Source organism: Cherax quadricarinatus, chromosome 57, assembly GCF_038502225.1.
Source record: "Cherax quadricarinatus isolate ZL_2023a chromosome 57, ASM3850222v1, whole genome shotgun sequence".
In the NCBI taxonomy this organism is placed as follows: domain Eukaryota; kingdom Metazoa; phylum Arthropoda; class Malacostraca; order Decapoda; family Parastacidae; genus Cherax; species Cherax quadricarinatus.
Window position 1 is genome coordinate 14,712,557 of NC_091348.1, and position 72,089 is coordinate 14,784,645.

At 41.7% G+C, this 72,089-nt stretch overlaps 1 protein-coding gene across 2 annotated transcripts; it reads right to left on the reverse strand.

Annotated features, from left to right (window-relative positions):
* Positions 1 to 30,880: 30,880 nt before the first annotated feature.
* On the reverse strand, positions 30,881 to 55,985 carry LOC128693492 (magnesium-dependent phosphatase 1). 2 transcript variants are annotated; one of them, XM_053783196.2, is made up of 5 exons: positions 55,826 to 55,985; positions 50,930 to 51,085; positions 49,579 to 49,639; positions 48,419 to 48,637; positions 30,881 to 33,853 (listed from the first exon to the last, which is right to left on the reverse strand). In XM_053783196.2, the coding sequence occupies exons 1-5, from the start codon at positions 55,836 to 55,838 to the stop codon at positions 33,664 to 33,666; spliced, it is 639 nt and encodes a 212-aa protein (XP_053639171.1). In that variant the 5' UTR covers positions 55,839 to 55,985; the 3' UTR covers positions 30,881 to 33,663. The 2 variants fall into 2 exon arrangements, with proteins under 2 accessions (XP_053639171.1, XP_053639172.1); XM_053783197.2 differs by lacking the exon at positions 30,881 to 33,853 and adding an exon at positions 47,284 to 47,986.
* Positions 55,986 to 72,089: the final 16,104 nt, after the last annotated feature.

Below are 72,089 nucleotides of genomic sequence, written 5' to 3' on the forward strand. Positions count from 1 at the left end.
CGAACCATATTCTCGTTCACAAAACTGACTCAATTTTTTTCCTTCCCCAAACCCCCATCTACACCCTCACCCTCCACTACATCAAGGTCGACATATGGACAAGGGTGATACATGGACAAGGTTGATACATGGACAAGGTTGTTATATGGACAAAGTTGATACGTGGACAAGGCTGGTACATGGACAAGGTTGATACGTGGACAAGTTGGATACATAAACAAGTTGGAAACATGGACAAGTTGGATACATGGATACATTTGCAACGTTAGACTTTATTTGGGCGACGTTTGGCTCGCAGAGAGCTTAAATCTCACCTGAGGTCTGCTGAAGTTTCCAGTGACGATAAAACCACATTCCTAGGAACCACTAGACTCCTAAGAACCATTAGACTCCTAGGAACCACTAAACTCCTAGGAACCACTAGCCTCCTACAAACCACTAGAGTCCCAGGAACCACTAGAATTCCAGGAACAATTAGATTTCCAGGAACCACTAGACTTCCAGGAACCACTAGACTCATAGGAATCACTAGACCCCCAGGAACCACTACACACAGGGTTAGTCATCGTACGACATGTATGCGATGGTACAATCTTGGTGAAGGGGCACAGGTGTGGGAATGCATGCATGATACAGGGCAGGAATGCTACCCGGCTGACAGAGTTAAAAGCACACTTGACCTCTTGTTTACACATTTTGTTATGTTCAAGAAAGTGTGAAATCTTAATCTGCAACTATGTGAGTACAACAAAGACAACGAAAGTAATATACATTCTCTCTCTCTCTCTCTCTCTCTCTCTCTCTCTCTCTCTCTCTCTCTCTCTCTCTCTCTCTCTCTCTCTCTCTCTCTTTCTCAAGGTCATTGTAATCCTTTATGTTTGTGACTGACCTTCAGTTTACTTTCCACTTTCAAGCACAATCCGTCTTCATATATATGTGTATATATATATATATATATATATATATATATATATATATATATATATATATATATATATATATATATATATATATATATATATATATATATATATATATATAATCTTAAATCGTCAACATAAAAATTACTACAACACATTTTCATCCGGGAACAAACTGAAGAATGGCCGCCCTTTGCTTCCTGCTATACATACAAATGTATCCAAAACATCAGCATGATGTGCATTGTACTCGCGCGTATGTGTGTGAGAGAGAGGGAGGGATTGCGTGCAGCCCCACACTGGGTGTAACTACACAGAACAGGAAGCCTGTGGCTTACCGAGATCCTCCGAGCCAAGGGCAAGGCTGTGTCCACCAGCTCACCCACACCAGACCCAAATAACGCTTTAACCTAATTGACCGACGTACAAAAAAGCACTAGGTTTAGCAGTAGGGTTCTAGAGAAGTGATGGGTTGGTTGGTTAATGGGGGTTTCAAGTCTAACGGCACCACTAGGGTCATAGGTGAATACTATAAGATACTGTACTACAAGGACCCTAGTGGAAATAAGTCACTTTGGCTTTTTTGGGTCATCCTGGGTAATTTATATATGCTACTATGTATGATAATTTATGTAACTATTTATGTGTACCTGTACATGAATAAATTTATTTACTAATAGCTTTTAATAGGCGAGTACCGGCTTTTTTTTTTACACAGGGTTTGACAAGGTTAAGGATCCCTAGCTTTATTGACAAGCTATTTACAGGTTAAGGATTCCTAACTTTATTGACAAGCTAAGAGCTGTTACCTACATCAACTGATTTGAAAGTATTTTTATTGTTATGAGACATACAAGTAGGGAACAGGATGAAGTTGGAGCCATCTGTGGGCCAGCATTTTCATTTGATCAACTGACTTTATCTCGTTGACGTCATTATGCTGTACGAATGTGTTCCATACTCGACTCATCGCTCAGCGCTTTTAATAGGTGAGTACTATCTTTTGATAGGTAAGCAGTAGCTTTTGATAGGTAAGTACTAGCTTTTAATAGGTGAATACTAGCTTTTGATAGGTAAGTACTAGCTTTTGATAGGTAAGTACTAGCTTTTGATAGGTAAGTACTAGCTTTTGATAGGTAAGTACTAGCTTTTAATAGGTGAGTACTAGCTTTTGATAGGTAAGTACTAGCTTTTGATAGGTAAGTACTAGCTTTTGATAGGTAAGTACTAGCTTTTGATAGGTAAGTATTAGCTTCTCATTGTAAGCAAGGGCTTAATTACTGCTCAATAAAGTTTTCCTCATCGTAAATATATACATTGTAAATATATACATTGCAAATATATACATTGTAAATATATACTAACAGGTTCGTTTAATTAAGTCAGGATGGTTATCTATTTCGCTAAAGGTAACAAACGTGATCTATGGAAGTTTGACAAATTTGTCCCAGTTATAGGCCGCTAGAGGTCTATAATCAAGCCTTTAATCCAGTTTTGATATTAAAAGAACAACTGAATCTCAGGACCCAACAAAGTGTAAATTCGTAATACAGGAAGGCGTTGACACGAGACTGTTTTATTTAGTTATTCTATATAAATAATGATAATTTTGAAGTGATAACTAACCAATTCTTGTTTTTAGAACAGAAACGTTGCTGCTGGAGGAAGTAAGGAAATTCCTACAATTTTCTCGTGTTTACTCACTGTGGCTGCAGGATTTGTGTGTGTACTCACCTAGTTGTGGTTTCAGGGGTCGATTCATAGCTCCTGGCCCCGCTTCTTCACTGGTCGCTACTGGGTCACTCTCCCTGAACCATGAGCTTTATCATACCTCTGCTTAAAGCTATGTATGGATCCTGCCTCCACTACATCGCTTCCCAAACTATTCCACTTCCTGACTACTCTGTGGCTGAAGAAATACTTCCTAACATCCCTGTGATTCATCTGTGTCTTCAACTTCCAACTGTGTCCCCTTGTTGCTGTGTCCCATCTCTGGAACATCCTGTCTTTGTCCACCTTGTCAATTCCTCTCAGAATTTTGTATGTCGTTATCATGTGTCCCCTATCTCTTCTGTCCTCCAGTGTCGTCAGGTTGATTTCCCTTAACCTCTCCTCGTAGGACATACCTCTTAGCTCTGGGACTAGTCTTGTTGCAAACCTTTGCACTTTCTCTAGTTTCTTTACGTGCTTGGCTAGGTGTGGGTTCCAAACTGGTGCCGCATACTCCAATATGGGCCTAACGTACACGGTGTACAGGGTCCTGAACGATTCCTTATTAGGATGTCGGAATGCTGTACTCACCTATTTGTACTCACCTATTTGTGGTTGCAGGGGTCGATTCATAGCTCCTGGCCCCGCCTCTTCACTGATTGCTGCAAGGTCCTCTCTCTCCCTGCTCCATGAGCTTTATCATACCTCGCCTTAAAACTATGTAGGGTTCCCGCCTCCATTACTTCACTTTCTAGGCTATTCCACGGCTTGACTACTCTATGACTGAAGAAATACTTCCTAACATCCCTTTGATTCATCTGAGTCTTCAACTTCCAATTGTGACCTCATGTGTCTGTGTCCCATCTCTGGAACTTGCACTTTCTCTAATTTCTTGACGTGCTTGAGTAGGTGTGGATTCCAAACTGGTGCTGCATACTCCAGTATGGGCCTGACGTAAATGGTATACAGAGTCTTGAACGACTCCTTACTGAGGTATCGAAACGCTATCCGTAGGTTTGCCAGGCGCCCGTATGCTGCAGCAGTTATCTGATTGATGTGCACCTCAGGAGATGTGCTCGGTGTTATACTCACCCCCAGATCTTTTTCCTTGAGTGAGGTTTGTAGACTTTGGCCATCTAAACTATATTGTGTCTGCGGTCTTCTTTGCCCTTCCCCAATCTTCATGACTTTGCATTTGGCGGGGTTAAACTCAAGGAGCCAGTTGCTGGACCAGGCTTGTAGCCTGTCCAGGTCTCTTTGTAGTCCTGCCTGATCCTCATCCGATTTGATTCTTCTCATTAACTTCACACTGTCCGCAAACAAGGACACTTCTGAGTCTATCCCTTCCGTTATGTCATTCACATATACCAAGAACAGCACAGGTCCTAGGACTGACCCCTGTGGAAATCCGCTTGTCACAGGCACCCACTTTGACACCTCATCACGTACCATGACTCGTTGTTGCCTCCCTGTAAGGTATTCTCTTATCCATTGCAGTGCCTTTCCTGTTATGTGTGCCAGATCCTCTAGCTTTTGCAGTAACCTCTTGTGAGGAACTGTGTCGAAGGCCTTCTTGCAGTCCAAAAAAATGCAGTCGATCCACCCCTCTCTCTCTTGTCTTACTTCTGTCACCTTGTCATAAAACTCTAATAGGTTTGTGACACAGGATTTTCCCTCCCTGAAACCATGCTGGTTGTCAATTATACACTTGTTTCTTTCCAGGTGCTCCACCACTCTCCTCCTGATGATCTTCTCCATGACCTTGCATACTATACACGTTAGTGATACAGGTCTGTAGTTTAGTGCCTCATGTCTGTCTCCCTTTTTAAAAATTGGGACTACATTTGCCATCTTCCATACCTCAGGGAGTTGCCCAGTTTCAAATGATGTGTTGAATATCTTCGTTAATGGTACACACAATGTCTCTGCTCCCTCTTTAAGGACCCACAGAGAGATGTTGTCTGGTCCCACCGCCTTTGAGGTGTCAAGTTCGCATAGCAGCTTCTTCACCTCCTCCTTGGTTATATGTACCTCATCCAGCACTTGCTGGTGCACCCCCCTGCTCTGATTTCCTGGAGTCCTACTGGTTTCCACTGTAAATACTTCTTTAAATCTTGTGTTGAGCTCCTGACATACCTCCCGGTCGTTTCTTGTGAATTCCCCATCACCCTTCCTCAGTCTGATTACCTGGTCCTTGACTGTTGTTTTCCTCCTGATGTGGCTGTACAACAGCTTCGGGTCAGTCTTGACTTTCGATGCTATGTCATTTTCGTATTGCCGCTGAGCCTCCCTTCTTATCTGTGCATATTCGTTTCTGGCTCTTCGGCTAATCTCTTTATTTTCCTGAGTTCTCTGTCTTCTGTACCTTTTCCATTCTCTAGTACACCTAGTTTTTGCCTCCCTACACCTTTGGGTGAACCAAGGACTCATTCTGTTCTTCCCATTATTTCTGTTTCCCTTGGGAACAAATCTCTCCTCTGCCTCCTTGCATTTTGTTGCCACATAGTCCATCATTTCTTGTACTGGTTTTCCTGTCAGTTCCCTCCCCCACTGAATGTCTTGAAAGAAGTTCCTCAAGCCTGAGTAGTTCCCCCTTTTGTATTTTGGTTTTTCCCACCCTATTCCTGCTGCTCTCTCCACTTGGAGCTCAACTATGTAGTCGAAGCACAGAACCACATGATCACTAGCTCCCAGGGGCCTTTCATACATGATATCCTCGATGTCAGAACTACTCAAGGTGAATACAAGGTCCAGTCTTGCTGGTTCATCCTCTCCTCTCTCTCTGGTAGTGTCTCTAACATGTTGATGCATGAGGTTTTCCAGTACCACATCCATCATCTTGGCTCTCCATGTTTCGGGACCCCCATGGGGCTCCAGGTTTTCCCAGTCAATCTCCTTGTGATTGAAATCACCCATAATTAGTAACTTTGCTCCCCCATGTGTGCTCTCCTGGCCACCTCGGCTAGTGTGTCGACCATTGCTCTGTTGCTCTCATTGTATTCTGCTCTTGGCCTCCTGCAGTTCTGTGGTGGGTTGTACATTACTTCAATTATCACCTTATGTCCCTCAGACTGGATTGTTCGTACTAAGTAGTCCCTTTCGCCCGTGCCATCCATTCCTTCCATTTTCTCAAACCCCCACTGGTTTTTAATGAGCAGTGCAACTCCTCCTCCCCCTCTCCTCCCTCTGTCTTTCCTGAGGATTTGATATCCGGATGGAAAGATTGAATCTGTTATTATTCTGGTGAGTTTTGTTTCTGTGAGTGCTATTATGTCTGGGGATGTCTCTTTGATTCTTTCGTGCCACTCTTCATACTTATTTGTTATTCCATCTGCATTTGTATACCACACCTTCAACTTCTTTTCTAAGATTGTGGTCTGGGAGGTGTATTGGGGTTGGGGAAGTGGGAGACCTGATAAGGAACTATGGGTGGTTGCTGTGGGGGTGGAGTTTGTAATACAGTGGGTGGGGGCATTGGATGTGGCATGGGTGTTTTGGTTTAGAGTGTTTGGTTGCACTGGGGTTGACCTGGTTGAGAGGCTTCTATAGGAAGTTGTGAGGGAGGCTGTATTTGATCTTCCTGTGTCTGTGATCTGTGTGTCTTCTCCATCCCCTCTCTTTCCTCCTTTCGCCTTTGTACCATCTCTCTCTGTTTCTTCCTTTCTGCTTGTGTTCTGTCGCGGTCGAGATACACCTTACTGTATGCTGGCATGTCCCTTAATCGTGCTTTCTCCTGCAGGATCCTGTTCCGAGTCGATTCTGCCTTGAAGGTCACTTTCACTGGCCGGGTTCTTTTTTTTACAAACCCCCCTATTCTCCGAAAATTTTCCAGCTGGGTCATGTCGTCTTCTCCTATTGCTTTCATGATGCTTTCAATTGCTTTTTTTCCCCTTGTTTTCTTGCTTCATATGTTTCCCCTTCAACTTCCTGGAGCCCATACACAAAGACTGACCTCACCCTTTCATGCTCCCACTGCATATCCTTGTGTATCCCCTCATTCAATTTGATTTCCTCCATTGCAGCTTTCCTTTCTTCAGTTTCACTAGCTAATGTACTTGGGCTCAGTGGCCTGTCATTTTCCCTTCTCGGCTTTCCCTGGGCTCTGCTGTGGTCTGTTAGGGCCTCCACATATAGCTTAGCTCTTTCATTTACTACAGTCTCCACTGATTGAGCTTCTACATGCAGTTTTGCTCCTTCTTTCCCTACAGTCCCCTTATTTGTGACTGAGGTAGCAGTCTCTGTTGTCAATCCCAAAATGTTCTTTAGTTCTTTAGGCTGTTTCAGATTTTTCAGTTCCTCTTCTAAACTCTGTATCCTGGCCTCTGCTGCTTTGACTTGCACCTCCCACTTTCTGCTTTCCATGTCTATCCTCTCTTCCATTCTCATGCTAAGTTATTCTAGTTTCTTTTCCCATTCATGTTCCCTTTTTGTGAGCTTTGCTGCCCAATCTTCCTTTACAGTTTCCTCCTCCTGTCCCTTGGTTTTTCTTGTTGCTCTCTGGCAACCCATTTTTGTTTTATCCTGATTGCCTCAGAGTGGGAAACCTATGTAATTCTGTATGTTAGGTTAGTATTGTGTATGTCAGAGTGGGGGGAGGGGAGGTAGAGGAGGAACTGTGGCTATGTGGGAGAGTAGTGGGGAGGGGGAGTGGGAAGGAGACTGAAGCAAGTGGGTGAGTGGGAGAGGGAGAGGGGGAAGGAGGGAGAGGTGGGGAGGGGGAGGGTAAAAGAGGGAGGGGAGGTATCAGGTGAAGGAGTGAGATGTCGGTGGGGGAAGGGGGAGTGTATGTGTGAGTCTGGCAATGTGTACTCACCTATTTGTACTCACCTATTTGTGGTTGCAGGGGTCGAGTCCTAGCTCCTGGCCCCGCCTCTTCACCGGTTGCTACTAGACCCTCTCTCTCCCCGCTCCATGAGCTTTATCAAACCTCGTCTTAAAACTGTGTATGGTTCCTGCCTCCACTACGTCATTTTCTAGGCTATTCCACTGCCTTACAACTCTATGACTGAAGAAATACTTCCTACTATCTCTCTGACTCATTTGTGTCTTCAACTTCCAATTGTGGCCTCTTGTTTCTGTGTCCCCTCCCTGGAACATCCTGTCCTTGTCCACCTTGTCTATTCCACGCAGTATTTTATATGTCGTTATCATGTCTCCCCTGACCCTCCTGTCCTCCAGTGTCGTCAGGCCGATTTCCCTTAATCTTTCTTCATAGGACATTCCCCTTAGCTCTGGAACTAACCTTGTTGCAAACCTTTGTACTTTCTCTAGTTTCTTGACGTGCTTTATCAAGTGCGGGTTCCAAACAGGTGCTGCATACTCCAGTATGGGCCTGACATACACGGTGTACAGTGTCTTGAATGATTCCTTACTAAGGTGTCGGAATGCTGTTCTCAGGTTTGCCAGGCGCCCATATGCTGCAGCAGTTATCTGATTGATGTGTGCTTCCGGAGACATGCTCGGTGTTATACTCACCCCAAGATCTTTCTCCTTGAGTGAGGTTTGCAGTCTTTGGCCACCTAGCCTATACTCTGTCTGTGGTCTTCTGTGCCCTTCCCCTATCTTCATGACTTTGCATTTGGCAGGATTAAATTCGAGAAGCCATTTGCTGGACCAGGTGTCCAGTCTGTCCAGGTCTCTTTAAAGTCCTGCCTGGTCCTCATCAGATTTAATTCTCCTCATTAACTTCACATCATCTGCAAACAGGGACACTTCTGAGTCTAACCCTTCCGTCATGTCGTTCACATATACCAAAAATAGCACTGGTCCTAGGACCGACCCCTGTGGGACCCCGCTCGTCACAGGTGCCCACTGTGATACATCATTACGTACCATGACTCGTTGTTGCCTCCCTGTCAGGTATTCTCTAATCCATTGCAGTGCCCTTCCGGTTATATGCGCCTGATGCTCTAGCTTCTGCACTAATCTCTTGTGAGGAACTGTGTCAAAGGCCTTCTTGCAGTCCAAGAAGATGCAATCAACCCACCCCTCTCTCTCTTGTCTTACTTCTGTTATTTTATCATAAAACTCCAGAAGGTTTGTGACACAGGATTTGCCTTCCGTGAATCCGTGCTGGTTGGCATTTATACTCCTGTTCCGTTCCAGGTGCTCCACCACTCTCCTCCTGATAATCTTCTCCATAATTTTGCATACTATACACGTCAATGACACAGGTCTATAGTTTAGTGGCTCTTTTCTGTCTCCTTTTTTAAAAATGGGAACTACATTTGCCGTCTTCCATACCTCAGGTAGTTGCCCAGTTTCCAGGGACGTGTTGAAGATTGTGGTAAATGGCACGCACAACATATCTGCTCCCTCTCTAAGGACCCACGGGGAGATGTTGTCCGGTCCCATTGCCTTTGAGGTATCGATGTCCCTTAGCAGTTTCTTCACCTCCTCCTCATCTGTATGTATGTCGTCCAACACTTGTTGGTGTATTCCTTGTTGGTGTCCCCATCTGGTCTTTCCCCCGAGAGTCCTTCCTGTCTCTACTGTAAATACTTCCTTAAATCTCGTGTTGAGCTCCTCACATACCTCTTGATCGTTTCTTGTGAGTTCTCCACCTTCTTTCCTCAGCCTTATCACCTGGTCCTTGACTGTTGTCTTCCTCCTAATGTGGCTATACAGCAGTTTCGGGTCAGATTTGACTTTCGATGCTATGTCGTTTTCATACTGTCGCTGGGCCTCCCTCCTTATCTGCGCATACTCGTTTCTGGCTCTTCTACTAATCTCCTTGTTTTCCTGGGTCCTATGCCTCCTGTACCTTTTCCATTCCCTGTTGCACTTAGTTTTTGCCTCCCTACACCTTCGGGTAAACCAAGGACTCGTTTTGGTCTTCCTATTATTTCTGTTTCCCTTGGGAACAAAACTTTCCTCTGCCTCCTTGCACTTTGTTGCCACATATTCCATCATCTCGTTTACTGATTTTCCTACCATTTCTCTGTCCCACTGAACCTCCTGCAGGAAGTTTCTCATACCTGTGTAGTCCCCCCTTTTATAGTTTGTGTGTGTGTGTGTGTGTGTGTGTGTGTGTGTGTGTGTGTGTGTGTGTGTGTGTGTGTGTGTGTATGTGTGTGTGTGTGTGTGTGTGTGTGTGTGTGTGTGTGTGTGTGTGTGTGTGTGTGTGTGTGTGTGTGTGTGTGTGTGTGTGTGCATGTGTGTGTGTGTGTATGTGTGTGTGTGTGTGTGTGTGTGTGTGTGTGTGTGTGTGTGTGTGTGTGTGTGTGTGTGTGTGTGTGTGTGTGTGTGTGTGTGTGTGGTGTGAGTGTGTGTGTGTGTGTGTGTGTGTGTGTGTGTGTGTGTGTGTGTGTGTGTGTGTGCGTGTGTGTGTGTGTGTACTCACCTATTTGTGGTTGCAGGGGTCGAGTCCTAGCTCCTGGCCCCGGCTCCTGGCTCCTGTGTGTGTGTGTGTGCACTTCTTTATATTTGGTTGCAGAAGTAGAATTGTAGCTCCTGGCCCTTTCTCTCAGCGTTTGCCAGATTCACCTATTCCTAGTGTCGTGGGCCCCTGTCATACCTGCTCTTAAAACTATGTATGGAGCTTGCCTGTGTGTGTACTCACCTAGTTGTGGTTGCAGGGGTCGAGTTACAGTTCCTGGCCCTGCCTCTTCCCTGGCCGTTACTAGGTCACTCTTCCCGCTCCATGAGCTTTATCATACCTCTCCTTAAAGCTATGTATGGATCCTTCCTCTACTTGTGTGTGTGTGTGTGTGTGTGTACTCATCTAATTGTACTCACCTAATTGTGGTTGCAGGGGTCGATACTCAGCTCCTGGCCCCGCCTCTTCACTGATCGCTACTAGGTCCTCTCCCTCTCTGCTTCCTGAGCTTTGTCATACCTCTTCTTAAAACTATGTATGGTTCCTGCCTCCACTACTTCACTTGCTAGGCTATTCCACTTGCTGACAACTCTATGACTGAAGAAATACTTCCTAACGTCCCTGTGACTCGTCTGAGTCTTCAGCTTCCAGTTGTGACCCCTTGTCCCTGTGTCCCCTCTCTGGAACATCCTATCTCTGTCCACCTTGTCTATTCCCCGCAGTATCTTGTATGTCGTTATCATGTCTCCCCTGACCCTTCTGTCCTCCAGTGTCGTCAGTCCGATTTCCCTCAACCTTTCCTCGTACGACATTCCCCTAAGCTCTGGGACTAGCCTTGTTGCAAACCTTTGTACTTTCTCTAACTTCTTGACGTGCTTGACCAGGTGTGGGTTCCAGACTGGTGCTGCATACTCCAGTATGGGCCTAACATACACAGTGTACAGTGTCTTGAATGATTCCTTATTAAGGTATCGGAACGCTATTCTCAGGTTTGCCAGGCGCCCGTATGCTGCAGCAGTTATTTGTTTCATGTGTGCCTCCGGTGACGTGCTCGGTGTTATGGTCACCCCAAGGTCTTTCTCCCTGAGTGAGGTCTGTAGTCTTTGTCCACCTAGCCTATACTCTGTTTGCGGTCTTCTTTGCCCCTCCCCAATCTTTGTGACTTTGCATTTGGCAGGGTTGAATTCGAGAAGCCAGTTTCTGGACCACATGTCCAGCCTGTCCAGGTCTCTTTGCAGTCCTGCCTCATCCTCATCCGATTTAATTCTTCTCATCAGCTTCACATCATCTGCGAATAGAGACACTTCAGAGTCTATTCCTTCCATCATGTCGTTCGCATATATCAAAAATAGCACTGGTCCTAGAACTGACCCCTGTGGGACCCCGCTCGTCACAGGCGCCCACTGTGATACCTCTTCACGTACCATGACTCGTTGTTGCCTCCCTGTCAGGTATTCCCTGATCCATTGCAGTGCCCTTCCTGTTACATGCGCCTGATCCTCCAGCTTCTGCACTAATCTTTTGTGGGGAACTGTGTCAAAGGCTTTCCTGCAGTCTAGGAAAATGCAATCAACCCACCCCTCTCTCTCTCGTCTTACTTCTGTTACCTCGTCATAAAACTCCAGAAGGTTTGCGACAAAGGATTTGCCTTCCATGAACCCATGCTAGTTTTCATTTATAATCTTGTTCCGTTCCAGGTGTTCCACCACTCTCCTCCTGATAATCTTCTCCATGACTTTGCACACAATACATGTCAGAGACACAGGTCTGTAGTTTAGTGCCTCATTGTCTTGTGTGTGTGTGTGTGTGTGTGTGTGTGTGTGTGTGTGTGTGTGTGTGTGTGTGTGTGTGTGTGTGTGTGTGTGTGTGTGTGCTCATTCACACTAGCAGGTGGAGTTTATGTCTTCAGATCAGAATGATAAAAAAAATACTGTTGGGAGAACAATAGAAGCTTCACGAGGAAACTTGACCAGTACTTTCCACAAAGGACCAGATCAACTAGAGTGCGATGGATATGCAGGAAGTGGGCTCAGTAGCAACAGCCTGGTGGACCAGGCAAACACCACACAAGCCTGGCCAAGGGCCGGGCTGGGGGAACAGGAGCACTCTCGAAATTCATGAAAGGTAAAACAAGGCATAACCAGAGGAAAAGTGGACTTGATAGGTAAAAAGACTGAATAACGAAGAATGAGAGTAAATTTAAAAGTGAAGAGAGAAGAATGAACCTAAGTTATAAGAGAATGAACAGAGATAAATGAGAAAAACATAAGTCGACATGAAGACCGAGAGAAAGAGGATGAACAGAAAGAACGATAACAAAATATAAGAAAATGAATAGACAGGAATAAAAGAAGAACATGAACAGATAAGAATGCAAGCAAGAGATAGAAGGATAAAATGAACGAGAACAAAACCTGATGACGATGAGCAGAGAAGATAAGAACATAAGAACATAAGAACGAGGGAACACTGCAGAAGGCCCACTGGCCCATGCGAGGCAGGTCCAAGTCTCCTACCGGCTTAAGCCAATGCACCCAACCTAGTCAGGTCAGGTCACATTGACTTAAGGGAGGAACACGGCAACCGACCTGGTAGCACAAGCTATCAGGTCTAACTCACACCCACCCACATCTACTCATGTATTTATCCAACCTATTTTTAAAGCTACACAACGTTCTGGCCTCTATAACGGTACTTGGGAGTTTGTTCCACTCATCCACAACTCTGTTACCAAACCAGTACTTTCCTATATCCTTCCTGAATCTGAATTTTTCCAACTTAAAATCATTGCTGCGAGTCCTGTCTAGGCTAGATATTTTCAGCACACTATTTACATCCCCTTTATTTATTCCTGTCTTCCATTTATACACCTCAATCATATCCCCCCTAATTCTACGTCTTTCTAGAGAGTGCAGATTCAGGGCCCTTAGTCTATCCTCATAGGGAAGGTTTCTGATACATGGGATCAACTTTGTCATCCTCCTTTGTACATTTTCCAGAGAATTTATATCCATTCTGTAATACGGTGACCAAAACTGTGCAGCATAATCTAAATGAGGCCTAACCAAGGATGTATAGAGTTGAAGAACAACCTGAGGACTCCTATTATTTATGCTTCTTGATATGAAGCCAAGGATTCTATTAGCTTTATTGCGAACACTTATGCACTGTTGTCTTGGTTTCAGATTACTGCTAACCAGAACTCCTAAATCTTTTTCGCAATCCGTAATATTAAGATCTACATTATTTAGTTTATATGTGGCATGGTTATTGTCCTGTCCAACATTTAGAACTTTGCATTTGTCTATATTAAACTGCATCTGCCACTTCTCCGACCACTGCATCAGTCTATTCAAATCTTCCTGGAGTGCTCGAATGTCCTCGTCAGAATGAATTCGACGGCCTATTTTGGTGTCATCGGCAAACTTGCCGATGTCGCTCTTTATGCCCTCATCTATGTCGTTTATGTAGATTGTGAACAGCAGGGGGCCCAACACTGACCCCTGTGGAACACCGCTCGTGACACTTCCCCACTCTGATTTCTCCCCATTTATGCAAACTCTCTGCTGCCTATTTGTCAACCATGCCTCTATCCAGGAAAAAATTTCTCCTCCTATTCCATGTGCTTTAATTTTCCTCAATAGTCTCTGATGTGGGACCCTGTCAAAAGCCTTACTGAAGTCCATATACACAATATCATATTCATTACCATGATCTACCTCCTCAAATACCTTAGTGAAAAAAGTTAATAAATTCGTAAGGCAGGAACGCCCCTTTGTAAAACCATGCTGAGATTCGTTGATTAATTTATGCTTTTCAAGGTGGCTACGAACTGCCTCGGCAATTATTGATTCCATAAATTTTCCCACTATGGAGGTTAGGCTTATTGGTCTATAGTTCGAAGCTAAGGACCTGTCACCTGTTTTGAAAATAGGTATCACATTTGCCATTTTCCACTTATCTGGCACCATGCCAGTTTGTAGTGATATGTTGAAAAGATTAGCCAAAGGTGTGCTAAGCTCCTCTTTACATTCCTTTAGAACCCTTGCATACAGTTCATCAGGGCCTGGGGATTTGTTAGGTTTTAATTTATCTATTTGCCTAAGGACCATGTCACTTGTGACCCTAATAGTGCACAGTTTATTATCGTCCTGTTCTACATAATTTATCATTACTGGAATATCGCTGGTATCCTCATGTGTAAAAACTGAGAGGAAGTATGTGTTAAAAATTCTACACATTTCCTTATCACTGTCAGTGAGCTGACCCGAGGAACTTTTGAGTGGGCCGATCTTGTCCCTGATCTTACTTCTGTATACCTGAAAGAATCCTTTTGGGTTAGTCTTCGATTCTCTTGCAACTTTAGCCTCATAATCTCTTTTTGCTTTTCTAATTCCCTTTTTTATTTCTCTCTTTAACTGAATATATCGATTTCTCAATTGCCCCTCTCCTCTTTTGATTTGCCTATATATGCCTCTCTTTTGACCAATCAGATATTTTAATCTATTGTTCATCCATTTAGGATCATTTTTGTTTGATCTGATTTCCCTATTTGGAACATAATTTGACTGAGCAGCTAGAACTATGCCCTGGAAAGCATCATATCGGCAACCATCACCACCTACCTGACCCTTAGTCAGGTCATTCCAGTTCAGCCCACCTAAGTAATTTTTCAGTCCTATGAAATCAGCCAAGCGAAAGTCAGGGACGGAGACTTGATTGCCATTATTAGGGGAATTCCATGATATATTAAAACTGAGTGATTTGTGATCACTTTCCCCAAGCTCATCATTAACCTCAAGATTATTAATTAGTGTTTCCCTACTGGCAAGAACCAAGTCAAGGAGGTTATTTCCCCTAGTTGGCTCTGTCACAAACTGTTTTAAAAAACAATCCTGGATCGTATCAAGAAAGTCACCTGACTCTAAATTTCCTGTCAAATTGCTCCAGTCAATCTGTCTATAGTTGAAATCTCCCATTAGCACAACATTTTCGTGTGTAGATGCCTTACGAATTTCGTCCCATAGAAGTTTACTGCACTCCCTATCAAGATTTGGGGCCCTGTAAATCACACCCAAAATTAGTTTTTCTCGGCCCTCGAGAAGCTGTAACCAAACAGATTCAGTGGATGACTCTTCTAATTTAATATCTTGTCTAACACAACAATTTAAATTGTCTCTGACATACATCGCTACTCCACCACCTTTCCTGTTGACCCTGTCAGTGTGGAATAATTTATAGCCTTGTATGTGACATTCAGAGGGCATCTCTCTATCTTTCAGATTGAGCCAGGTCTCTGTTATAGCAATAATATCTATGTTTCCTGCACTTGCAATTAATCTTAGCTCATCTATCTTATTTCTTACACTCCTGCTATTAGTATAGTAAACCTTAAGGGAGCTAGTCCCTTGCTGCCCTCTGCTGTCCCCCTTTGTTTGCTGACCTGATCTATTGTCTTTATTTATAACTTCATGCTGAATGCCTTTTATACATTTACTGTTTCCAACCCAAGTGTTGCAACCTGCTTGTTTCCCACACTCACCCATACCTCTATCTTCCATCAGTTTAAAATCATAGGCATTTCACCAATGGCCTTCTCAATCGAGTCTGCAAGTGCTACCACCCCAGCCCCAGAGAGATGTACCCCATCCCTTGCATACATATCATGTTTGCCATAAAAGTTGTTCCAGTTGTCAATGAATGGGATTGCAAGTTCCTTGCAGTATCTGTCTAGCCAGCAATTTACACCAATTGCCCTAGACAACCATTCATTTCCTACTCCCCTTCTAGGCAAGATGCTACATATGATTGGGATCCCTCCCTTAGACTTAATGAAATCTATAGCTGACCTGTACTTATCTAGCAGCTCTTCTCTCCTACCCTTCCCAATATCATTTCCACCAGCACTGAGACAGATAATGGGCTTGTTCCCATTACCTGACATGATATTATCCAGCCTGTTGACAATGTCCCCAACACCAGCTCCAGGGAAGCACACTCTATCTCTCATCTTCTTATTCCTATTACAAAAAGCACGGTCAATATATCTTACCTGATTGAAAGATTGAAAGAACATGAACAGAATAGAAAAACCAACATTCTCTCCAGTTTGTGGGCGTCTGTGTGAGTAGTAACTAAAGCTGGAGTGGGGCCAGGAGTATATTACGTGTGCACACACACAGAAGAGGCGGGGCCAGGAGCTGTGAATCGATCCCTGCAACCACAAATAGGTGAGTACACACACACAAATGGCTTTAAGAAGAGTACGACAAGGCTCTTAGGAAGACTGAACCTAATAGCGACCAGCGAAGGGGTCTACCTGGAGGGTATTCCGGGGATCAACGCCCCCGCGCCCCGGTCCACGATCAGACCTCCCGGTGGATCAAAGCCTGATCAACCAGGCTGTTACTGCTGGCCGCACGTAATCCAACGTACGAAGTTACGAACCACAGCCCAGCTGATCCGGCACCGACTTTAAGTATCTGTCCAGCTCCCTCTTGAAGGCAGCCAGGGGCCTATTGGTAATTTCCCTTATGTATGGTGGGAGGATGTTGAACAGTCTTGGGCTCCGGACACTTATGGTGTTTTCTCTGGTGATCCATGCAAAAGGTGAAGACACTTGCGTTTAGTCCTGTCGTTGCCTTTGTAAATAAGATGTGTTTGTTTCCAGTCTTTTGATTTGTGATTGTACTGCTGTGTGTCGTCCATTCTGAGTGAATATTTGCGTGCTTTAAGTCAAATGTTAAAATCCTTTGCTCTCTAACCTACATAAAAACGATCAAAACCACTGCATGGAGCATGTATACCTTATTATGCCTAAGTTTTTTTTTATGTGGTGAGGAGTTTTAGTGTTTTTTTGAGGGAGAGGGGTTATGGTTGCTTCCGCAGCGCGAGGGAAATAGTAATCGTCCCTGGATAGAATATTGGGAACTATGGAGAGCCTCCGAGTTACATCGTTATACTGATCAGCGACTTTGCAGCCAAACGTTACTAAAATACTTGACAGAAAAATTGCTAAAATATCCACCAGCTCTTCAATTACTATTAGAAATCTAGTGGAAAAACCCAAGAATGATTCTGGCATGAACGCAGGAGTTACGCTATACCATGTGGAGGTGTGACAAAGTATATGTGGGGGAAACAGGGGCTTTCCACTTGACCCTTGCCGCTATATATATAATAGTATTAGGACTGAAGAAGCCACTCGTGGCGAAACGTTTCTTTTAATAAATGTCCTGAGCTGTACATAAGTGTCTTTTCTCCACATGTCAGTATCATTATATCATTTCACACATATAGGTGAGCACACCGTCTAAGCATATATTTTGGAGGAAATGCCTGTGGTTATTGATTACGAAAACAAACAAAGCAACTTAGTTAATTAGGTTCACAGCTCATAGACTCTTCACCTAGTAATATTTATATATATTTTTTTAATATGCCACATTATGTGGCTACCCTGTTCTACACTCCTAAAACTGGGATTACAGTAAATGTCGTGTGGGGTTCGGTAGGAGACTGATGGATAAGGTAAACTCACTTGTTGGATGGTAGCGCTATATTGTCAGACTGTGGTAATGGGAGATGGAGCCCAGCCTGCCATGTTCTGCCTTCTTCTATGCCTATGCGTTTAGTGAGAACGAGGTAGCCTGTCCCGCTCACTCATGGAGCATCCTGTGACGTCATACAGTCACAGGCCTAAGGGATCTTCTATATAAACACATGGATGGTACTATGATACTCAGCTAATCTATATAACACATATAAGGGGATCAGCAACTATGCTGACAGCTCGGTCATGTTACGTACGTCGTCTCGACATACACTACTATGCTATAGGCTGAACAGGCAGGTGGCTCTGGGCTGATTCTATACAATAACAAATTCATATATAACTTAGAACTAATGGATGGTATCATACTGGAAGTTAACAAAATGAGTTTCACGTAATGGGTGTTAACGTAATCACTTTTAACGTAATGCATTGCAAACTATAATAACAAATCATGGTACAATATGGGATGGAATTGATCGATCGATCTGTATTCATGCACTCTACGGATTCTGAGGAAGAATAAATAAATATATATATATATATATATATATATATATATATATATATATATATATATATATATATATATATATATATATATATATATATATATATATATATATATATATATATATATATATATATATATATATATATATATAAGGTGAAATTAATAGCAAAGGCATCTGGTGCGCACTCAGATCATTACTGTCAAATTCTCAGAATACGGAGGGAACGTGAACACAAAAAAAAAAAAATTCTGAAAAACTGATCAGTTAATAACAAACAGTTGACAATTTCCTTCATCTCGGACAACTAGTTATACAGACTATGTACATTTAAGCCCAATTCTGCGAGGGTGAGGTTTACATATGCTGAATGGCTATCATCTCTGGGAGGATCGAATTCCTCTGCAATGGCTAACACATGCCTTGACTGAGGGAGATCTGACGAGTATCTACAAAAGATACAGCTACATGGACAATCTGAACGAGTATCTACAAAAGATACAGCTACATGGACGATCTGAACGAGTATCTACAAAAGATACAGCTACATTCACTAGTGACTGTGGAATTACTAACTCTTCTGCTAGGAGTACTCAACTCGACTATTCGATACCATAATTCTTGGCTCATTACAAAGTCACTAATGGGTGCTGGTGGTCTCACAGTCAGAATAAGATCTTCCTGGAGCAGGAATCGAATCACCAGAACACAAGGGATCGGTTCTTTCTTACTGGAGGAATGAACAAACTCGGTGGAGTGGATGACTCTCCCCGGTTGAAAAAAATTAACGCTATAACATGCAATAAGAGCAAGGGAGAACGAATCTACTATCTCTCACTACAAGCACAGGGGAAAAGAAATGAACATGGTGAACAATGCTGATATTCAACTGAGTCGCACACAGTGACACGAGGTATCAGCTATAAAGAAACTTCACTTACAAACGTTAACAACATGTGAAAGTTACTCGAGAAATAACTTCTTACACAGCAGATGAGATTCAAAGACTTGAACAATGGTGTTGGTAGTGCCCACGTCTCGTAGCTCTTCCAGCAGGGCTGTGGCTTAGCGCTTCATGTCGGTTCAGAGAACCGACATGTTGACATGTTGGTTCTCTGAACCATTCATCTACAAACCTGTCAGACACTGCAACTTCTTGGGATCTTAATACTTGGGAATTCTTCGCTTGCCTAATTCTTGGGCACGACCTACTTCAACATTGAACAAATGTTACACCACCTATGACTGCTGCACCTCTCCTGCCAACGGTTTATAAGCTCTTTCTCAGCACGTATGCCGTATTCTATTCAAGATTGATGGACTGACCACATCGACTCAAGGTTGAGGGACTGATTACCTCATTCTCCTCCTGTTCTTCAAGATTCTCCTTTGTATGGACTGATGAAGCCACTGTGTGGCGAAACGTTTCCTCAATAAAGATACCCAAGAGTTGCACATGTGTCTAATTTATCAACATGTCGGTTCTCTGAACCATTCATCTACAGTTCCTCTTCAGTTGACGTCACACCCGGAAATTGTCCACATAAGATTATTTACCCAATTACTTCGCTCAGTGGACCACCTGTGCACTTAAGGTGTGCATTTATCGTCGCCTGAAGTAAGAACAATTTATTATTTAACTGTTTATTAATTATATCATTATAAGCAGTCAACAATTTTGGTGTCTTGCTCAGTTCGCAGAGCTGGGCCCTTTAACTGTCCATACGCCATCCTATAATTAGTAGGTAATTCTGGACGGTCAAGCTTCCACGGAAGTCGCACCCAGTAATGTCCAGATTCACATTTAACATCCTTCAGGTATTGTTCCTGAGTAAAGGAATCATTTGGACTTTCCTCAGGAGTAAAGGACCCCAATGGAAATAAGTCACTCTGTCTGACTTTTTTGGGTTATCCTAGGTTCTCTACACATATGCTGCTATGTATGATAATTCTATGTAACTGTATTTGTGTATATCTGAATAAACTTACTTACTTACTTACTTACTAACTGGAGAGGAAAAGACGCTTCCTCTACAGAAGACGACGAAGAGTCACTGAACTCCTCAGGAGTGCTAGAATATCTGATACACGAAAGGAGGCGCTGACCAGGGAAGTGGAAACTATCGAACTTAAGCTAAATGACTCTTACAGGAACCAGGAGAGGCAGGAGCTTAAAGCTATTAGTGAAATTGAAAGAAATTCAAAATATTTCTTTTCATATGCCAAAAACAAGGCAAATACCACATCTAGTATCGGGCCCTTACTCAGACAGGATGGGACTTACACAGATGACAACAAGGAAATGAGTGAAATATTGAAATCCCAGTACGACTCTGTGTTTAGTGAACCACTAATCGGTCTGAGGATCGACGACCCAAATGATTTCTTCATGAATGAGCCTCAAAGCTCCATAAATGTATGCCAGATTTCCGACATTACCCTAACTCCGATAGATTTCGAAAAAGCCATTGACAACATGCCTCCTATGCACTCAGCCCCGGGCCCAGACTCGTGGAACTCTGTTTTCATTAAGAACTGCAAGAAACCCCTCTCGTGTGCCCTAAGTACATTATGGAGGAGGAGCTTGGACATGGGTGAAATTCCAGTCACTTAAAACAACGGATATAGCCCCACTCCATAAAGGTGGCAGCAAAGCATTAGCTAAGAACTATAGACCAATAGCTCTGACGTCCCACATCATAAAAATCTTTGAAAGAGTGCTAAGAAGCGGGATTGCAAATCACCTGGATTCCCAAAAGCTGCACAATCCAGGGCAACATGGGTTCAGGGCAGGTCGCTCCTGCCTCTCACAACTACTGGATCACTATGACATGGCCTTGGATGCACTGGAAGAAAATCAGAATGCAGATGTAATATACACAGACTTTGCAAAAGCATTTGACAAATGCGATCATTGCGTAATAGCCCATAAAATACGTGCTAAAGGAATAACTGGGAAAGTGGAGAAATGGATCTTCAACTTCCTAACAAATCGAACACAAAGAGTAGTGGTCAACAGAGTTAAATCGGAGGCTGCCATAGTGAAGAGCTCTGTTCCACAAGGCACAGTACTCGCCCCCATCTTATTCCTTATCCTCATATCAGACATAAACAGAGATATACACCACAGCACCGTATCATCCTTTGCGGATGATACTAGGATCTGCATGAGGCTGTCATCTGCTGAGGACGCGGTTAACCTCCAAGAAGATATAAACAAAGTTTTCCAGTGGGCAATGGTAAACAATATGATGTTCAACTACTCCATTATGGAAAACTGGAGGAGATAATAACTAGAACAGAGTATACTACTGACTCCGGCCATACAATAGAGCAGAAAAATAATGTAAGGGACCTGGGAGTAGTAATGTCTGAGGATCTCACTTTCAAGGATCACAACAGTGCCACGATCGCACGTGCAAAGAAAATGATAGGATGGATAATGAGAACTTTCAGAACGAGAGATGCCAAGCCCATGATGATCCTTTTCAAATCACTTGTTCTCTCTAGGCTGGAATACTGCTGTACATTAACATCTCCATTCAAAGCAGGTGAAATCACAGATCTAGAGAGTGTACAGAGATCCTTTACTGCACGTATAAGTTCTGTCAAGCACCTTAACTACTGAAAACGCTTGGAAGCACTTGACTTGTACTCGTTGGAACGCAGGAGGGAGAGATATATCATAATCTACACTTGGAAAATCTTGGAATGGTCCCAAATCTGCACACAGAAATCACTCCCTACAAAAGTAAAAGACTGGGCAGGCGATGCAAAATGCCCCCAATAAAAAGTAGGGGCGCCATTGGTACACTAAGGGAAAACACCATAAGTGTCCGGGGCCCAAGACTGTTCAACAGACTCCCATCAAGCATTAGGGGAATTGCCAATTAACCCCTGGCTGCCTTCAAAAGAGAGCTGGACAGATACCTAAAGTCAGTGCCGGATCAGCCGGGCTGTGGCTCGTACGTTGGACTGCGTGCGGCCAGCAGTAACAGCCTAGTTGATCAGGCCCTGATCCATCGGGAGGCCTGGTCATGGACCGGGCCGCGGGGGCGTTGATCCCCGGAATAACCTCCAGGTAACCTTCAGGTAACTTGACAATAGGTAATTCTAACATGATAATCTAGCCATCCTAACTCTGATTAGCTGGAAATAATACTACTGTACTCATATGATAGTAATTTTTATCAGCCAATGACAATATGTCCTGCTGGCTTCTCATGTCTTGTAGCAGAACTATTTTAATAGTTCTGTTGTATAGTGTAATTTGATTTATCATAAATCTCGATAATATTAAACATTTTACAATGATTTTTTTTAACTGGCCATCTCCCACCAAAGCTAGGTGACCCGAAAAAGAAACACTGCCACCATCATTCACTACTTCATTGTCTTGCCAGAGGAGTGCTGATACAACAATTCAGATGTCGGCGTCTGAGGTCTGGTTCGGTGAGAACGAGTTGTGCCTCACTAATCGCCGTCACCGACACTATAGAACGCAACACTGGAAACTACAAAATTTCAAAAACATTGGCATACATGATACTTAAGCAGCACCAACCCAACAACACAGGAGTCACATGATTTCAACGTCTACCCGTCCTCATCATAGGCAGAGGTTGTTTTGATAAGGACCTGCCTCGCATGGGCCAGTAGGCCTTCTACAGTGTTCCTCCATGCTTATGTTCTTATATTCTTATGACATTCCTCAGGTCACTTGCGTCACACCTCACTCTCCGCCTATATATATAATGTCTTTCTACCTCTGTATGTTAGAAGTGATCAAGGTCCCAGGACCGAAACGTTTTCTAATAAATATGTCATAGTGTTTGCTTACGTGTCTTTCTAAACCAACTTGTCGGTATTTATTACCACGGTTTATACCACTATAAGCTTTACCTGTTGTACTCAGTCTTATCCCTTAAAATTCTTACATTATCTTTCTTGTCCTCTTTTCACTTATACAGGGGAGTTATGCATTTGCTCTCTGCTGATCCTTTGGTACCTTCCCTTCTTTCATGCATATACTGAACAAATACACCAACCACTCCAACACTATATCCCACCTCTGTCACCAAATTGTCGTGTGGGGGGTTCGGTAGGAGATTGATGGATGGTAACGCTATATTGTCAAACTGTGGTAATGGGAGATGGAGTCCAGCCTGCCGTGTTCTCCCTTCTTCTATGCCTATGCGTCGAGTGAGAACGAGGTAGCCTGTCCCGCTCACTCATGGAGCATCCCGTGACGTCATACAGTCACAGGCCTAAGGGATCTTCTATATAAACACACATGGATGGTACTATGATACTCAGCTAATCTATGTAACACATATAAGGGGATCAGCAACTATGCTGACATAAACTCTAAGAGAATATACAGCGAGGTACACACTACTGGATGCACACACACACACACACACACACACACACACACACACACACACACACACACACAGGGCCAGGAGCTCGGACTCGACCCCCGCAACCTCAACTAGGTGAGTACACACACACACACACACACACCTAGATATACACGAATGATACCTGACAGAACCCGGATTTACCCTGAAAGGGAGTTTGGGGGGGAGGGCATGACAAAAGAGCACCTGAATATCAAAATGGTATGTTGCCTATGTGTCTTACTTACCTACCAAATGAGCACCTGCTGCCCCTTGTTCACTTAGCAGTATAGATAAATAGGAATTAGTTGACTGTTATGGTTAACATCTTAATGGAGGACCTCATGACCTGAATGGAAATAAGCCACACTGCTTGACTTTCGTGGGTTATCCTGGATTATTATTCATTAACCTTCATTAATAAATCGAATAAAATCTTCTATAGTAAATATGTTGATGGGGAAACTGAATCCTCAATACGGGAAAGGTTAGGTTAGGTTAGGAGAGATTCCTGAGTGGGTGTGAAATAAACCTGCCGAACATAGGCCAGTAGGCCGACTGCCAGTGTTTCTTCATTCTAGGATTATTAAATAAGTTTATTTAGGCACAGGTACACAAATGTACAATTATCATACAAAGTGTAAATTACCCAGGAAACCCCCTTCCCCCCGAAAAAAAGTCAGTGATTCATTTCCATTGGGGTCCTTCAACATGGAATTTTAAATTACCCAGGAAACCCCCTTCCCCCCGAAAAAAAAGTCAGTGATTCATTTCCATTTGGGTCCTTCAACATGGATTTTTTTTTCTTCGAAATAAACATAGATACCAAATTTAGAATTTCACCACGAGGATTTTATTGGAAGCCTCGTGAATATATAAAAGGAATGGAACAAAAGACTCTGGTCGTCAGCTGTGGAACGAGTGTTGTTAATATGGGCAGTGAGACAACGTTCTTCCTGTCTGAGGTGTGCTGAGTGTTTTAACTGCAGGAGGGTGGCTCCACTCACTGCATCTTAATTCACAGCTGGTAAGCTGTGACTGCAGAGAGGTGAAGGTAGTAGTAGTATAATGTCTGTTAGGAAACAGGAAGTTTCCTGATGCGGGGTCTCAGTCATATGACGATCTGCAGCTGGAGTTTTTGGTCATCTGACCTAGGCCTTCCGCTGGCTTTCCGGTCCACCCCTTTAAAAATAATGGATATGTATAACTTATTCTCTTTCTTCTTATGTGTGCATTAGCGAGGTGAAGGAAACATCTTAACGATTTAGTAAGCTGTGGGAACGTTACATAGGTGGGAGGTGGAGGAAGCTTTATGTAAAGGGACCACAGTGGAAATAAGTCACTTGGTTTGACCTTTTTTTAGGGGTCATCCTAAGTAATTCACACATATATTTGTATTCATAATACTTTGAATCACCTAAATTTATATAACTGTACTTAATGTGAACCTGTATCTAAATAAACTTACTTAAGGTGTGCAAGAAAGGTATAAAATACCGACAAGGTGAAAGTTAAGACATGTGCAACATCTGGTTATCTTTATTGTAGACGTTTCGCCATCCATTGACTGTATCAATACAGATTCTAGGACATAATAGAAGACAGTAGAACTATATACAAATAATGAGATAATCAAAGCACCACGATGCTCTCAACACCAACTCCAAGACTGAGGGACTGGTTACCTCATCTTTTGTATATAGTTCTGCTGTCTTCTAATTATGTCCTAGAATCTGTATTGATAAAGTCACTGGATGGCGAAACGTCTACAATAAAGATATCCAGATGTTGTACATGTGTCTTAACTTACTTAAGGTGGTAAGTGGAAAGAGCCTAATTATTATTATTATTATTATTATTATTATTATTATTATTATTATTATTATTATTATTATTATTATTATTATTATTATTATTATTATTATTATTATAAACTCAGGAGATTAATTAATCTCCTGAATTTCTGTCTCCATGTGGGTTATTAATGAACATTGACAAGTGTTCATTATACTTTTGTAATTCAATACTAATATTCTTATTATTATTATTATTGGAATTCGTCAACGTGTAGGAATCATACAGCGCTACGGGATGGGAGACAACCGGGGTCTCTCCATGCACGAGGGAGCAGGTCCAGTTCCTTGGATCAAGAGTACTCCACCAGCACCAAGGCACCTCCCTCAACGAGGGAACATCTTAAAAAGGTGACCGATGGAGTTTCATTGTTAGGTGGGAGGAACTTCCTAGGAAGGTGACAGTGAGAGAGGTTCACCCTGAGATGGTAGATGGAGGGAACCATTTTTGGTGGTAGATAGACGGCATTTTAAATCGGTAGTAGGTGGAAAAAGCATCTTAGATAGGTGGTAAGTGGCGACTTACATGTAAATACGTGGTACAAAGCGGGGGAATATCTTTAATAGGTGGAAGATAGAGGAAAGATCTTTAATGATTGGTGGAATGGAGAGGGAGCAGAAGATAAACGGACTGCCCCCACGTTCTTTTGTAGACAGGGGTGGTGCCAATGAAGTGGGGGTCTTTAGGGGCTTTAGCCCCCTAATAAAAATAGTAATAATGCTTTTTGTGATGAATGGTTTGAAAAACCGACAAGTTGAAGATTGAGACACTTATGCAACATATTTATTATTATTATAATCAAGGGGGAAGCGCTAAACCCGGAGGATTATACAGCGCCTGGGGGGGGGGATGTGGAAGGCATTCAGGCTTAATTCGGGGAACTGGAGCACAGATCCAATTCCCTAAATCAAGAGCCCCTCACCAACATCAAGGAACCTTCCTTGAGGGGTATGCAACATATGGGAATCTTTATTCAGGAAACGTTTCGCCACACAGTGGCTTCATCAGTCCAATACAAAGTAGATTATTATTATTATTATAATCAAGGGGGAAGCGCTAAACCCGGAGGATTATACAGCGCCTGGGGGGGGGATGTGGAAGGCATTCAGGCTTAATTTGGGGAACTGGAGCACAGATCCAATTCCCTAAATCAAGAGCCCCTCACCAACATCAAGGAACCTTCCTTGAGGGGAATACAAAGTAGAAAGGCGTAAGGTTTTTCAAAATAGATCTTATAGTTTCCCCTTCCAACCAGTTAACCTCTCTCAGTTTCCCAGCACAGAAATTCTGGTGCCACCCAATTGTTGATCTTCTATTTGGGCAACGTTTTTATAGCATTGTAATTTTGCTGATATGTATTTTTGGTTACCAGTAATAATGACATATAATTTGTGTCAGCATTTTTCTTTCCTTAAAGGCTTTAGCTATTGTTTCAATACATAATAATCTGGTAACTTATTTATTTCTCCTTTTACTGGAGGTAGTGACACTTCTTGAAATCTCCTGGGAAGATCTTGAGACTGTTGGATATATTGGACTTTTAGGAGTATTTATTTATTTATTTATTTATTTATTTATTTAATAATTTGAACATACAGAGGTACAAAAAAATACAGGTAAGAGCAGCATGCCAAAGCCATTTGTATGCATAGCATTACGGGCAGGCTTAAAATTAACTTAAGATGGCAATGATGTAATCAGTGATAAAACATTATTGTAAACAGATAGTATGACAAGTTTGTTGTATTTACAACCTTAAATGGAATTTGGTGAAAATGCAATTTGGTGAAATCTAGTTAGACAAAATTATATTATCTTGGAAGATATTTTGGGCTACAAGTCTTAAATGCCCTAAGAAAAAAACGGACAAAATTATATTCTCTTGGAACGTATTTTGGGCTACAAATCTTAAATGCCCTAAGACAATACCCGATGTCCACCCTGCATTTCATTCTACCATTATGATCCAAATAGAAACTCCTTTGGTCATCCTTGTCTATTAGTTTACTTTGGTTTCCCTTTGCTTTATGTGAATTAGCTTGATGGGCATTGGCTAACATGCAGCAACCCTCTTTCTACCAGGAATTTACTACAAACATAAGGGAGATTACTGATAGACCCCTGACTGTCTTCAAGAAGGCACTGGACAGGCACCTAAACCTAAAGTCAGTACCTGACCAACCGGGCTGTGATTCGTATGTCAGTTTGCGTGTGGCCAGCAGTAACAGCCTGGTTGGTCAGACCCTGATCCGCCACGAGGCCTGGTTTCAGACCGAGCTGCGGGGGCATTGACTCCCAAAACCCTTTCCAGGTAAACATGTAAAAATTTGCTCTCGTGTGACCAGAGCGGGTGGCCACTGTGCGCTTTTCAGTGTCTTTAAGTATCCCTCTAAAGTGGTTAATATTGGCATTAATAAGAATCAGCCAAAAAACAAAACTAAGCGCTAAACCCACAAGGGTCATACAGTGCTGCATTAATAAGGAAGACTTAAAAGAAACTAGATTGGGCATAGTAAATCCAATGAGCCTATTCTGAATGAAATCCTATAGTTGGTTTTCAGTTTGAGTATCTTGTGCCAAGCCAAAAGAACATAGGTACCAAACCAAAGCTTGGTTGCACCAACACGATCATATTAGAGGTAGAGGGAGGAAAGAAAGAAACAAAGATAAGCTGGATTTTTGGTGGTGAAGGGAAGAGGGAGGATACAAGTTAGTGGAGATTCAATTTTGAATTTTTTTTTTCATTTGTTTTTTAATCAGTTACATTTTTTGTATTTGGTCATTTGGTAGATACTGTATTAGGTATGAGGATTTTTTTAGGGGGGGCAAAAACAAATAAAAAAATGTAGAATTTTTTCTAATTTTGTATCATAGGATTACAATTGAAATTTGAATTTTGTTTTATTTCTAAATTTTTAACCAAATCATTTTAATTTTAGTATATGACTATTTGGTGCATGCGTGATAAGCTTATATTTTTTTTGGGGTAAACATTAGTCGAGAAATGTGGAATTTATAGCCTCTCAGATCAGTAGATAATATCGCAGGATATCGAACTTTCTTCTCTACCCTTTTCTCCCCTCAAGGAAGGTTCCTTGATGTTGGTGAGGGGCTCTTGATTTAGGGAATTGGATCTGTGCTCCAGTTCCCCAAATTAAGCCTGAATGCCTTCCACATCCCCCCCCCCAGGCGCTGTATAATCCTCCGGGTTTAGCGCTTCCCCCTTGATTGTAATAATAATAATCTACCCTTTTCTGCTGTATAAAATGAAGTCTTTCCTGGGATATATGTATGGTGGCCCAATTGGAAACACGGTCGACCGCATGCTGGAGAGAAGCTGTAATGAGGTGACAGTCAGCGCCTGCACAAGCAATAGCGAAGTCATTAACATAGAGTGATGATCAAATATTGGATGGAAGAAGAGGCCAAATCATTTATAGCAAGGAGAAAGTGTTGTGCTCAGAGCACATCCCTGGGGGCCACCTTTAGCTTGGACAAAGTCCTGGGAGAGCATATTATTAACCCAAACACGAAAATGTCTCTCAGTTAAGAAATTCTTAAGGAAGGATGGTAGATTGCCTCGGAGGCCTAAGGAGTGGGCTTGAGCCAAAATATTATACCTCCAAGTTGTGTCATATGTCTTCTCAAGATAAAAAAATATGGCAATAACTGAGTGGTTATTTGAAAAGGCATTACGAACATACGTATCCAAGCATAGTAAGGGGTCTGTGGTAAAACGGCCCTTACGAAAGTCATATTGACTAGTGGAGAGACTTGTGTCTCTAGATACCACATTAAACATCGGTTTACCAGACGTTCCATCACTTTGCAAACTGCACTAGTAAGAGCAATGGGACAACAGTGGGAGGCATCATGTCCCGTAGTACCCGGTTTGCGGAAAGGGAGAACAATGGCAGATTTCCACAGCTTGGGAAGAACTCCTTGTGACCAAATAAGATTGAAGAGTTGTAAGAGGACTGTAAGGGCTGACTGATGTAAATGTAACATCCAGATATGAATGCTGTCTGGCCCAGCTGCCGAGAGTGTTGCCTCCAGTTCCTGAAGTGTAAAAGGCACATTATAAGATTCTTCTTTGAAAGAAGAAAAGTCTAGGGACTTTGAGGAAAGAAACGAGGGGCATAGATGGAGCCCCTGAGAAATACAGACCAAATGATTGCCAATTTCAATGGCAACGTCAAGAGGGTTTGCTATATCAACACCGGCAAGCTGCAGAACAGGAGCCAGATCAGGAGAATATTTACCACTCAGTTTCCGTACTTTTTTCCAGACTGCACTCATAGAGGAAGCCAAGGTGATGGTGGAAACAATCTTGCATCACGGATGACATGGCGAGCAACCGCTCGCTTCTGCTTAAAATCAAGAAGTCTCTCTGTGGTTCTATTGTACTGGTACCTGCCCCATGCAGCGCGTTTCAAACGTACTGCCCGAGCACAAGCAAGAGACCACCATGGCACACACTTCTGAGAATGCCTGCCTGAGGTTTGGGGTATAGAATGAGAAGCTGCGGTTAAAACTGACGTTGAGAAGAGGTGTAAAAGCTCATCAATGGAGGATACAGATGGCTGGAAGTCTTCTGATGGCATTGGATTTGCGGCGGTGTTTCCGGACAGCATCATGTGAGGACATTTACTATCCTCGGCTAGCATTTTTACAGCTGAATTGTATGCCATTCTTGCAGCAATTATCCGTATTGCATCTATGCCTGTGTCATCATTTGTGGTTGTCTCAGACTCCCTTAGTGCTTTACAGGCTATACGAAAATTTGATACACCTCACCCCCTAGTTCTCCATATCAAACTTTGGCTATGCCGTATCTCTACCAAGCATTAAGATATTGTTTTTTGTTGGGTCCCTGGTCATGTTGACGTACAGGGCAATGAACAGGCAGACACTGCTGCACGGTCAGCGGTACATGACCTACCAGTTTCATATAGAGGTGTTCCATTTACGGACTATTTTGCTGTAATAGCTACCCACCTTCACACCCTTTGGCAATGTTGGTCTAATCTACTCGTTAACAAACTACATACTATTAAACCGAGTATAGGTTTCTGGCTGTCTTCTTGTCATCAGTGTCGAGGTTGGGAGACTACTCTCTCCCGTCTTCGCATTGGCCACACTCGTCTTACTCACGGGTATCTCATGGAGAGGCACCCTGCTCCTCTCTGTGAGAAGTGTCAGGTTACAGTATCAGTTAGCCACATTCTGTTAGACTGCCCTCTCTATCAACAAGCATGCAGAATTTACCTCCGTCGTCGTCTCCACTCTACTACTCTCTTTACCTTCCCTTCTTGCTGATGGACACTCCTTTAATCCTGACTCTCTCATTGACTTCTTAACAGTTGATTTATTCCACAAACTCTGACGATACCTTTCGCGCTCCCCTCATCCCTTTCTACCTCAATCTCTTGCTACCCTCTACCCCTGCACTATCCACTGCCTCGCTGTTCTCCGTAACCTACTAATCATCCCTCTCCCTTTTGCCACTGGATACCCTCGCTTCCTTCCTGCCCTGCAGCGCTGTATAGCCCTTGTGGTTTAGCGCTTCTTTTTTATTATAATAATAATCCTGGGATACAATAACAACACTGCAGTTTTCAGAGCTATTTATTTATCTAAATATACTGTAATTGCTTGTTCTTTTACAGTTTTGTGTCTATTTCATATTATTAAATCATAAATTACAAAAATAAGGAAATGAATAAAAAATAATATAAATACTTATAATAAAATAAGAAATAAAGATTTAACAACATGTGAGATACTATGTTACTGGAGAGATTGCCATTGCTACCATCGCACCTTGGCATATTAGATCTGCAACACACATCTATATTCCTAGCATACAGGAAGCATTATTTCTCTTGCTATTTTTATCATCATGAGGAATATGTTGCAGTAACACCTTTTTCTTTTTTCTTTAACACCTTGAATAGTTTACATCACTAACAGTAGTACTAGGATTCAGGTGTGAGGAATGTATTTCATGTAATGCTTTCCTTAACCATACTTCAGTATAGGTAAGACAAGGGGAAAACACAGTCAACAGTCTACCAGATAAGATATGCCTCACATATAATGCAAAGACCAGTAAAGGGTTTGGAAGGGTGCATAAATGAAGGAAGTTTAAAAAGAATGGAAAAAAAAAAATATAGGATAGGAATAAAAGACTAGAGGTCAGATTAGAAGCACAGATACGATTCTTCTCAGTGAATGTATCAGTTGATGGGGTCTATAAAGAATATAGGAAATTACCGTACATATGAAAAAAAGAAAGTAGCAAGAATGTTAAGGAATATGTGGGTAGAAAGTTTGCCAACAGATGAAAAAATGCATTTGAGTATAGTGGTGGTTATGTCTTTTCATGGGTATGAAACATGCCTTTAATTGTTGTAGCAAATAAAAAGAGGTTGGAGCAGTGGAAAAGTCCTGTCTAGGAGCAATGTGTAGTGTGAATATATTGGAAAGGACCCAAGAAATTAGATGATGGTGAGGCAGTATGAATAATTCAAAGAGCAGATGATGTAACAAAAAGGGTAGTTTAAGATGTATAATACTGGGGTAGATAGAAATTGGTGTAGGGAATGTTCAAGAAAGGGTTTAAAGGGGTTATATCATGGCTTTGAGAGAATTTCACATGCATGTATAAGAATGCTACATCAGACTGAGTAGAGGCAAGTGGATGTGATGTGCTCTTGGAGTGTGAACAGGGTAGCATTTATGTAAAGGTTCAGGGAAACTAATTAGTGAGACTTGAATTTTTCCAGGAGAAAGTGCAGTGATTGTACTTTCAAAAATGATGTAAAATGTTGTGGTTCAATGGGTAATCTCTAGGTAATGATGTCTGTGTCTTTCATGAAAGAGAGCCAAGAAATCAGTGATGTGAATGATTTTTCTTCATTTGGTCACTGCCTTGGTGGGATACAGCCAATATGTCAATCCATAAATTGTTGAGGCAACAAACAGTATTTGCACAGGCAAACACTACATGCATTTTGGCCATGAAATTGTGAATATATTGATGGATTATATTTTAATACATCAGAAAAGTTAAAAGGAGTACAGTATAAAGTGGAGAATGTTGAAGTATCATGTGGCAGTGCAGAATAAGAATGCCTTTCACATGACAGAAATTCATGATTTCAACTGCATTGAAAATAGAAGCATGAAACTATCCATTCTCTCAGTATTTGTACCATTATTATAAGAATAAAGTGAGTGGATCTAACACAAAGTTGCCTCAGGTTCTCTTCTTATAACAAGTTCACCCATTGTAGATGAATAGTTCAGAGAACCGATACGTTGATAAATTAGACATATGTGCAACTCTTGGGTATCTTTATTGAGGAAACGTTCTCTGAACTATTCATCTACAATCCTGTCAGACACTGCAACTTCTTGGGATCTTAATACTTGGGAATTCTTCACTTGCCTAGCTCTTGGGCATGACCTACTTCCACATTGAACAAATGTGACACCACCTACATCTGCTGCACCTCTCCTGCCTACAGTATATAAGCTACTTCTCTGCACATATGATGTATTCTATTCAAGATTGATGGACTGACAACATCGACTCAAGTTTGAGGGACTGATTACCTCATTCTTCTCCTGTTCTTCATGATTCTCCTTTGTATGGACTGATGAAGCCACTGTGTGGCAAAACGTTTCCTCAATAAAGATACTCAAGAGTTGTACATGTGTCTAATTTATCAAGTTCACCCATGCTGTTCAAAGTTCTTTGTTGTCAAGCACCTTATAAATTATAATACAGTATGGAGTAAATAAAATCGAGGTAAAATGAATACTCCATAATTAAACTAAAAGGAACTAAAGAATATCTTACACTGACACTGAGAATAGAATAACCCTAAGATAGATACATAAATCGTTATTTTAACCAATTTTAGCATGAAAACATTTTTTTGTTGCATTAAACACTAAGAATTATTAATGATGCTTTCTACCTGCATTGATGTAGTATTGCCTTTTAAGAGCTACAGAAACAAACACACAAAAAGGCTGATGCTTCTTCTGTATGGTGGTGCTAACATTTTATATGCTATAGGCTAGCTGAGAAAGCCTCCAAAACTAGTACTGTACAATTGTAACATTTCATATCTCTCATTAATACTGAGAACTTTATAAACATTTTTGAACATGTTTAAGCACAGTCAACATAAGGTAAGACTTAAAAACTTGCCATTTGCAGTAACTGTTAAAAAATAAACATTTCCTTAATAAAAGTTTTCAAAGAATCAAACCAGTTTCTTGCCATCCATATAAATTTAACATCTATTGCTAAAATGCATGTGTAATAAAAATATAAATAATGTAAATAAATATTGGACAATAATTTATACAACATATAATCTTATTTTTGGAGTTGTTTTCTTTCATTCCTTGCTGAAAATTCCTCCAATCCTTTTCTAATCACTTCTTGAGTAACACCATTCTCAACTAATATCATTAAAACACCAATGGTATCGAGATCTCTCTTGTTCCTGTATTCATCATCAAAAAAGAGCATCTCACTGAAGTCAAGTCCACATTTGGCCTTGATTCTGAAAAAAATAAGAATTAGAAAGTGTTAGGTATCATTTGCAATTATATTTTCTGTATGGGAAAACATTATATTTGTATATGTTGTTGAGGGGTAGAGAAGTTGCCAAGGATGATAATTGAATTTGGGAGAGTATGTAAAACAAGGAAATTAAAAGGAAGGTTATGAAAGTATAAAAAATTATAGGCAATGAGAGATTGGATATCAGATTGAGGGAGGGAATAAGGAGATGAACATGTTCAGATATTTGGGAGTGGACATCGTTGGCAGATGGTTTAATGAGAGATGAGGTGAATCACAGAACACATATGGCGTGACATAACCTAACATTAACATTTGAGGATGAAATAGTATAATGTCAATAAGTATAAATATAAAAGGCACAAATTGCAGAAGTGTAGAGGAGAGAGAGAGATTTTGGGAAATGTTGAGCAAATGCGTGGGGAGTTTTGAACCAAGTGTGAGAGTACTTGTGGTTGGGGATTTCAATGCTAAAGTGGGTAAAAATGTTGTGGAGGGAGTAGTAGGTAAATTTGGGGTGCCAGGGGTAAATGAAAATGGGGAGCCTTTAATTGAGCTATGTGTAGAAAGAGGTTTGGTAATAAGTAATACATATTTTATGAAAAAGAGGATAAATAAATATACAAGGTATGATATAACACATAATGAAAGTAGTTTATTAGATTATGTATTGGTGGACAAAAGGTTGATGGATAGGCTCCAGGATGTACACGTTTATAGAGGGGCAACTGATATATTGCATCATTATTTAGTTGTAGCTACAGTTAGAGTAAGAGGTAGATGGGACAAGAGGAAAATGACAACAACAAGTAAGAGGGAGGTGAAAGTGTATAAACTAAGGGAGGAGGAAGTTCGGGTGAGATATAAGCAACTACTGGCAGAAAGGTGGGCTAGTGCAGGTATGAGTAGTGGGGGGGGGGGGTTGAAGAGGGTTGGAATAGTTTTAAAAATGCAGTATTAGAATGTGGGGCAGAAGTTTGTGGTTATAGGAGGGTGGGTGCAGGAGGAAAGAGGAGTGATTGGTGGAATGATGAAGTAAAGGGTGTGATAAAAGAGAAAAAGGTAGCTTATGAGAGGTTTTTACAAAGCAGAAGTGTTATACGAAGAGTAGAGTATGTATATGGAGAGTAAAAGAGAGGTGAAGAGAGTGGTTGTTTAATACATTTATAGATGGGGTTGTAAAAGAAGTAAATGATAGGTTGTTTGGGAGAGGGGTGGGATTAAATTATGTGGAATCAAATATAAAATGGGAATTGACACAGTTACTTTTTGCTGATGATACTGTGCTAATGGGAGATTCTAAAGAAAAATGGCAAAGGTTAGTAGACGAGTTTGGGAGTGTGTGTAAAGGTAGAAAGTTGAAAGTGAACATAGAAAAAAGTAAGGTGATGAGGGTATCAGATGATTTAAAAAAAGAAAAATTGGATATCAAATTGGGGAGGAGGAGTATGGAAGAAGTGAATGTTTTCAGATATTTGGGAGTTGACGTGTCAGCGGATGGATTTATGAAGGATGAGGTTAATCATAGAATTGATGAAGGAAAAAAGGTGAGTGGTGCATTGAGGTATATGTGGAGACAAAAAATGTTATCTATGGAGGCAAAGAAGGGAATGTATGAAAGTATAGGAGTACAAACACTCTTATATGGGTGTGAAGCTTGGGTTGTAAATGTTGCAGCGAGGAGGCGGTTGGAGGCAGTGGAGATGTCCTGTCTAAGGGCAATGTGTGGTGTGAATATTATGCAGAAAATTCGGAGTGTGGAAATTAGGAGAAGGTGTGGAGTTAATAAAAGTATTAGTCAGAAGGCTGAAAAGGGGTTGTTGAGGTGGTTTGGTCATTTAGAGAGAATGGATCAAAGCAGAATGACATGGAGAGCATATAATTCTGTAGGGGAAGGAAGGCGGGGTAGGTGTCGTCCTCAAAAAGGTTGGAGGGAGAGGGTAAAGGAGGTTTTGTCGGCGAAGGGCTTGGACTTCCAGCAAGCGTGCGTGAGCATGTTAGATAGGAGTGAATGGAGACGAATGGTATTTGGGGCATGATGAGCTGTTGGAGTGTGAGCAGGGTAATATTTAGTGAAGGGATTCAGGGAAACCGGTTATTTTTATATAGCCGGACTTGAGTCCTGGAAATGGGAAGTACAATGCCTGCACTCTAAAGGAGGGGTGAGGGATATTGGCAGTTTGGAAGGATATGTTGTGTATCTTTATACGTATATGCTTCTAAACTGTTGTATTCTGAGCACCTCTGCAAAAACAGTGATTATGTGTGAGTGAGGTGACAGTGTTGAATGATGATGAAAGTATTTTCTTTTTGGGGATTTTCTTTCTTTTTTGGATCACCCTGCCTCGGTGGGAGATGGCCTACTTGTTAAAAATTTTTTTTTACATTTTTGTAGAACTCTACTTTTTCTTCGTATTGTTGGGGGGTTTCAAGGGCCACTGACAGCATTTGCCTTCTCAAGACCTGCTTCCCAAATTTCAGGGAAGAAGTTCTGTAACTAAAAGTTCCCACTTAGGTCAGGTGGGCTTGTTTGTGCAATCCCTAACAGAGCATGCTAAATCCCTGCACAGAGCAAAATGTTGTCCCAATAAAAGTTTTTTCTGTGACTTGTCTTCAATTACTTTTAAAAGGGTTCAGAATAAGAAAAAATGCTTAATGACCTAGGTTCTGAAAGTGGTAATTAATATTTGCATTTATTGTTGTGTAGGAAACTACTGAATTTTATTTTCCAGACCTCTTCAAGGGGGGGCTCCTTAGCGTGGTGAAGAGGCTCTTGGTCTGAGGAATTAGACCTTTTGGTCTCCTTCCTCAGACTGAACCTAATTACCCTCCACTGCCCCCTTTCCCTATCCCATCCTCCCCATCCCCCCTTTCTCTGTTTCCTCCTCCTCCTCCTCCTCCCCATCCCTTCCTATTTCCAGCCTTTGGGATTCTTCCCACAGGCACTCTAGTTCCTAGGTAGGGGAAGGGTACTGGAGTCCATCCCATTCTGTTGAGGTCCTTGGCAGTGGTGTAGTTTGCCATGGAATCTGGGTCACCTGGGGATGTCCCGATCCCTCTTCAGTCTCCCTGGGGGTGGCTTTGGGTGTCTTTTGGGTGACAGGTGTATCTCTGGAGGCTACCTTTCGGAATCCAGGGGGTGGTGGCCAAAGGAGGTATGCTTTGTGGAGGGTGACTGGCCGCCCTCCCTTCCCTCCACCGAGGTGGCTCGGTGGATGTGAGGCTGCTATCCTGGATTGCTGGTTTACTGTCATGAAGGGTAGAGTATGGCACGGGTTCCATGCCGCATCTGCACTAACTGCAGTGCTGACGTTTTCTTGGATGCGAGGGAGATTTACAGCCCTTTCATTCCTCCTAGGAGCTATTCCTCCATGTTCCCCCCTTTTTTTCTTTTTTTTTTTTTTAGTTTCCTTTCTTTTTTTCCTAAAAACCAGTGAAAGGAGTGACCTAACCATGGAGTTCCTAATCCATGAACCTGGGCCCCTTCCTGATACTGCACCCTGTTCTCACCCTGCCTCATTATTTAACCACTCTTTGGACACTTCTAATGCCCCTGTACCTCCTGCTGGTGCCGTTTCAACACCTCCAGGTACTGAATTTTTGACTGACTCCTTCAAAACGTCTGACCTCTGTTCTTCTTTGACTATGCTTCCAGCTTCTCCCTCTATGGTGCAGCAATTTTCGGATCGCCCACCCATCCCACGTCGGACCAACTCCTGTCCCACACTTAAACGCCCCAGACCATTACCTGATACTTCTTCGCTTCCTCATTCTACTCAGAAAAGATGAGCACGTCACGAACTCCCTTTACATGCTATGTTTCAAAATACACAATGAACTAAGTTTTTTACTCTACAACCGACTTCCTCTACTTTCTATCTTTCCAGCCATAGTATTGGCAAGGTGCTCCTATGCCATGTTGGTAGAGATATATCCTCTCATGCACTCAAGAGCAGTACATGCATCATCACTGTCCAGAATGCTGATCAAGCTCACAATCTTACTCTCCTCACAACTATCGACACTATTCCTGTAACTATTGAAAAATTTCATTCCCTCAATTCATTCTGCCCCATACCATTGTCCAACAGAATTTCCAGACATGTGGTGATGACATTCTGGAACAGCTAGAACTCCAAGACCTCCCAATCCTCAAAGTAGACACTTATGTCCTCCCTGCCCACAGGCAATGTAACTCACTTAACTTCTGAACTTCTGTCCTCTGCATATATAGTGGGACACCATTTACAAGTTCGAAAGGTGATCCCTACGCTGCAACAGTGTAGAAATTGCTGGCATTTTGGTCATCCAGCAAAATATTGTAAGTCCATTGCCGAATGCCCAGTCTGTGGTGCCGACGATCATACCAATACGTCTTGTAGTCTACCTCCCTCTTGCCTTAATTGTAATGAGGCTCACCCATCTTACTCTTGCCGTTGCCAAGTTTACTTAAATGAGCGTGAAATCCGTTGTTTCAAAGAGGCAGAAGGCCGCCCATATGCTATGGCAGTCTCTCATCTATGCCTCCAAGGGAAACTTCCCCATATTTCTTATTCTCAAGTTACTAAACGTCCCCCCTCCTTTGGGGACCCAACTTCTGCAGCCTCCTCTGTGGTCACTCCTTCCACAGTCACCCCTGTCTCTAATTCTTTTGCTGTCCTGGACTCAGAGGTCCCTACCTCGGCAACTCATTCTGTTCTCACCTCTTCCTCTTCTCACTCACAAGTTTCTATGTCTACGAGACCTCGTACAACACCTACTCCCCACTGCCCCTCTCTTCTGAAATCCAAAACATCTCCATTGTTAAAATCTCCTTTCACCCCTCCTTCCCTTCTGCAACCTGCTCATTTTTCCTTCCCAGTCTCTGTGCCCGGTTCTTCACCTCTAACTGGCTCTGATACGAATGTGGAGGGTCATCCTCTTCCCCATACAGTACCTTCTTCCCCTGTCCCCTCCCAAGTTTCTTCCTCTTCTGCCCCTCCCAGGTCGCTTCCTCTCCTGTCCCCTCCCAAGCTTCTTCTCTAGTTCCCTTTACCCTTTTGTCCCCTCCTGCCCCCTCCCAAGCTTCTTCTCTAGTTCCCTCTACCCTTTCATCCCCCCTACTTTAGTACAGTCCATCGTCTCTCCGATCTTTATTCGCCCTCCTTCTTCCATCTCCAATACAGCATCCTTGTCCTCAGAAACGCTTGAATATATTGAGGAGACTAGATCATTGATGGGCACCAATCCACCTCCTGTTCCTCCTCTTCACTCTTCTCTGTCTGCACAACTCCTTTCTTCGCAGCGTCCCAATCCTTCGCTGCTTAAGAGTTTTCCGCTACCCCCACATATGGACTTTTCTAACCATACTAGTCCATAGATACCTCTTTAATAATAATATAATAATATCTTTTTCCCTGGGGAAGTGGAGCAGAATTCTTCCTCCGTAAGCCATGCATGTCGTAAGAGGTGACTAAAATGCCGGGAGCAAGGGGATAGTAACCCTTTCTCCTGTATATATTACTAAATTTGAAAGGAGAAACTTTCGTTTTTCCTTTTGGGCCACCCCACCTCAGTGGGATACCGCTGGTACGTTGAAAAAAGAAAGAAAGAATAATATCTTTATTTGCTACAGGTACATGTGTATGGTATACAGGCCTAGCTGACATCATTGACATATGTACTACTACAGGTACCATCCGACTTACGACCAAGCTTGGTTTCAACCAACCGGTCGTAAGTCAAAATGGACTACTGAATATCAACATCACACTTTTGTAATGACTTTATTTTATTGTTTTATTTTGGTATTTCATTTTTTACTTTACTTTTCATGCTGTTAGTACTGTATTTTATACCATAAGGTTTAGGATAAACACTGTGTACAACACAAACAGTTGTTTATTTCCCAGAAATCTGGCATAAAAAACATGATCGTAAGTCGAGTGGTCGTATGTCGAGCAGGTCATAAGCCGGATGGCAGGTGTATATAGACAGCCCGTTATGCTGAGCATTTCAGGCAAATTAGGTCAGTTGTGTCCCAGGATGCGACCTGCACCAGTTGACTAACATCCAGGTACCCATTTTAAACTGATGGGTAAACAGGGACAGGGACAGCAGTTGTCTTATGGAAACATGTCCCTAATGTTTTCCAGCCATACATGAGGAGATTCGAACCCGACCTCAGTGTGTGAGCTGAGTGTGCTAGTGATCTTCAGATTTCTTGTATCCTTCTCTTCGCAAATCATGGCTTATTTACAGTGGTATATCCACAGCCTCAGAGGTAACCAGGGTGAGCTCCAGGTGTTGCTCTCCCAGTTTTCCCCTGTTTGTGTTTGTTTACAAAAACTCAAATTATGCTCTGCTGTTATCCATCCCATCTCGGGCTATGATTTATTATATTCATCCGATCCTTTTCCTGATGGAACCTTTAATGAAAGTGCACTCCTTATATGCACCAGTATTCCATACCTACAGCTCTTTGTTCATACTTTGCTGCATTACACTGCAGCCCATATCCACTTGAATAAATGGTATACAATCTGTTCTTTGTATCTCTCTCCTTCTCGGGCCTTATCTATCCCAAATGTTGCATTTCTGGTTCCTTCCTTACTTCCACCACTTCTGTTACTTGGCAATTTTAGTGCCCACCATTTCTTCTGGGGGGGGGGGGTCTCACTGTGACTCCTGCAGCATTCAGATGGAGGCTTTTCTTGTTTCTCTCTCCCTCCATGTTTTAAATACAGGTTCTCCCACCCATTTTGATCCTCGTACTCATTCTCTCTCTTGCACTGATCTCTCAGTCTGCTCTTCCTCCACTGTACTAGACTTCACCTGGTTTGTCCTCCAAGATTTGCATGACTGATCATTTTCCAATCATTCTTCTCCATATTAACCACCACCTCATAGACCACGCTGGCAATTTGATTGAGCAGATTGGGACCTTTGCTCATACCTAACTGCTTTGAGTGAAGTTCCTTCTTCGTCCTCCATTGATGAGCTTTTACACCTCTTCTCGACCTCAGTTTAAACTGCAGCTTCACATTCTACACCCCAAACCTAGGGCAGTCATTCTCAGAAGTGCGTGCCTTGGTGGTTTCCTGCTTGTGGTCTGGCAGTATGTTTGAAATGCGCTGCTTGGGACAGGTACCGGTACCGGTACAACAGAACCACAGAGAGATACCTTAATTTTAAGCAGAAATGAGCAGTTGCTTGCCGTGTCATCCATGACGCTAAACGCACGTGCTGGCGAGATTATGTTCCCACCATCGCCTCTGCTTCCTCTACAAGTGCAGTCTGGAAAAAAGTACAGAAACTGAGTGCTAAATACTCTCCTGACCCGGCTCCTGTTCTTCGGGTTGCCGGTGTTGATATTGCAAACCCTCTTGATGTTGCCACCGAAATTGGTAATCATCTTGTCTGTATCTCCCAGGGGATTAATCTATGTCCCTTGTTTCATTCCTCAAAGTTTGCCAGAAAGTTAGAACTCTTAAACTTTTCTTCTATCAGAGAAGAATCTTATAATGTTCCTTTTACACTTCTGGAATGGGAGGCAACACTCTCAGCTTGCCAACCATCGGCAGCTGGGCCTGATGGCATTCGTATTCGTATGCTACAGCATTTACACCAGTCAGCCCTTGCTGTCTTCTTACAACTCTTTAATCTTATTTGGTCGCAAGTTCTTCCCCAGCTGTGGAAATCTGCCATTGTTCTCCTTTCTGCAAACCGGGTACTATGGGACATGATGCCTCTCACTATCATCCCATTGCTCTTACCAGTGCTCTTTGCAAGGTGATGGAATGTGTGGTAAATATATGTTTGATGTAGTATTTAGAGACACACAATAGCCTCTCCACTAGTCAATATGGCCTTTGGAAGGGCCATTCTACCATTGACCCCTTACTTCACTTGGATACGTATGTTCATAATGCCTTTGCCAATAACCACTCAGTTGTTGCCATATTTTTTGACCTTGAGAAGGCATATGACACAACTTGGCCCAAGCCCACTCCTTAGGCCTCCGAGGCAATCTATCATTGTTCCTTAAGAACTTCTTAACTAACAAAAAAAGGCACAATACCGTGACTGGAACGATACACAAATAACCCGCACATAAAAGAGAGAAGCTTACGACGACGTTTTGGTCCGACTTGGACCATTGACAGTTACAGTTCGTCAATGGTCCAAGTCGGACCGAAACGTCGTCATAAGCTTCTCTTTTATGTGCGGGTTATTTGTGTAACTTCTTAACTGAAAGACATTTCCGTGTTTGGGTTAATAATATGCTTTCCCCGGACTTTGTCCAAGCTGAAGGTGTCCCCCAGGGATGTGTTCTGAGCATAGCCCTTTTTCTCCTTGCTATAAATGATTTGGCCTCTATTCTTCCATCCAATATTTGGTCATCACTCTATGCTGATGACTTTGCTATAGCTTGTGCAGGCACTGTCACCTCATTGCAGTTTCTCTCCAGCAGACAGTCAACCGTGTTTCCAATTGGTCCACCACTCATGGGTTTAAGTTTTCTTGTACTAAAACTCACCAAATTACTTTCACTAGATGTTCCGACATCTCTGATCATCCATTGTACCTATGTATATGGCTCGTGTATCCCATAACGCGATATGGTCAGATTTCTCGGCCTTCTGTTTGATTGTCGGTTATCCTGGAAACCTCACATTACCTCTCTGAAGGCAACCTGTCATAGGCGGCTGAACCTCCTTAAAACCATTGCTCGTCTTTCACGGGGGGCTAATCGTAGCACTCTCTTTTGACTACATTCAGCTCTAATTTTATTGAAGCTCGATTATGGCAACCAGATATATTCAGCAGCCTCTCCTGCAGCTCTCTCTAACCTTAATCCCATCCATCATCAGGGATTATGTTTATGCCTTGGTGCTTTTTGCTCTTCGCCGGTTGAAAGCCTCTATGGAGAGGCGAACATTCCATCCTTGTCCGATAGCCATGATGCTCGCTGCCTTCACTATTATATGTTCGCTCTCATGGCCACCACAACTCTTCCATATATATAGGATAGTCAATGATGTTAGTAGATGTTCATTATTTGTTCATCGCCCCTGTTTACTCCGTCCCATTTCTCTTCGCCTACATTCGCTCGTCTTCTCTTCAGCTATCACCTTTCTCTGTTCATGTAGTTTCTCATGGTTCTTCGTATCCAACTTTGGTTACACCATATCTCTAGCAAACACAAAGATGTTGTTTTCTGTTGGGTCCCCAATCAATTTGACTTACAGGGTAATGAACAGGCAGACACTGCTGCGCGATCAGCAGTACATGACCTCCCAGTTTCGTACAGAGGTGTTCCATTCACAGACTATTTTGTTGTAACTGCTACCCACCTTCGCACCCGTTGGCAACAACGTTGGTCTGATATGCTCCATAACAAACTACATACTATTAAACCGAGTATAGGTTTCTGGCCGTCTTCTTGTCATTAGTGTCGAGGTTGGGAGACTATTCTCTCCCGTCTTCGCACTGGCCACACTCATCTTACTTACAGATATCTCATTGAGAGGCACCCTGTTCCACTCTGAGAATTTTCAGGCTCCAGTTTCTCTTAGCCACATTCGGTTGGGCTGCCCACTCTATCGACAAGCATGCAGAATTTACCTCCAACATCATCACCGCTCTACTGCCCTTATTTTACCTTCCCTTCTTGCTGATGGACCCTCCTTTAACCCAGACTCTCTCATTGACTTTTTGACAGCAACTGATTTACTGCACAAACTGATGATGCTGCCTCTAGTACTCCTCACAGCCCTTTCTACCTTAATCTCTTGCTACCCTCTACCCCTGCACTATCCACTGCCCCGCTGCACCCCATGACCTAATAATCATCCGTCTCCCTCTTGCTACCCAATATCCCTGCATCCTTCCCTGCCCGGCGGTGCTGTATGACCCTTGTAGATTTAGCGTTTCTTTTTTATTATAATAATAATATTTTCCAGAATGATATCTTTCAGAGAAAAGGTAAGTTTAATCATTTAGTTTGAATCCTATGTACTATGCCATTTTGTCCCTCAATGGAAATAAATCTCATAGTTTGACTTGACTGGGTTATCCTAGGTTAAAGTGTCAGCACTCTGAAGGAGGGGTGGGGATGTTACAGGCTGAGGGTAATCTAAATTGTGATGTCAGCACACTTTTGGCAAGACAGCAACTGAATGAATGGCCATGAATGCATTTCTTCTTTGAGGTCATTCTCTTGGCAGGAGATAGGCTTTAAGGTAAAACATTGCTTAATTTACCATGGATGCCTGGTTTTGTGCCTATAACAATTACACTGTATTTGCTAATTAGAACCACTGTATAACTATAGGATACTGTCTGTAAAATCAATCCAGATTACCTGAAAGTTTTTTTTATCTAAATTTCATGATGTCCTTGTGTGATTTTTACAAGAAGCAGAATCATACTCAGTATAATTAGTGTTTAACTGGTCACAAGAAAGTTATTACACAATGAAGATAAAAGACCTAAAAAATTGTGTGATCAAAGGCAAACAGGAACTTGGATTTTGATGCCATAAGAATATTATTATTAGATTCATGGAGAGAGCTAAACCTGTAAAGGTCATATAGCGCTACAAGTAAGGTGAGGAAGGGTAACTCGAAAAGGAAGAAACAAAGTAGAAAGTATTATAACCGCACAAAATTATGAAATGGGAGAATAGGAGGCCACAGTTGTAAAGTGAGCAAGAGGTGCCAATAGCATGCTAGAAAGTTTTCCCTAGTTACAAAACAATGGTCTGAATTATAATTAGAGGTGGCAAGTATTGTTTGGTGTTGATGACTCCATTTATGGCAGGAGAGATATCAAGGTTGAAACAGATTTCAAGATCATTAATGGCCTGCATAGAGCCAGTAAATAACTGGGAAAGCTTCAAAGTCCTAAATATGTACTAGCTAGAGTGGACAGAAAGAGATACATAATATATACAGTACGTTGACAATACTTAAGTGCATGCTATTAACTCTGCACACTGATACGACGACACACTGGAGTTAGAGGCATGGGAAAATGTGTAGAATAAACCCTGTGAAAAGCAAGGGTACTGTGGGCACAGTATGAGAGTATTGTATCAACATATGTAGTCCCAGATGATAGAAACAGTGCTGGAACAAGAGGAAACTAAACGATTTCCTCTGCCAAGTGCTGGATCAACCAAGTTGTGATGGGTATATAAGCCAGTGGGCTGCCAGCAGCAACAGTCAGGTTAACCAAGCACCAGCCAAGCCTGGCTTTGAAAGTAGGAAAACTCTCGAAACCCATCAAAGGTATCTGGAAATTTATTTGATAACTTAATATGACCAACCAAATAGTGAAGTACAGGCCTTCTCTTGCTACAGATAGTTACTATGTATGTTACTACCATTGAAAATGTTAAAAAATTATAACAAACTATAAACTTGGATCTACTCTTGCAACTGCAACAGTTGAGGAGGGGAAAAAAATAATGTAATAGCTCACACAGTACAGTACAGCCTCTACTCACTTTATGACGGAGCTCCGTTCTTAAGACCACGTTGGTAAACGAATTCGTCGCTAAGTGAGGAGCATACTATTCAGATTCAGATTCATTTATTTCTTTGCAAGTAGTACATTGAGATTATATTTTTACAATGATGGGTTGCAGTGCAAAGAGAGCCTCTATTATGCCTTGGCATTATGGGCTGACTAAATTCAATGACTTACTGACTACTTATCACTAAAGAAATTATCATAGTTGTACAGCAGTTCTATTAATAAGAAGCAAATCTAATTTACACAAACAAAAGAATATTATTCATGTATTAAAAAATGCTTTTTATGAAACATGATTCAGGAGTAGTTTTAAGTAGTTTACAGTATGAGACTGCTACAATTTGGTGAAGGGCAATACTGGTTTTGGTAGGTATGTGTATTTCTATGTGGTAATTTGTCAATACAGTGGACCCCCGCTTAACGATCACCTCCCAATGCGACCAATTATGTAAGTGTATTTATGTAAGTGCGTTTGTACATGTATGTTTGGGGGTCTGAAATGGACTAATCTACTTCACAATATTCCTTATGTGAGCAAATTCGGTCAGTGCTGGCACCTGAACATACTTCTCGAATGAAAAAATATCATTAACCGGGGGTCCACTGTATATGAGCTTGGTCATCTAGTCATGATGTTTTAAGATTCAGGTAATTGGTAGATTTATTGGTAGTGCTAGATATAGGGTGATTAGGTGGCTTTTGAGAAGAGTCTTAAATTGATTTTCAGACCGAGTTACTTTCGTATTTTCTGGTAATGAATTCCAAAGTTTGAGGCCCTTTATGTGCATAGAGTTTTTACACAGTGTGATATGGACACAGGGTACATCAAAAAGAGATCAGTGTCTTGTGTTATGATCGTGTGTCCTGTTAAGATTGGTGAGGAAAAGTTTGAGTGGAGGGTTTATGTTTGCATGTACTGTTCTATGCATGTAGTAGGCACATGAATAAGTATGGATGTTCTAAATGGTGAGCAGATTTAGACTTTTGAATATTGGTGGAGTATGCTGTCGGGAGTGGATATTTGTTATCATTCTGACTGCTGCCTTTTGCTGGGTTATTAGTGGTCTTAGGTGATTGAATGTTGTTGATCCCCATGCACAAATTCCATATGTGAGATAAGGGTAGGTGAGTGAATGATACAGTGCAAGGAGAGCTGATTGTGGAACATAGTGTCATATCTTTGATAGTATGCCTACAGTCTTAGAGATTTTCTTGGTTATTTGTTGTATATGTGTCTGGAACTTGAGGCGACTGTCAAGGTGGATTCCTAGGAATTTTCCCTCCGTGAGTTTTGTGATGGGTGATCCATTTAGCGTTATGTTAAGTGGAACATTTGCAGCTTTGTTTCCAAACTGAATGAAGTAGGTTTTGTCAGTATTCAGTGTAAGTTTATTTAGTCATCATCCAGGCAGATATTTTCTGCAATTCAGCATTGACTGTACTGGCGAGTATGGCTGGGTTTGGGTGAGAGAAGATGTATGTAGTATCATCTGCAAATAATATGGGTTTGAGAAGCTGTGATGCATTCGGTAGGTCATTGATGTAGATGAGAAAGAGGAGTGGTCCAAGGACGCTTCTTTGTGGGACTTTGACTGTAATTGGTTGTGTGGAAGAGTTTGCACCATTTGTGTGCACATATTGGCTTCTGTTGCTAAGGTATGACTTTAGGTAGTTGAGGGAGTGGCCTCTTATACCATAGTATGTTAATTTAGTGTACAGCAGTTCATGGTCGACTGTATCAAAAGCTTTACGTAATTCATTAAAAATTCCCAGCAGGACTTCTTTCTTTTTGAGAGTGGTATATATTAATTCTAGCATGTGTATGATAGCATCATTTGTGCTTTTATTATTCCTGAATCCAAACTGACAGGGGTTTAGTATGTTATGTGAGACAAGGTAGGAATAGATCCGTCTATGAATTAATTTTTCAAAGATTTTAGAGAGGACTGGTAAGTTAGACATTGGTCTATTGTTATTCAAAGCCTGCTTGGTCACGGTTTGTGACAATCGATATTGTTTTAATGTCACCTTTGGACCATTTATAAAATTTCTGGTATATTTTTAAATGTTTATGCAGTAATGTACTGTGTATTGTAATAAACAGAATAGAGGAAATCAGTTCTATTTTTATTTTTTATCAGCTCTATATACATTATTTAGGTATGCATACTGGTCAGAGCCCGTTGCAAGTCCAACTCGTCAGTAAACAAGTACGTTGCTAAGTGAGAAGAGGCTGTACTGTATTTTACAGTATGCTTCTCTATGAAGTACATGTACAAAAACACTGCACAGCAAAAAAATTTATCGGCTGTCTCCCACCGAGGTAGGGTGACCTAAAAAAAGAAAGGAAGACTTTCACCATCATTCACACACAATCACTGTCTTTGCAGAGGTGCCCAGATATGACAGTTTAGATGTCACTCCAAACAGCTAATATCCCAAACCCCTCCTTTAAAGTGCAGGCATTGTAGTTCCCACCTCCAAGACTCATGTCTGGCTAACTGGTTTTCCTGAATCCCTTCACAAAATATTATCCTGCTCACACTCCAACAGCTCGACAGGTCCCAAAAACCATTTGTCTCCATTCACTGTACTAAAATTAAGAAATAAAAAAAATTAAGATGATATGTCAACAGAATTAAAATGAACTACTACTAGCTTCACCATACTGGGCTAAGAGCTAATGACATGAAATTCACGTGTAAATTCTGGCACAATACAAGAGGCAAATAGTAAATGAAATCAATTAAGTTATGAGTGGAAGAACTTCCACTTGACAAAATTTTTTAATTTACACAGCACACTAAACTAAATAAAGAGAGATTATCAGACGAATGCAATACTTTATTGGTTTTCAATGGATAAATTTCATACTCCACAGAAAGATGTCAGTTTGCCATCCTGATACAAGGATGTCAAATTGAAAATATTTTATATGCTTTACTTTTGATAATAAATTGTTCACAAGCATATCAACATTTCAACTCAAAATTTTGGCGTAGAAAAAATGTGATTTATTACATACCGCTGAAAGTGCGTGACTTTGGATCCTGGATAGATTTCTTTGTAAGTAAAGTACTTATCCCAGTCAAAAAGTTTCAGGAGTTGATTTGCGCCATCGACTTCTCCAGTACGTGATGCAGCTGCCAGAATATAACCTTCATTGTGGAGTTTCTCTAACACATTTGGTACCTCCTTGTAATAGTGGACTCTCTTAGACCTGGCATCCACTACCTGGCCATCCCTGAAATGTCCACTAATTATATACTCTGAGCTTATAAATTATATACAATACAGTATATATTATCTGTATAAAGGACTGTTATAACTATAGGTTTTTATTATAGTATGACAGACAATTCACTCCCTTCACACTCACTTCCAGCTCTTTCCTCCTCTTTGTATATCTTATTCTTCTTTGACCCATGTAAAGATTTCTGCTCCATCTACATTTAACAATTTCTTAAAATGTTCTCTCCATCTGTCATATTTCAACCCTCTTTATTCACTTTTAATTAATACATGTTTTTTTACCCAATTATTTAACTTCTCTTACAACCTGTTCAAGCAACTATTAAATATGAAGCCAGCTTACCTTCTTCTGAAATACATAATGAGCATCTGAAAGTTATTACCTAACCAAGCACATAGTCTAGCAGAATTCTTTTTTTGTGAATTTCATTGTGCATCTTATACTTATTTATAATTTTATTGTTATTATAATCAGAACTAAGCACTAAATCCACCAGGGTCATACAGTGCTGCATTTATGCTTTCAGAAATATGCACTGTTTGAGGTACAATATTATTAAGCTTAATTCAATTAATGATTCCCCATCTGACATTCCAAACTTTCCTAATACACCATCCACAAAAATGTCTTTAGTCAATCACTCCAAATTCCATCTGGGCTGTGGAAGGATCATCATCATCTACATTTTACCTAGTTATCCTTAGGCATTTGATCACAATTAGCATGGTCCAGTCAGTCTCAATCACTCTCATTCTTGAATGAATTTTTCAATACAGTAAGTACGTATAACTAAAAGCTTAAATCTACATTTTTGCCCACTTTTAGCACTCTGGCAAATGATTATTTAATCACCATCTTTACAGTTTACTCCTTGGCATTATATACAATACTGTGATTATATAGAAATTTATAATAAATCACACAGTACTCACTTTAGCTTGCGGAAAGGTGGATCCACATGCGTATCCACCCAAAAAGGCCATAATGTGTAGTCTGTTAAGAAATATTTCAAATAAAAAGATATTATTTACATTTTTGTGAATTTTTTTATACACTGTCCTCTCAGAAGTAATAATTATGCCAGGCTTGGTTAATTTATTAAACCAAAAATGTCTGCCAATGTCAAAGAATAGTAACGTGTTTAAATTGTTTAATGTTGTACTGAACAACTCTTCAAGTCATTTGAATTGTGCTCTCCATGCCATTTTGGCAAGATTACTATTGAATGAATAGTTCAAATTCAGATTTACATTTCTTATTATGCAGTACAAAAATAATAGAGTTTACATGGAATGTAATGCAATGCATTTTGGAAAAACTAATCCTAATGTGTAAAGACTACTTAAAAATTAGACACAGACTATTAAGCAGGATTTCTTATGCAGTTAACTACAATTACCTATATGCACAATAAGAATTGTAGCTAATGAACAACTTATACAATTTTAAAAGTATGACTTATTATTTCAATCTAACTCAATGATCTTCAGTTTTGTTGTGAATATGTTTCTTTCTTCTAGGTAGTAGGTTGGTAGACAGCAACCGCCCAGGGAGGTACTACCGTCCTGCCAAGTGAGTGTAAAACGGAAGCCTGTAATTGTTTTACATGATGGTAGGATTACTGGTGTCCTTTTTTCTGTCTCATAAACATGCAAGATTTCAGGTATGTCTTGCTACTTCTACTTACACTTAGGTCACACTACACATACGTGTACAAACATATATACACACCCATCTGGGTTTTCTTCTATTTTCTTTCTTCTTCTTGTGTATTTCCTCTTACCTCCATGGGGAAGCGGAACAGAATTCTTCCTCCGTAAGCCATGCGTGTTGTAAGAGGTGACTAAAATGCCGGGAGCAAGGGGTTAGTAACCTCTTCTCCTGTATATATTACTAAATGTAAAAGGAGAAACTTTCGTTTTTCCTTTTGGGCCACACCGCCTCGGTGGGATACGGCCGGTGTGTTGAAAGAAAGAAAGATGTTTCTTTCTGTGGGTTACCCTACTTTCATGCAAAACACCCATTGTGGTGTAAATTTTAAGGTTAATTTGATTGTTATTTCCAAATCCAGTAATGTTTCCCTAAACAACAAGTGCAAGCCTTTAGCCATCATTATGGTGTAGACCTTTTTCTAACTTACTGCTTGCCATGCATTTTATAGCAACTGGGTTGATGTATTATATTATAATTACCTTTAGTTTTTGATGAAAACAAGAGGCAAAATATAACCTTTATTAACTACATAATATCTACAGCATCAAATGCAAGTAAGCCTTTACTTACCAAGATCAAATGCAATGAGCTTTGGTTTCTTGAACATATTTGCTAGGTTATTAACTATTGCAGTGTGCACGGATGCTGCTGTGATGCTATCAGCAAGTAGCTTGTGGAGACTTCTTCTTAAAGATAGGAGCAGTTTGCTTGAAGGTGTCCTCTTATCTGAAATGTGGAGCTCTTCATGAGTATGAAGATGTAATATGGAGAGCAAGCTTTTGTTTGGAAAAAAAAAAAAAATATATATATATATATATATATATATATATATATATATATATATATATATATATATATATATATATATATATATAACACACAAAGTGGGAGTTGTCACAGCTGCTCTTTGCTGATGACACTGTGCTCTTGGGAGATTCTGAAGAGAAGTTGCAGAGATTGGTGGATGAATTTGGTAGGGTGTGCAAAAGAAGAAAATTAAAGGTGAATACAGGAAAGAGTAAGGTTATGAGGATAACAAAAAGATTAGGTGATGAAAGATTGAATATCAGATTGGAGGGAGAGAGTATGGAGGAGGTGAACGTATTCAGATATTTGGGAGTGGACGTGTCAGCAGATGGGTCTATGAAAGATGAGGTGAATCATAGAATTGATGAGGGAAAAAGAGTGAGTGGTGCACTTAGGAGTCTGTGGAGACAAAGAACTTTGTCCTTGGAGGCAAAGAGGGGAATGTATGAGAGTATAGTTTTACCAACGCTCTTATATGGGTGTGAAGCGTGGGTGATGAATGTTGCAGCGAGGAGAAGGCTGGAGGCAGTGGAGATGTCATGTCTGAGGGCAATGTGTGGTGTGAATATAATGCAGAGAATTCGTAGTTTGGAAGTTAGGAGGAGGTGCGGGATTACCAAAACTGTTGTCCAGAGGGCTGAGGAAGGGTTGTTGAGGTGGTTCGGACATGTAGAGAGAATGGAGCGAAACAGAATGACTTCAAGAGTATATCAGTCTGTAGTGGAAGGAAGGCGGGGTAGGGGTCGGCCTAGGAAGGGTTGGAGGGAGGGGGTAAAGGAGGTTTTGTGTGCGAGGGGCTTGGACTTCCAGCAGGCATGCGTGAGCGTGTTTGATAGGAGTGAATGGAGACAAATGGTTTTTAATACTTGACGTGCTGTTGGAGTGTGAGCAAAGTAACATTTATGAAGGGATTCAGGGAAACCGGCAGGCCGGACTTGAGTCCTGGAGATGGGAAGTACAGTGCCTGCACTCTGAAGGAGGGGTGTTAATGTTGCAGTTTAAAAACTGTAGTGTAAAGCACCCTTCTGGCAAGACAGTGATGGAGTGAATGATGGTGAAAGTTTTTCTTTTTCGGGCCACCCTGCCTTGGTGGGAATCGGCCGGTGTGATAATAATAATAATATAATAAAAAAAATAATATATATATATATATATATATATATATCTATATATATATATATATATATATATATATATATATATATATATATATATATATATATATATATATATATATATATATATATATATATATATATATATATATATTTTTTTTTTTTTTTTTTGTTTTAACATACTAGCCATCTCCCATCCAGGTAGGGTGACTCAAAAAAGAAACACTTTCATATCATTCACTCTATCGTTGTCTTGCCAGAAGCATTCAGCTGCCCCTCCAAACTGCAAATATGTATCCCCATTCTCCTTCAGAGTGCAGGCAGGGTACTTCCCACCTCCAGGACTCAAGTCTAGCTAACCAGTTTCCCTGAATCCTTTCACAAAAATGTTTCCTTGTTCACACTCCAACAGTGCATCAGGTCCTAAAAAAAACATTTGCCTCCACTCACCCCTATCTAACAATCCCACATGCTCAGAGCTGAGCTTAATCAAGTCATGACTCGATAAAGCTCAACTCCGAGTGAATTATTTGTAAATAAAATATTTGAAATAATCATAGGTATACATTGGTAATAACCTGCTTGTAATTACCTAAGTGCAGCCACAGGAGCAGAGCTGTGCTTTTAGTGCCCTATCTTCATTAATATGTCAATCATATTTTTTAAAACTTCCATTGGTTGTACCACTTACTATCATCTCTTTCAATTTATTCCAGTCTTCTACTGTATCAGTCTATTTGTAAAGAAAAAATTCCAAGTATCTCATTGATCTATGGCCTCTTATTATCCAAGTTATCTATTCTTTCATCATTTATAACCTTATAGATTATTATATCTCCTTTTCACCTTCTATCAATCATCATGAGCATTTTTAATGTTTTAAATCTTTTTGCTATATCTACTTTTTAGCTTTGGGATCCAGTTTGTAGCTCTTCTTTGAACTTTCTTTATCTGATCCACATGTTCCTTTTAGGTGCCACAGTATATAATAGCTGTATTCCAATTTTGACCCAATATACACTGTAAACGTTTTTTTCCGAGTCTCTTCATCCATATATTTCAAAGCTATATATTTTACTGTTAGTATAACATATTCAATTTTCACAATTTCATTTACATGATCTCTAAGTGACAGTTTTTGATTAATAATTCCTAGATCCCTCTTTCTTTGTATGATTTTGTACTTTTATTACATATACTGCCAATGGGTACCTGGGTGTTAGTCGACTGGTGTGGGTCGCATCCTGGGATAAAACTGACCTAACTTGCCTGAAATGCTCAGTATCAACTAAGAACCACCTCAACAACCCTTCCTCAGCCCTCTGGACAACAGTTTTGGTAATCCCGCACCTCCTCCTAACTTCCAAACTACGAATTCTCTGCATTATATTCACACCACACATTGCCCTCAGACATGACATCTCCACTGCCTCCAGCCTTCTCCTCGCTGCAACATTCATCACCCACGCTTCACACCCATATAAGAGCGTTGGTAAAACTATACTCTCATACATTCCCCTCTTTGCCTCCAAGGACAAAGTTCTTTGTCTCCACAGACTCCTAAGTGCACCACTCACTCTTTTTCCCTCATCAATTCTATGATTCACCTCATCTTTCATAGACCCATCCGCTGACACGTCCACTCCCAAATATCTGAATACGTTCACCTCCTCCATACTCTCTCCCTCCAATCTGATATTCAATCTTTCATCACCTAATCTTTTTGTTATCCTCATAACCTTACTCTTTCCTGTATTCACCTTTAATTTTCTTCTTTTGCACACCCTACCAAATTCATCCACCAATCTCTGCAACTTCTCTTCAGAATCTCCCAAGAGCACAGTGTCATCAGCAAAGAGCAGCTGTGACAACTCCCACTTTGTGTGTGATTCTTTATCTTTTAACTCCACGCCTCTTGCCAAGACCCTCGCATTTACTTCTCTTACAACCCCATCTATAAATATATTAAACAACCACGGTGACATCACACATCCTTGTCTAAGGCCTACTTTTACTGGGAAAAAATTTCCCTCTTTCCTACATACTCTAACTTGAGCCTCACTATCCTCGTAAAAACTCTTCACTGCTTTCAGTAACCTACCTCCTACACCATACACTTGCAACATCTGCCACATTGCCCCCCTATCCACCCTGTCATACGCCTTTTCCAAATCCATAAATGCCAGACCTCTTTAGCCTTATCTAAATACTGTTCACTTATATGTTTCACTGTAAACACCTGGTCCACACACCCCCTACCTTTCCTAAAGCCTCCTTGTTCATCTGCTATCCTATTCTCCGTCTTACTCTTAATTCTTTCAATTATAACTCTACCATACACTTTACCAGGTACACTCAACAGACTTATCCCCCTATAATTTTTGCACTCTCTTTTATCCCCTTTGCCTTTATACAAAGGAACTATGCATGCTCTCTGCCAATCCCTAGGTACCTTACCCTCTTCCATACATTTATTAAATAATTGCACCAACCACTCCAAAACTATATCCCCACCTGCTTTTAACATTTCTATCTTTATCCCATCAATCCCGGCTGCCTTACCCCCTTTCATTTTACCTACTGCCTCACGAACTTCCCCCACACTCACAACTGGCTCTTCCTCACTCCTACAAGATGTTATTCCTCCTTGCCCTATACACGAAATCACAGCTTCCCTATCTTCATCAACATTTAACAATTCCTCAAAATATTCCTTCCATCTTCCCAATACCTCTACCTCTCCATTTAATAACTCTCCTCTCCTATTTTTAACTGACAAATCCATTTGTTCTCTAGGCTTTCTTAACTTGTTAATCTCACTCCAAAACTTTTTCTTATTTTCAACAAAATTTGTTGATAACATCTCACCCACTCTCTCATTTGCTCTCTTTTTACATTGCTTCACCACTCTCTTAACCTCTCTCTTTTTCTCCATATACTCTTCCCTCCTTGCATCACTTCTACTTTGTAAAAACTTCTCATATGCTAACTTGTACATGTACTTGTAGTAAATAAGGATATCATTATTATTATTATTATTACTATTATAGGGTGGTACCAAAGATACATACGCATTATAAGCAAGTCAGTGTTTGATTTAATAGGGTTATTCTAGATTATATTCTACACAAGTTACAAGACCATTTAAAAATTTGAATTTATGTACAAACCCCAAAATAAAAATTTAATTAAGGCTGGTGCACAAGCCTCAAATACAGTTGTGTTTTAAAAACTGTTACAAGTTTCTGGTACTTTACTGTCTAAACTGTTATACTATTTTCTTCCAGAAACATACAGACTGCTTAAACCAGTTTTTCCTTTCTTCTTTTTCTTCAGCAACTATCTAGGGAGGCACTACTGTCCTGTCAATTATTATAATAAAAAAAGAAGCGCTAAACCACAAGGGCTATACAGCACTGTCCTGTCAAATAAGTGTGATTTTATTTATTTATTTTTTTTTTGCATTGGCAGGCTTGCTGACCTTTTCCTGTAGTCGCATTAACTCGTTAAAGAGTACAGATAAAGCATATAAAATTCTACTTACGTAAAGTATACATATACTTTTACTGTCCCATGTGTTTAATAGTTCATGATCTTGTAATATTTCTTCTCCAATTAAGGAAGTTTAGTCAGTGATCGACTGCTGATGAATTTATTGCATCACTTGTTATTAGGGTAAAGGGCCACTCACAGCTTTACCGTAATTGTTCTTGCCTCATGGAGTCCAAAAGAAGAGTTAGAGTATTATAATTGTTTTAGGTAATAATATATATATAATTATCTAAATTCCCCAACGCCCCCACGTTTAAATATTGATAAAGTAGCGGTGAAGCCTGACACACTTTCTGAGTTAGTGACCGTCCTTTCCCAGATAACCGCTGAATAGTTATGTAAGTAAGTAAGTTTATTCAGGTATACACAAATACAGTTACATAGAATTATCATACATAATTACCCAACAAAAGGCAGCAGTCAGAATGATAACAAATTCCCACTACAGGCAGCACACTCTACCAATATTCAAAACTCTAAGCCTACTTACCATACAAAACATCCATACTTATTACTTATTACATACATAAACCCTCCCCTCAAACATCTTACCAACCTCAACAGAACACATGATCATAACACAAGGCACAGATCACTCTTTGATGTTCCTCGTGTCCATCTCACGCTACGCAAAAACTCAATGCACATAAAAGGCCCTAAAATCTGGAATTCATTACCTGTGAATGTAAAAGAAACACTGTTTATAAATTAAAGTCTCTTCTCAAAAATCACTTACCCACAACTAAATAAATACTGAATAATTGTATCTCATAAATTGTATCTCATAAATGTTTTTCATTATTGTATCATGACCTGGAGTTTACCTGGAGAGAGTTCCGGGGGTCAACGCCCCCGCGGCCCGGTCTGTGACCAGGCCTCCTGGTGGATCAGAGCCTTATCAACCAGGCTGTTGCTGCTGGCTGCACGCAAACCAACGTACGAGCCACAGCCCGGCTGATCAGGAACTGACTTTAGGTGCTTGTCCAGTGCCAGCTTGAAGACTGCCAGGGGTCTGTTGGTAATCCCCCTTATGTGTGCTGGGAGGCAGTTGAACAGTCTCGGGCCCCTGACACTTATTGTATGGTCTCTTAACGTGCTAGTGACACCCCTGCTTTTCATTGGGGGGATGGTGCATCGTCTGCCAAGTCTTTTGCTTTCGTAGTGAGTGATTTTCGTGTGCAAGTTCGGTACTAGTCCCTCTAGGATTTTCCAGGTGTATATAATCATGTATCTCTCCCGCCTGCGTTCCAGGGAATACAGGTTCAGGAACCTCAAGCGCTCCCAGTAATTGAGGTGTTTTATCTCCGTTATGCGCGCCGTGAAGGTTCTCTGTACATTTTCTAGGTCAGCAATTTCACCTGCCTTGAAAGGTGCTGTTAGTGTGCAGCAATATTCCAGCCTAGATAGAACAAGTGACCTGAAGAGTGTCATCATGGGCTTGGCATCCCTCGTTTTGAAGGTTCTCATTATCCATCCTGTCATTTTTCTAGCAGATGCGATCGATACAATGTTATGGTCCTTGAAGGTGAGATCCTCCGACATGATCACTCCCAGGTCTTTGACGTTGGTGTTTTGCTCTATTTTGTGGCCAGAATTTGTTTTGTACTCTGATGAAGATTTAATTTCCTCGTGTTTACCATATCTGATTAATTGAAATTTCTCATCGTTGAACTTCATATTGTTTTCTGCAGCCCACTGAAAGATTTGGTTGATGTCCGCCTGGAGCCTTGCAGTGTCTGCAATGGAAGACACTGTCATGCAGATTCGGGTGTCATCTGCAAAGGAAGACACGGTGCTGTGGCTGACATCCTTGTCTATGTCAGATATGAGGATGAGGAACAAGATGGGAGCGAGTACTGTGCCTTGTGGAACAGAGCTTTTCACCGTGCCTGCCTCGGACTTTGCTCTGCTGACTACTACTCTCTGTGTTCTGTTAGTGAGGAAATTATAGATCCATCGACCGACTTTTCCTGTTATTCCTTTAGCACGCATTTTGTGCGCTATTACGCCATGGTCACACTTGTCGAAGGCTTTTGCAAAGTCTGTATATATTACATCTGCATTCTTTTTGTCTTCTAGTGCATCTAGGACCTTGTCGTAGTGATCCAATAGTTGAGACAGACAGGAGCGACCTGTTCTAAACCCATGTTGCCCTGGGTTGTGTAACTGATGGGTTTCTAGATGGGTGGTGATCTTGCTTCTTAGGACTCTTTCAAAGATTTTTATGATATGGGATGTTAGTGCTATCGGTCTGTTCTAGTGGAGGCAGGATCCATACATAGCTTTAAGCAGAGGTATGATAAAGCTCACGGATCGGGGAGAGTGACCTAGTAGCGACCAGTGAAGAGGCGGGGCCAGGAGCTAGGACTCGACCACTGCAACCTCAACTAGGTGAGTACAACTAGGTGAGTACATCACAACTCTTGCAGTCATCGAGAGAAGAAACCTCTGTGACAACTACGCAAACCTGAAGAAGAGTAAGTTTTTGTTTTGGCTTTGGAGTTTGGATACATAGCTTAGTTTTTTAATAGTAGTCTTGAGGGTGGGGTCTGTCAAAAAATTGTAGCTCTTTTGTTTACCGTCCGATTTCCTCCAGTTTTGGTGCACAAGACAAAGTGTTTTCACTCTTTCTTGAAAATATTTATCAAAAATATACCTCAAACAACAACTGAGAAAAGACTGAAAAAGGACTGATTTACTGAAAATGCCCTTGTGTAAAACATTTTTCCTATATGGGACGACGTAAGGTTGTTCGGACACTTGGTGCCGAGAGAACAATGCTTATACGTATTTACCCCAGAACCTTGCCTCTAAATAACTTATCTTTATTTCACAAAAAAATAAAGTTTGTTAGTTCCTGGAATGTTGCAAAAAATCTGCCCTTTACTCCCACATAACTCCGAAAGTATTTGGAATATTTCCAAAAATGAAATGGGGGAAAATAGAGAAATCATTATTCTACAATTTCTGTGAATATTATTCCATTTAACTAAGTAATAAAGGAAGAATTATGGAATTTAGGTGAATAAGTTACTTCCGAGATATCGGCCTGGAGCGCCGGCCGTCCCACCGTCTCAAAAAAAAAAAAAAAAAAAAATCGCGAAAATCGCGTTTGTTTAGGTGTATTTCTTAGTAAACTGATGTTCTAGTGCAGTTAACCTCTTCAAAACACCGTTTTCTCTTACTCAGAGACCAAAGAATACGACATAAGAGGATTCACTCATTTATATCGAAATATTCCCGATGGTCTCTCGCCATATTATGGCTTATTTTATTCAGTCTAGAGTATATAACATGTTTGTATGTTATTTATAGTGTTTATTATGTCATATTAGATCAATTCTGATAGATAAATATGCCGCAGAGTTGATATATAAGCTGATATAAGCATAATAATGAAGTGATATCTCCGGGCACTCTCTGGAGCCGAGCGTTCCCATATGGTGCCTGGTTGGCTCTAAGTCTACGGATAAGCTCCGCCTACTGTTTTATGATGCCAAATAGTCAGTTATTATTCGCTGCCTGACCATGGTAGAGTGCGGTTGTGCTCTGCACCCCTCTGCTGTTTTCAGGCGAGCTACCTTGTATCAACATGGCGCTGAGTGTGAGGAGGCGCATAAATACCATCGGTATTGAGCTGCTTCATGGGGCAATTTCTCCCTCTTCAGCGCAGGTCTTACTCCCAACAATCATTAGGGAGACCTATGGTATCCAGGACGATGAGGTGTATGGTGTTGCCCTGAATGGGGCTTACAGAATCTTCGTCAAACTGAATTCCACGTCCGTGTACGAGTCTTTGGTGACGAGATTCCAAGACGTGAGTCTTGACGCTACTCCAGCTGTGAAGGTGCGTTTGATCGACGTATCTCGCCACTTTACGTGGGTTAAGCTTCGTAATGTCCCATTTGAGGCAGATGAGGCTGACATCAGGAGTGTTTTTGAGGCATATGGGACCATACATCTGGCACAACAGGGCAAGTGGACGGCTGGTGCTTACATGGGCCGTCTGGAGGGAACCTTCTCCCTGAAGATGACTCTGAGACATCCCATACCATCTTATGTCGTGTTGGAGGACTTCAGGACGCAAGTTATGGTATCGTACGCCGGACAGAGACGTACGTGCAGAATATATGGGGCATACGACCATATGGCTGCGGCGTGTGTGAAGCTGAGGAGGGCGCCTGCACAAACTGGTGAAGCACCAGTTACCAGCGTGGCAGCTGTTGTTGAGAGCCCCACGTGAAAGCAAGGGCTTGGGCGCTTGTGGAGTGAAGAGGTGGAGGATTCCAAAGAAGAGACTGGCATGTGTGAGGTAAGCTGTGACATAAAAGGATCTGTTACTAGGCAAGGGAAAAGTACAGAAGTGCAAGTGCAGGAGGAGGTGCAGGCACTCGAGGAAGAGCTTCAAGAAGTGTTGAGGACATTGACGCCGCCAGCAGAGGATGTTGTTCCTGGGCTGGTGAGAGGCACGGTGTTGCCTGTAGAAGAATGTAATGATAAAAACCATAGCAGGGTTGAAGGGCCAACTAGTAAGCGTGAGTTGTCGCCGTGTGCTGTGGAACGAGGCGTGGTGGAGGTTGAGGTACATCGTGAGGGAACCTCAGAAGATAACATGGATGTGGAGGGCATCACGAGGAAGAGAGCGGCGGCGTCAGACTCAGATGATGTTCTGACGCCGGCGCAGAGGTCTGGGAGGAAGGAAGAGCACTGTCGAGGTAGTCGAGATAAGAGGCATCGCAAAAAAGGGGGGGGTTGATGGTGTGAAGCCTTGTGCTGGCTCTGGGGCAGGAGGCCCTGGGATGAATGAAGAGAGGAGGAAGGGTTGGAAACTATAAAGAGGCCTTAGGTGTATGACTGTGAACGTAAATGGACTGTGTAATAGTGTGAAGAGGGAATGGTTTTGAATGTTTCTGTGTAAATATAGGGTGGATGTAGTGTTCCTGCAAGAACACAATTTCAAGGAGGGAAGAGAGCTCGAGGTGGAGGGGTTTCAGGTCATGACTCTGCCATCTGCACGTCTGAAAGGTGGTGTGGGTATATTGATCAGGGAGGCGAGCCTGTTTGTGTTGCTATGAAGTGAGGGGGGAGGGGGGAGAGTATTGCGCGTGGATGGGTGGTGGATGGGGCAGAGGGTATCATTTGTAAGTGTGTATGCACCAGCAGAAAATGATGTGAGAGTAAAAAGGGATTTTGTATGTGAAGAACTAGTTTTCTTCTTACGTGGTTTACCTGCAGTGGCCATCGTTGGTGGGGACTGGAACTGCATTATTAGGAGGGCTGACATAGAACCAAAAGGGGCGGGGCACGTGTCGGCGGCCTTGCGAGATCTTTTGAGGGATATTCAGTTGCGAGATCTTTTGAGGGATATTCAGTTGCGGGATGCAGTTGGAGGAGGGGCGTGGGAGGTAGGGCACACTTTTGTAAGAAGGGGTTACACGGCTAGGTTGGATAGGCTGTATATATCTCAAGGGGTTTGGTTGACATTTTTCCATACAATAGAAGTAGCTTATTCGGATCATCGGGCGGTAGTAGCAGAGGTGGGGTGGGAGTCACTAGCAGGTATATCTAAGGGATATTGGAAGTTAAATACAAGTGTGTTAGGTGATGAGGAGGGAATAGAGGGATTTGCAACGCTGTGGGAGGGGCTACGTGCAGAGGTAAATGGGGTAGAGGATGTGGTGATGTGGTGGGATGGTGTGGCTAAAGAACGGATTAAGCAATATTACATAAGAGAAGGGAAACGTATCAATTCTTTAAAATATGGGCTTGCCAATTATTTGGAGGATAGGTTACGGGGTTGTTATGCGAGGGGGGCAGTGGTGGGCACTTATCCAATGGATGATATTATGGCAATTAAAGGGAGGCTGCGTGAGGTACAGGATTAGAGGTTCCAAGTGGTGTGGGTACAGGCGGGGGTGGAAGAGGTGTTATGGGGAGATAGACCTTCATCGTGCGTATTGCGTAGGCAGAAACAAAGACAGCATGCAATGACTATTCCATGGTTGGAGGTTCATGAGTAGATAGGAGGGTACAGGAAGGGGCAGGTCATACAAGCTATGGAAGGAATGGGGGCGTTTGCTGATAAGTGGTATGAGAAGTACTGGCAACGAGAAGGGGTAGAGGATGGGGTTTTAGAACAGGTGTGTGGGAGTGTGGTATGTCAGTTGCATAACAGTGATAGGGAAGCACTGGGTGGGGAAATAACTGAGGGGGAAATATGGAGGGCTTTAAGTGGAATGCGAAAGGGAAAGCACCGAGAATTGATGGACTTCCGGCAGAGTTTTATCAGCAGCACTGGGAATTAATGAGGCATTTTTTGGTTAGGTTATTTAATTGCATGAAGGAGAGAGGTGAGCTGGGTGAGAAGCAGGCAACGGCTGTCGTTGTATTGGTACAGAAGGGTAAGGGGCAGCATACACTTCGGGATTACTGGGCGATCTCGTTGTTATGTGCAGATTACAAATTGTTTGCGAAGATTTTGGGAAATTGGGTCAAGTGTGTGGTGGGGTGGGTAGTATCAAAAACTCAGTTTGGTTTGCCAGGGAGGTCTATGGTGGAGGGGCATGGGTTACTTAGGGATTTCGTGGAGGCAAAAGAGGGGGGGGAGGTTTGGTGGCGCTCAATTGGCAAGGGGCATACGATAGAGTGGATTGGAAAGCATTGAAAGCCATCCTCAGGGGTCAGGGGAAGAAATAGTGGGTTGGGTTGAGGCATTGTATGGAGGTGCAATGGTGAAGGTACAGATTAATGGTCGATTGGGTGGGAAGATTGTAATGGGTAGGGGACTTAGGCAGGGGTGTCCTATGTCATAATTATTGTTTGCGTGCGTACAGGACCCCCTTTTATAGACTGGTGGAGCAGTGTATGTGTCACGTAGAGGGACCAGGGTGTGCGGTTGCGAGGGTTTGGCCAGTTTTAATTGGGTATGTGGATGATACAACTGTTCTGATCAGGGAGGGGATGACAATGGACACATTAGATGGGGTAGTACAAATGTTCGCAGGGGCAACTGGTATGAGGGTAAATTCAGATAAATCCATGGTTATGGGGTTAGGAGCTTGGGCAGGAAGGGTTGATTGGGGTAGTGCAGTTGTGAGGAAGCAGGTGAATTCGTTAAAAATTTGCGGTCTTATTTATGCAGACGATCTAACTGTGGCACGCATGGAAAACTCAATTAGGATGGTAGACAGGATTCAGGGACACTTGGGTGCATTGCGACCTTATCATTTGACCCTTGCGCAGTGTGCCATTGTTATTAATATCTTACTGTATAGCAAAGTATGGCACGTGGCAACCGTGTTCCCATTAACTGGGCCAGCAATAACCAACATACTTAGGAAGGTTTTTAAATTCTTGTGGGGTTCGAGCTGTGATTGGATTAAAAGGGACGTGGTAATGTTACCTGTCAGTAAGGGGGGGGCTGGGATTGCTGGACTTAAAGCGGAGGGTCAAATGTGTCTTCATTAAAAGGGAGGTGATGAGGGAAAGTGTGGGTGGGGACGGTTTGGCCAGGATCCATAACAGATTGCAATGGATGTATACAGGAGTTGAGTTGCATGAGTGTGAAACTGTTTTGAGGGCTATGGCGTGGGATCGAGAGCCGGGTAAGGTCAAAGTAGGTAGGTTGTGTAGATTGTTAGCCGGGAGGGTTGTAGCGCCTGTAGAAGGAATTTTCCCCATGTATGCATGGGGAAGCATATGGAATAGGTTGCGTAGGATGAGGTTGCAACCTCGTGTTCGGGATGTAATGTATCGTTTTCTGCACGGCATTTTACCATCGGGTGTGGTTCTACGGGATAGACGGGTCGTTGACGGGGGGGGGGTGCGGGATATGTGGTGGGGAATAGTCGGCTTTTCATGTATATTTTTGTGATGGACTGAGGAGTGTCAAGGAGTGGCTAAATAGGGTGATATATAGGATAGGAGGTCAAGGAATTTCTGTATTGAGAGCATTAAGTCTCGACATGGGGGGTTGGGAGGAAAGTGTAATCAGAGCTGTGGGGTACATTATGGCAGATTATATATATATAGTGTGGGGATTGCGGGGGAAACAGGTCAGTGAGGTGAAGAGGAGGGTGTTAGCGGTAACGTTCTATAAAACGGTATGTAGAAATAAGGAAATTTATGGGAGGAGGTGGGTGAGGGATTTTTCAGAGGGATATAGGCAACTTACGTTACAGGTTTTATTAGACTTGTAATATACGAGAGAGGGGAGGGTACGATTAGAAAGTGTTGCTGGGGCAGGGAAGTCATGGGTGAAAACAGGGTCGCCTCCCTGGTAATGGATGACAACAAATGTTTGCGTGTGTGTTGGATGAGTGATGCGTGAGTGAATAATGTATGGACCACGGGTGCTAGCACCTGTGGAGCTGGCCAGTTTTTTTTTGTGTCATGGACTATACGCTATTCATATAGTACTCATGTTCCTTCAAGGTAGTAGTGAATGATGGATAAGGTATTCAAGGGGGGGGGGTTGCCTACATCACTGTGCAGGGTGAGGGTAGGGCAGTATATTGAATGGAAGTGATGGACAGTTGCTTGTCCAGTGTGTTGTAGTATTATGTGTAGATAATATGCATATTATTGTATGTAGAAAGATGGGACTACACGCATGTTGGACTTGGACTTGTACTATGAGAATTACTCTCTAACGCCTGATATGTTAAGGCTGATTGATCAACTGTGATCCATTCAAATTAGATTTATTATTATGTTATCTATGTACACAGCAGTCTTAAGTCACCTTATTATGTTGCTATCTATGTACATATCAGTCTTAAGTCATATGATGTGAGTTGTGTTTAGGTGCAGTTGTCACAAAATTTTGTTTAGTTTTATTTGTGTTCGGGAAGTATGTGGAATTTTTTGCTTGTAGCCGCCAAATGGCTGGGGTTTTATACTTTATACCTTTATATTCTGTGATGTTTTTCATAATATTAAGTTTTTATTTACATACTGTGTTGAATGAATAGGGTTTACATGCTAAGATAATCGCACATAAGTTGCCTTTGGGAGTTGACATTCATTGTTGCAATCTTCTTAGAAAATTAAACTTTTGCGGGTTTTTCTTTCACCAGGTTGAGGTGTCATTGTGTTAAGTAAAGACATGTATCTCATTTAATTGTTATTATATTTTTGTGTCCAAGATGTTACTGCATCATTCATGATAGTGTAATTCCTATGTATCCTTTAATGTCAGTTAAGATGCAATCAGGTTGGGAATTACCTGGAGAGAGTTTCGGGGGTCAACGCCCCCGCGGCCCGGTCTGTGACCAGGCCTCCCGGTGGATCAGCGCCTGATCAACCAGGCTGTTGCTGCTGGCTGCACGCAAACCAACGTACGAGCCACAGCCCGGCTGATCAGGAACTGACTTTAGGTGCTTGTCCAGTGCCAGCTTGAAGACTGCCAGGGGTCTGTTGGTAATCCCCCTTATGTGTGCTGGGAGGCAGTTGAACAGTCTCGGGCCCCTGACACTTATTGTATGGTCTCTTAACGTGCTAGTGACACCCCTGCTTTTCATTGGGGGGATGGTGCATCGTCTGCCAAGTCTTTTGTTTTCGTAGTGAGTGATTTTCGTGTGCAAGTTCGGTACTAGTCCCTCTAGGATTTTCCAGGTGTATATAATCATGTATCTCTCCCTCCTGCGTTCCAGGGAATACAGGTTTAGAAACCTCAAGCGCTCCCAGTAATTGAGGTGTTTTATCTCCGTTATGCGCGCCGTGAAAGTTCTCTGTACATTTTCTAGGTCGGCAATTTCACCTGCCTTGAAAGGTGCTGTTAGAGTGCAGCAATATTCCAGCCTAGATAGAACAAGTGACCTGAAGAGTGTCATCATGGGCTTGGCCTCCCTAGTTTTGAAGGTTCTCATTATCCATCCTGTCATTTTTCTAGCAGATGCGATTGATACAATGTTATGGTCCTTGAAGGTGAGATCCTCCGACATAATCACTCCCAGGTCTTTGACGTTGGTGTTTCGCTCTATTTCGTGGCCAGAATTTGTTTTGTACTCTGATGAAGATTTAATTTCCTCATGTTTACCATATCTGAGTAATTGAAATTTCTCATCGTTGAACTTCATATTGTTTTCTGCAGCCCACTGAAAGATTTGGTTGATGTCCGCCTGGAGCCTTGCAGTGTCTGCAATGGAAGACACTGTCATGCAGATTCGGGTGTCATCTGCAAAGGAAGACACGGTGCTGTGGCTGACATCCTTGTCTATGTCGGATATGAGGATGAGGAACAAGATGGGAGCTAGTACTGTGCCTTGTGGAACAGAGCTTTTCACCGTAGCTGCCTCGGACTTTACTCTGTTGACGACTACTCTCTGTGTTCTGTTAGTGAGGAAATTATAGATCCATCGACCGACTTCTCCTGTTATTCCTTTAGCGCGCATTTTGTGCGCTATTACGCCATGGTCACACTTGTCGAAGGCTTTTGCAAAGTCTGTATATATTACATCTGCATTCTTTTTGTCTTCTAGTGCATTTAGGACCTTGTCGTAGTGATCCAGTAGCTGAGACAGACAGGAGCGACCTGTTCTAAACCCATGTTGCCCTGGGTTGTGTAACTGATGGGTTTCTAGATGGGTGGTGATCTTGCTTCTTAGGACCCTTTCAAAGATTTTTATGATATGGGATGTTAGTGCTATTGGTCTGTAGTTCTTTGCTGTTGCTTTACTGCCCCCTTTGTGGAGTGGGGCTATGTCTGTTGTTTTTAGTAACTGAGGGACGACCCCCGTGTCCATGCTCCCTCTCCATAGGATGGAAAAGGCTCGTGATAGGGGCTTCTTGCAGTTCTTGATGAACACAGAGTTCCATGAGTCTGGCCCTGGGGCAGAGTGCATGGGCATGTCATTTATCGCCTGTTCGAAGTCATTTGGCGTCAGGATAACATCGGATAGGCTTGTGTTAATCAAATTTTGTGGCTCTCTCATAAAAAATTCATTTTGATCTTCGACTCTCAGTCTGGTTAGCGGCTTGCTAAAAACTGAGTCATATTGGGACTTGAGTAGCTCACTCATTTCCTTGCTGTCATCTGTGTAGGACCCATCTTGTTTAAGTAGGGGCCCAATACTGGGCGTTGTTCTCGATTTTGATTTGGCATAGGAGAAGAAATACTTTGGGTTTCTTTCGATTTCATTTATAGCTTTTAGTTCTTCCTGCGATTCCTGACTCCTAAAGGATTCTTTTAGCTTAAGTTCGATGCTTGCTATTTCTCTGACCAGTGTCTCCCTGCGCATTTCAGATATATTGACCTCTTTTAGCCGCTCTGTTATTCTTTTCCGTCGCCTGTAAAGGGAGCGCCTGTCTCTTTCTATTTTACATCTACTCCTCCTTTTTCTTAGAGGAATAAGCCTTGTGCATACATCGAGTGCCACCGAGTTAATCTGTTCTAGGCATAAGTTTGGGTCTGTGTTGCTTAGTATATCTTCCCAGCTTATATCGGTTAGGACTTGGTTTACTTGGTCCCACTTTATGTTTTTGTTATTGAAGTTGAATTTGGTGAATGCTCCCTCGTGACTAGTCTCATTTTGTCGGTCTGGGGCTCCTCGCATACATGTCTGAACCTCAATTATGTTGTGATCTGAGTATATTGTTTTTGATATGGTGACATTTCTTATCAGATCATCATTGTTAGTGAATATGAGGTCTAGTGTATTCTCCAGTCTAGTAGGCTCTATTATTTGCTGGTTTAAATTGAATTTTGTGCAGAGATTTAAAAGCTCGTGTGAGTGTGAGTTTTCATCAGAGCTGCCTCCTGGTGTTATTACTGCAACAATATTATTTGCTATATTCCTCCATTTTAGGTGCCTTAAGTTGAAATCCCCCAGGAGCAAGATGTTGGGTGCAGGAGCTGGAAGATTTTCCAGACAGTGGTCAATTTTTAACAGCTGTTCCTGGAATTGCTGGGATGTTGCATCCGGAGGCTTGTAGACTACCACAATGACTAGGTTTTGGTTCTCGACCTTTACTGCTAAAACTTCCACTACGTCATTTGAGGCATTAAGCAGTTCTGTGCAAACAAGTGACTCTGCAATGTACAGGCCAACCCCCCCCTTTTGCCTGTTCACTCTGTCACATCTGTATAGGTTGTAACCTGGGATCCATATTTCATTGTCCAAGTGATCCTTTATGTGGGTCTCAGTGAAAGCCGCGAACATTGCCTTTGCCTCTGCAAGCAGTCCACGGATGAAAGGTATTTTGTTGTTTGTTGCTGGCTTTATATATAACCCTGTATATTTGCAAAGAAGAATGTTATCGGACTGGTGGTATTGTTGGTACTGGGGGGGGGATTTTTTTTCCGGCATTAGTATCTGTATCTGTTGGTTTGGAGTGGAGGCCATCGACTGTGGTTCCACTCCAGGAATGACTGGATTTGGTGTACGATTTCTGCCATTTCCTGCCAGTTTTTTTTCCTTCCTGGCACTAAAAAACCTCTCCCTCTTGAGTGGCTGTGGCTACCCCCCCACCAGCGGGAGGGGGGGGTGAAATTGTGTCAAAAGTTTCAGCTTCACAGGTGTATAACCAGGGCCGGATTTCCGCATAAGCAAACTAGGCATTTGCCTAGGGCCCCGCGTATTTGGGGGCCCCGTGGTCCAAGGGGTTCAGGGGCTCATCGAAGACTGCGCACATGGTGCAAGTGCCAAGGGGTCCCTACCTAAAAAGTTCAAGTGTTTGGAGAGTAAAATTGATTTTTAAAAATTAATCAAAACAAAAATAAATAATGAAATAAAATAAAATAAAAATAAATAAACCTAACCATAGATGGCAACACTCAACACGCCTTTGTTTACATCAGAACAGCTGTGTTCTCCCGCTAATGGGTGAGTATGGGAGATTCCTCTCCAATTTTCTGTAGTAATTACACGTTATTATCTAGACTTGTACTGTGACAAATTAACTGAAGTGTTGTTGATAGACATTGAAGTGTATGGATAAATGTTTGTTTACGCCTCTAAATGTTAAGGGAGGTACCTGATAGGGTTACTTGACCAGTAAAGACGCATGGACCAGTAAAGACGCATTTTTGGTAAAAATACTATAAAGAAAAACCTAAAAACGCAAACTGACTTCCGTTTGTAGGTTTTAAAAGCACTTTGTCCTGTCGTTAAGTCTTTTTCATTTCAATAACAGATCTCAACTGATTGATGTTCTACATCACTTCCGTTGCAAATGCTTAGTTTTCAAGTTGCGACGGAAGTGATGTAGAACATCAATTAATTTACTACATATTTCCCCAGAAACACATAAGCCACATCAGAAAATCGTTGGTTGGGTGAAACTGAAAATTGTCCCTGCATTCTTTAATTCTCATGTCCTTATCTATGGTGGTAGGCCATACATCATGCAAAACATAATGATTAGTTTAGTTATGAAAATGGTAATATAAATACCATTGTGCATTGTTCTTGGACTCGGTATGATTTCTGTTTAAGTAAATTGGAGATCAAGGAGGATGAATTAGTAAAATATTCGTAGCCCAAATCACTAACCTAATCTATGGTAAAAGTTCTGTATATGACTCCTTTCTGGTAACGTTTTGAATTTTTAGATGCGCAGCCAGAGGAAAGGGGGCTACAAGGGCCATATCCCCCCAATTGACAGAAAAAAAATTAATTAAAAAATTAATAATAATTGATAATGAAAAATTTGTATTTGCATAATTACAGACAGTGATACATCCTCATTATGGCATCTCGTGAACGTGATGTTGGACGTTCTTATGCGAGTGGGTCACAGAAAAGAAAGAAGAAAATTCAAGAAGAAGAACAGAAAAAGAAAGATGTAGGAAGCTGCAGAAAGATCACAGACATGCTCACGAAAACAGTTTTTGATGTTACCAGTACAGTTGAATCTGCAGATACGTCAGATCATACAGGAAGCCCTCCCTCTATTATTTCTCAGCCAGCATCAACTTTTTTTGTCTCCTCTCAATGTCTCAACGGACATTTCATCCACAGGATTTGTCTTAAAAGATCCTGCCTCATGGCCAAATGTAATCCCAGATTCTCTACGTAATGCTTTCATTGCAGAAAACTTCAGTCAAACTCTGAACATTGACTTTAGGAAATCAGCAAGGATTTATGATGGTGGAAGTCGTCGTTGTTTAAAGACATCTATGTTTTATAGGAAGCTTGCAAATTCAGAAACTGTGAAAAGATCATGGATGGTATACTCTGAAAGCTCAGGAAAAGTGTACTGTTCAGCATGCAAACTATTTTCTACCAAAGAAAATACCTTCACACAGGGGTTCAATGACTGGAAAAATTCCAAGCGTTTCGAGGAACATGAAAACAGCACCACTCACAGGAGCTGCATTTTAGCCAGTGTATTTCGTGCACAGAAAAAAGGCTTATTGGATTCTCATTTGGAAAATCAAACTGAAAAAGAGCACACTTATTGGAGAAAAGTTCTAGAAAGAGTTGTTGCTGTTGTAAAATTCTTAGCTCTAAGAGGACTTGCTTTCCGTGGAGAAAATGAGGTTTTTGGTTCGGAAAACAATGGCAATTTCCTAGGGATCATAGAACTGTTAGCACAATTCGATCCATTCTTAGCAAATCATGTGTCACGCCTTGGGAATGCATGTCATCTACTATCTGCAATGAATTTATTGAACTGATGACTAAGAAGGTCCTCAATAACATCATAGCAGCTGTGAAAACTGCAAAATACTTTGCAATAAGTGTAGATTCAACACCAGATATTTCACATACAGATCAATTGACATTCATTGTTCGCTTTGTCGATTCCAGTGGTAAGCCTGTAGAGCGCTTTATAAAATTCATTCCTCTTTCAGGTCATGATGGAGAAACAATGATGAATGTAGTACTGGATACTCTGCTTGAACATGATCTCTCTATTATGGATTGCCGTGGCCAGAGCTACGACAATACAAGTAACATGTCGGGTAAATATAATGGATTGCAAGCCCGTATCAAGCAAATCAACCCACTTGCTGAATATGTGCCCTGCTCAGCACATTCTCTTAATCTTGTTGGGTCATGTGCTGCGGAGTGTTGTGTCGCTGCAGTTTCATTTTTTGGACTTTTACAAGCACTCTTTAATTTTTTCTCTGCTTAACACATCGGTGGAGTATACTCAGGTCAACCATTCATGGAGATGTCATCAAATCATTATCAACAACAAGGTGGTAAGCGCAGCATGATGCAACACATGCTTTGAAAGACAGCTTTGCTGAAATACTTCTGCTTTGATCCAAATAGCAGAGGATGAAGACCAGACAGCAACTACAAGAAGCGAAGCAGCCAGCTTAGCATCAAAATTGGAAAATTTTGAATTGGGACTGTATACTGGAACGGTTAAATGCCACGAACAAGACACTTCAGAAAATTGAAATTGAAATGGCTACTTGTGCTAACCTCTATGCAGGCTTAGTGGAATTTGTAAGCTCACTTCGCAATGATGAAGCTTTTGAAATGTTTGAAGAGAAAGCTAAACTGCTGGTGAAAGACTACAGTTACCGGGCTGATCATCAGCGGTCAAGGAAGAGGAAACGCAATTTTGAAGAGCCATACAATGAAATTGTGTTGCTACCAAGGCAGAAATGTAAGACAGCTACATACTTCGTCATTCTGGATTCACTGATTACAGAATTGGTGAAAAGAAAAGAAATCTACCAGAATCTCAATGACAAGTTTGGATTTCTGTTCAAAATTATTACTATGCCAGATGCAGAATTGAGAGAAGCTGCATTAAAGTTGCAACAACACCTTTCAGCAGATGTTCAGGACACATTTGTTGAAGAAATAGTTCATTTTTCTGGGTATATGAATCAGATTAAAGCTCCACCTGAAAAATGTGCGCCCTCAGCTGCTTTGAAACATTTAAGAAATGCAGGTATCTCAGAAACCTTCCCTAATGTTGACATAGTGTATCGCCTTTACCTAACACTTCCAGCTACTAACTGTGAAGGAGAACGTTCAACAATGAGCCAAGACAAATTGTGTAACCTAGCCTTGTTGACCATTGAGTCTGATCTAACAAGAAATATTGATTTTCAGAATATAATTGATGATTTTGCCAATATGAAATCCAGAAAAAAGTTTATTTAAAAGTGCCTGTGAATATAAACAATTCTTTACTTTCTTGAGTTTATATGATTTGATAGTCTTATGCATGATGCAATGATAACAATAATGGTCAGTGATTTATAAAGGGAATAATAGTGCTGTAGTGGTTATGCTGAATATAATAGGTACATGATGTCACTAATAGCCTAATCTAATACTATGCTG

What these genes read in the sequence shown, in the direction of transcription:
- LOC128693492 (XM_053783196.2), bottom strand. An exon ending in CCACCTTTCCGCAAGCTAAA is followed by an intron (nt 48,638 to 49,578) that starts GTGAGTACTGTG and finishes TGGACATTTCAG; the next exon opens with GGATGGCCAGGTAGTGGATG. An exon ending in AAAGTCACGCACTTTCAGCG is followed by an intron (nt 33,854 to 48,418) that starts GTATGTAATAAA and finishes TATTTTTTTCAG; the next exon opens with AATCAAGGCCAAATGTGGAC.